Source organism: Triticum aestivum, chromosome 4D, assembly GCF_018294505.1.
Source record: "Triticum aestivum cultivar Chinese Spring chromosome 4D, IWGSC CS RefSeq v2.1, whole genome shotgun sequence".
Lineage (NCBI taxonomy): Eukaryota > Viridiplantae > Streptophyta > Magnoliopsida > Poales > Poaceae > Triticum > Triticum aestivum.
In genome coordinates, this window is record NC_057805.1 from 26,728,583 (window position 1) to 26,800,671 (window position 72,089).

The following is a 72,089-nucleotide window of genomic DNA, read 5'->3' on the forward strand; positions in this document are numbered from 1 at the left end:
CAATATTGTGCACCTCGGAGAGGAAAACGATAGAACTAGTACGTATTTATTTACGGTGCAGATTCACTCATTTTGCTCCATATGTACTCCGTCTCGGTGTAGTCTAGCCACTTGTTGAAATCTCTAGAAGGGCAAATACTCCTTTCTGGTTTAGAGGGCTATACTAGCAAGCAGTTGTACGTACTAGTACAATAGTGGGATCACATAGCAATTTTGTCTCATGCAAGAGCCTGGCTATATGCGTGCTCCAATGTTCGCAACTGCAACGTTCGGTTTGCGCTTGGCTCTTCGCCTCTTCGAGAAGACGAACAATGATGTTACTACTATTGCTTCTACAGTGTCGAATCCACTGCTGCATGTCCGTCCACCGCGAGTGGGACGGATAGCTTGTTGTAGAAGTACTACTAAGCAAAAGCCTGTCCTCGTTTGCGAGCAACCGCGCGCATGGGTGAGGGAGAAGGTGTGTAGTAAAATCAAGCTTCTCCTCGTTGTAGGAGTTGACGTGACACATCATAGCACTGGCCCCACATGCTTGCCTCTAAACTTGGCTGAAAGACCCGCAGTGTACAATATATTTGCTGCAACCTCTAACATTTACCCACCACAAATTAAAATATATGTGGCCGTATGCATCGTTCTGATGCAGAGGCCGGGGAGTCCCCGCTTTTCGAAAAAAAAATTAAAATATATATTCCTGTCTTGACCAGATGAGCGTGCAAACTACAATCACCAGGGTGTCAGGTAGGGCCAGAAGACTATTTTTTAAAAAAACTTCGAGACGGCCACATAGCATGGAGCCGACCCCAACGATTTTAAGCTTACAGGAACGGTACACGCTATCCTAGACTACTCTACACATGAAACTGCCACACGAGCGTCCGGACTGCGCTTGGCTCTTCGCCTCTTCGGGAAGTCGAACAATGATGGAGTACTACTGCACTGGAGGAGTACTACAGTACGCTTCTGGCCATCTGACATCGATTGAACTGCTGCATGTCCACCGCGTGCGGGAGGGAGAGCGTGTAGCGAAAGCTTCTCCTAGTCTTGCCAGCCACCACGCTCATGGGCGAGGGAGGGACGCTCCTGCCTTTGCGTGTATGACAGGTGGGCCCGACAGGTGTGTGGCCAACTTGTCATATAGCCAAAGGCAGGTGCAGTTAAGTCCGCGAGGGAGAGGATAATCAAACTTCTCGTTGATGTACGAGTTGACGCGACACATCAAAGCACTGCACTCGATGTATTTCAATAATTTGCGTTTACCGATGCATTAATTACAACGCATGCATGCATGCTGTGACTCTCCTTTTGATACTTGCATGTGTTGATTTAATGCACCTTGAAGTAGTATAAAATATGTGACGGTAAAGCTTTGTAATACCCCGGCCCAAGTCGAGAGATGGTTGTGCACGAGGAGGGCGAGATCATGCAGACCGAACAGGACCCGACGATGGAGCTCTCTAAGGTCTCGATGGACCTCACCGTGCTCCACTGCCCCTTGTGCCTCTGCCCCTTGATGCCTCCAGTGTATGAGGTTCGAATACACCTTGTCCGTTCGGCTGATTGAGCAAGGTGCAGGTTTCTTGATTGATGTGATGTTTGATTGATTTCTGCAGTGCAAGGGAGGGCACCTGGCCTGCGCGGACTGCCGCGTCGAGCGCCCCGGGAACCAGCGGCAGTGCCAGAAGTGCGAGCGCGGCGGTGGCTTCGACGTGCGAACATGGCGGTGGACTCCGTCCTTTCGTTGGTGAGGGCGGAGTGCCCGCACGAAGGCTGTGGGCTCTACGTCACTTACCACAAGCTCGCCGATCACCAGAGCGTGTGTCCGCTCGCGCCCTGCAAATGCCCCGTGCCCGACTGCGGCTACGAAGGCCCGCCGCCGGCGCTCTACCACCACATCAGCACCGCGCATCCCATGCCCGTGCCCAGGATCTAGTACGGCAAGGTGCTCCAGCTGCAAGTGCCACTGTCGGAGCCAAGGCTCTTGCTGTTCGCGAGGAGGACCGCCGCGCGTTTTTCTTGGTCGGCGGCGTGCTCGACATCGGCGCGCCTATCGCCGTGTCGGTCGTCTGCATCAGAGCGGAGGCGTCCCCACTACCGCACTACGTGGCCAAGCTGTGGGCAAACAGCCCGCCGGGGGAGCCCAAAGGCACGACCGACGCCGTCAAGGTGGAAATGGAAGTGACAAGCAGCAAGGATCCCGGCGACGTCGACGTGCAGGAGCTGCCTTCTTGACAGTTCCGCCCAAGCTGCTGGCCGGGGCTAAGCTTGTGTCCCTCCACATTCAGATTGACAAGCTCACATCCTAAATGTTTCTATAGTGCCTTCTGTTTATCTTAGTAATATGCTAATATAGGGATTACCTTGGTTTACTTTAGCTTAAGAAATGGTGGGTTTTGGTGGCGATGCAGCAATTACTTCGACATCAGATCAGTAATTTCCGACAGTCGAACGGATATTTTGTGTCTGTTGGATATAAAGCTCACGTCCTAAATTTTGAGCTTGCGTCTCGTCACATTCCAAAGTACTCCATGCTATATTGAATTGCAAACCTGTTCACACCGATCACAACCTAAACAGTTTCTCACTTAGGAGCGTATTAGTACCACGCTATATTGAATTGCAAACCTGTTCACACCGATCACAACCTAAACGGTTTCCCACTTAGGAGCGAGTACTCAGTTATAAATACTAGTATGCCAAGATGATTGCACATTCCTCCTCAACTCCTCATCCACAAAAACAAACAAGTCATTCAGCATCCTTCCCTTGCGTCTGCCATGGCCAGCGTGAGTTCTGGGTCAAGAGATTGCCACCAGGGAGAGGCGAGCATGGAAGCGGAAGCACGAGAGATGTCCCGCCTCGCTGCGAGAGCAGCCGACATGTCCCACCGCGTGGAAGTAGCAGCACAGAGGTCCCGCCGCGCCGTTGATGCAGCAGACTGGTCCGGCCGCGCCGCGGAAGCAGCAGAGATGTCCCTCCGCGCCACGAATGCAGCAGAGATGTCCCGCCGCACCGCGGCGGCCTAGGAAAATTTCTCGCGGGCAGGCGATGACTGTTACAGGCGCATGCATGCGATCGTCCATAGCCAGATGGATCAGATCTCCGGCTGGGCGAGGTTGCAGGACGACATGAAAGCCTCGTTTGAACAGGCTACCGGCGTCATCCGGCAATTAAGGGAGGGCAATGAGAGGCTCCGGGCCAAGCGCGACCTGCTGAGGGAGAAGATCGTCCGAAGTGCAGAACAGCAGGAGGAGACCAGTGCCTTGTTGAAGAGGACCGACGTCATCATCAAGAAACTTATGGACGAGAATGACATGCTCCGCAACGAGCGCCAAAGGCTGGTGGAGGAATCCGTGGATGTTCTCAAGCAGCGTCTTGAGGACACGAAAGAGCTCATCGCCGCTCGCCGCAGAGACTAGTTCCCGCGGCCTGCAGCAACGCATCAAGAAAGTAGAGATCAGCGAGCGAGATCCTTGTCTTCCTTCTTCTTTTGCCCTTGTGTATTTCAGGCATAGCCGCATGTGGCTTTTTTAATTATCTTTCTAATTATGTAAGACAATTAATCGTCCTTATCTTTCTGTGGAAGATCAATGTTGCGAGGCTGGAATGAAGAAAACTCTTGCTGTGGCGACCCTGGCGTTGCTGTTCTTCTAGTTGCTGCTGGGCTTCCTTCAGTTTCCTGGTTTCTTTTGATGTAATAATCGGTTTAGGATGTGGATTGTGTCGTCGGTTGTGAAATGTTGGGTTCTAGCGCGGATGTTTGGCCTTTGTTGGCCTCTTGGGATGTTGCGATTTCAATCTGGTAGCTTTTAGTCCTTCGTGTTAGGCTGGAGTTGTGCTGAACTTCTTGTGAATTGTGGTGGTTTTCAATAATGACAATCGGAAGGGGCAAGCCCTTCTTTGATCAAAAAAATAATAATCGTCCTTATATATTCATCAGTCTTGCTATAAGTCGCAGTAGATGCTATATATGTCCGTCGGATCTTACATCAAGATCAGTGCTTTCGGATTTTCTTTTTTCTCTCTTAAATCTCAGTCGAGTGAGACATAGCCACGCCATTAAACAGAGGCTCGGGCGCCATTAATGGAGACCTTGGGAGAGAGGTGGACGGCAGATGGAGGTCAAAGGGCTCTCCTCCCGATAAGCACGCGCAGGGGTCTGAGCGCACGCCTCTCGTACTCAAATAGCTACCCTGCACGGCGCCTCCTAGCTAATAAAAAATGGGGACGCGTGGAGGCACGTAAATGGTACTAGTAAGCAGAACGCCCACGGTTTCAATAATACTTGTGTTTCCGATTGTAACGTGACAGCACTTGTTCCAAAATGACTTTGTTGATTGTTAATGTGTGTGCCTTCGCAAATCGGACTGCAAATTTATCACAGCATGTTGGTGCCATGTCATGGCACCAAGCCAACTTTCATTATTTTCATGCGTGTTTTGGATTTACAGGAATTAAAAAACTAAGTTTCTCAATGTTTCCAACCCAGGCACGACGCCCAGAATTTTGAATTTCATTCCCATTTCTTGCATGGAACCTAGAAATTTACCTGAGGACACACATGTGATTTCAACCAACTTTGGTGCACTGGAACATGTGCTTGTATTTGAAAATTGAATTATGCACACAAAGGTGACACGTTCCCTCCCAGAACCACGAGCCTTCTTGAGAGAAGCTCCGATTTGCAAGAAGCTTATACCAAAAAAAATTCCTATTCGGCCATTTTTTTTACCACGGCATGGTACTACCATGACATGACACCATGCCAAGTTTCATGATTTTAAAACCAAGTTTCTCAATGTTCTCGACTGAGCCACGATGCCCAGATGTTTGAATTTTATTCTCATTTTTTGCATGGGACCTACTCCCTCCTTCCATCTATATAGGGCCTAATGTGTTTTTCAAGATAGCCTTTGACTATTGACAAGATTAATAGCACATGACATGTATACTATGAAAATTATATTATTGGAAGCTCCTTTGACATACAAATTTGAAGGTATGCTTTGTGTAAGTTGCATGTCATATATTATTGCTCTAACGTTTGGTCAAAGTTAGCCTCGAAAAACGCATTAGGACCTATATAGATGGAAGGAGGGAGTAGAAATTCACCCGAGGACACAAATGTGATTTTTCAACCAACTTTGGTGCACGGGAGCATGTGCTTGTAGTTCAAATTTGAATTATGCACATTAAATGACCAAAAACTCAATTAATGTGTAAATAAGGCCAAACGAAGCCGGAATAAATCCAAAATTTAACAGGGCACTCATGTAGTTCTATGTTGCCTTTGTAAATAAACTGAAGGGGGACAACGTATATTGTTTCGCACTCAAAGGTGGCACGTTCCCTCTCAGAACCACGAGCCTTCTTGAGAGAAGCTTTGGTTTGCAAGAAGCTTATACCAAAATCTGTTCCTATTCGGCCAATTTTTTACCACAACATGGTAGTACCATGACATGACATCCATGCCAAGTTTCATGATTTTCAGACGTGTTTTGGATTTACAAGAATTTTAAAACCAAGTTTCTCAATGTTCTCGGCCGAGCCACGATGCCCAGATGTTTTAATTTCATTCTCATTTCTTGCATGGGACCTAGAAATTCACCCGAGGACACAAATGTGAATTTTGAAGCAACTTTGGTGCTCGAGAGCATGTGCTTGTAGTTCAAATTTGACTTATGCACATTAAATGACCAGAAACTCAATTAATGTATAAAAAACGACAAACGAACCCGGAATAATTCCAAAATTTAACAGGGCACTAATGTAGTTCTATGTTGCCTTTGTTAAGAAACTCAAGGGGGGGGCAGCGTATATCGTTTCACACTCAAAGGTGGCACGTTCCCTCTTAGAACCACGAGCTTCCAAATCGGCCCAATTTTTTTACCACAACATGTTAGTGCCATGGCATGACACCATGCCAAGTTTCATGATTTCCAGGCGAGTTTTGGATTTACATGAATTTAAAATCAAAGTTTCTCGATGTTCTCGGCCGAGTCATGACGCCCAGATGTTTGAATTTCATTCTCATTTCTTCCATGGGACCTAGAAATTCAACCAAGGACACACATGTGATTTTTCAACCCACTTTGGTGCACCGGAGCATGTGCATGCAATTCATATTTAGATTATGCACATTAAAAGTCCAGAAACTCAATTAATGTATAAAAAGGCCAAATGAACCCGAAATAATTCCAAAATTTAACAGGGCACTCATATAGTTCTATGTTGCCTCTGTAAATAAAATCAGGGGGAGGCAGCGTATATCGTTTCGCACACAAAGGTGACACGTTCTCTCTCGGAACCACGAGGCTTGTTGAGAGAATCTTCGGTTTTGCAAGAGGCTTATACCAAAACTTGTCCCAATTCAGCCAAAAATTATACGTATGAAAACAGGGTTTAGATTATCCCAAACATCTCGCTACCTAGACCAATAATGTACTATGATTTGAATTCAACATAAAATGGATACAAATATTTGAATTGGAGAGCGTATGGTACATGTAGTTCATAGTGAAATATGATTACTACTATATGTATGTTTTTTGTTATCAAGATAATATTTAAATTATTGTATAACTTGACAACAATCGTATTCAAATAAGGAAAATTGATTCAAATTTAGTCCATATGGTAGACGACAATATATATGTTCACATGGTGGAGTAAAATGTTCATATATGATGGAAGATCAAAATGTACGACTACAGCAATTATAAACCGCAAGGTCACCTAACGATATATTCGAATTCAACATAACGTGGATTCAAAAATTGAAATTCGAGATCATGGCATCTGTAATCATATAAAAAGGGACATTACTCTTTCTTTGGTGGGAATTGATTTGTTTTTTGTTGTTGTTGAGGGAAGTGCAAATCAATTTGGTACTGTGCAGGGTAATCTTGTTCTCCCGATTTTTTTTACATTTTTCTTGTAGTTTTTTCAATGGCATCTATAGCAATATAGTAAAAGGGGACATGACTCTCTTGTGTCTTGTATGAATTGTTTTTTTACACGTTAAGTTTGTTCTGCCGAACAAGGAATCCGCACCTTGTTATCCCGAAATTTTCAAGCTCGAGTATCTTTTGTCTCACCTGCTTTGAAACTCCCGCTTCTTCAACTCGCGCCGCGCCTTGTTATCCCGAAATTTGGACGCGCGCGAGAACTCCCTCCTCATCCGAAATCGCTCCCGCAGCCCAGACACGCGAAATCCCCCTTCTACCCCTCAGCCGAAAATGAAGCTCCACGTTGCGGTGTCAAAACCGGTGGGGGTACGTTGGTAACTTACCCTACATTTCGGAGAAGCGCGTCCCTAAGCTTGGCTCCCCCCTCCCCCTTCGCCCCCCATTCGTACACCGAGGCCGCCAAAACCCGTGAAACCCCACGCTCCTCCGTCGGCCTCCCGACCGCCGCCTAGCCGGAGACTCTACCCCGACTACGTCGTCCACCACAACAGCTCGCCGTCCCTCATCCACCGCACCGGATGAGGATCCGTTGTCGATCTCTTCGTCCCGCCGGATCAGCCGCCCCATCCTCCACCTCCAAGGAGCTGCCCCGATGTTTGCCTCGTCTATCGCGCCACCTCAATCCCCACAGCGCCGTCTTGACCTGCCCCACCGGAACCGCAGCACCCTCACCAATTCCTCTGATGAAGCCGAGGCCAACTCGGCGCCACCAAGGAGGTTCTGCACTCACCGCTGCATTTTATCTTTTATTCGATCTCACGGGGCTGCCGGTGCTCGATACCGAGCAGACATGGCGTGTCTCCATCGACGGCGCCGTCGCCGGCCACATCATCCACGACGTCTCTCCCCCATGTCGTTGCTTCCTCGGCGGTGACTTCCACAACGGCACTAGCTGCATCTGCTCCGGCTCTCGCTCGCGTTGCGGCTCTCTTCTTGCTGTCGGTCGCGCTGCTGCACTGCTCCTGCTTTCGTTCGTGCTGCTGCTCTGCCCTTGCTCTCACTTGCGCTGCTGCTGCTGCTGCATGACCTCCGGCAGCTACAGGAGTTGCTGCTTTAGCACTCGCTCGCGGTGCTACTGCACGACTTGCTCTCTGCTAGTGCGTTCCCTGCTCGAGCGACTGCTGATTTAGATCACTGCTTCTCTGTTACTAGTGCTCGAACGCCCTAAAGATCTATTGCAATGCTCTGTTACTAGTTCAATCAGTTTCGATAGTAAAATTCAGTTTCGACTGTGAAGTTCATTTTCTTCAGTTAAGTTCAGAGTGAACAGTACTTACAGCATCTGTCGGAGCGGCCGTGGCGCGGCTGATGCGTTTTACATCTAGCACTTTTTGGTGATGTATTTTACATCATCTATTGCAGATGATATTAGGGTCCCACTTCAGATTAACGTTGTCTGTCTTGTCATGCTTCAGCCTCGTCGCCGTACACCTTAGCGGAGCTGCTCCAACGACGGAACCGTCCATTACAGCGGAGCAGTACCCTCGGTGCCGTTTCCAGAGGCCTCGGATCTTCTTCCCCGCCTCCGACAGTCACACCAGCATCATCACCATCCTCCACGTCCAACCCAATGATGCTGAGGTCCACAAGGCTATGCCAAAGAGGTTGTACACTCGTCGCATCACTTTGTTTCTCCATTCCTCTGTTCTTCCAATTCATGTGAGCCAAACATCCAGGTTGACTGAAATCCTATGTTTCCAAATGCACTGTTTTGCATGTGCATTCCTATCCTATTCCTGTGTTTTTTCTGTCCCTGCGTTTATAGAATCCTCCAATTCTAAGGAGCCCTTACAGATTTACTTCATTTTTAGATAGGCGTCAAAGAAAACTCTGTGTGTTATGTCCTGCTCCTGTCGTGCCGTCATCCACCCCACCTGAGGTGCACCATCGACAGAAGCGTTCACTGCAGCAGGGATCCCCCTTGCAGACTTCCTTTCGGCGCCTCAGATCATCTTCCCCGTTGCCGGCAGCCACGCCAACTGCATTACCATCATCGACTGAGCAGATGAACCTGAGGACTACACAGTTCCGGAAGAGAGGTCGCAGTCTTTCGTGTTTGCTTATGTTATACATCGGTTATTATTACCTACTACTTTATCGCTCAATCTTGAGTTTTGAATTGCCCATGGGTCTCATATTGAGCCAGCAACGAATAGTATCTGTCTACTATTTGGTTCATCTGGGGTCTTCTATGTGGTTCATGTTGGGTGGGCAACAAACAACAGATGATCCATTGTCTATCTTTTTAAACTGAAGCTATAATCTACCTGCTATCATTAGTTTTGGATCCATCCACTCGTTTGCTACCATCAGTCTTGATTTTTGCATGCACCCCTTAGGCCTTACAAAATCTAACTATTTTTTTATTATGCATGTCAGATATTGTACACAATCGTACTGAACATGTAGAGAAAAGGAGAAGACCGTTGCGTGCGAATATAATGTCATGCAGACGCCGCTCCATGGTGGGCGAAGTGCCCCCCTGCATTTCCAGATTGTATTCCAGAGGAAGATAACTGTTCAGATGGAGATTCAGAAGGAGCCGACCACGCCTGTTTACCACCTGAGGTGTTTGCTCTAACCTCGCATGCTGATGTTGGTCATATCATGCATATGGCGCCTTGCATTGCTTACATTATACATCTTATATGTCATCAGATTAGTTTAGATTTGCTTTGTGTGAATGCCACCTGTTTGGTTTCTATATCATACTCCCACCATTCCTAAATATTTGTCTTTTTAGAAATTTCAACAAGTGACTACATACGGAACAAATTGAGTGAATCTACACTCTAAAATATGTCTATATACATCCGTATGTGGTAGTCCATTTGAAATCTCTAAAAAGACAAATATTTAGGAACGGAGGGAGTATATGGGAATTATGCAATGCCATCTTCTTTAGCCAGGCATCATATACGTGAATCATGCAATGCCATCCTGTTTAGCCAGTCATCGTATATGTGAATTGTATTGTGCCATATTTTTTCCATAAAGTATTCCATTTGTCAACAATGTTTATACATTCATCTACACTTCCTGTGCATCAGCCATTTGAGTCGGTCATGGGAAAATCTGGAGTGAAAACAAGGTCTTCTGAGCAATCAGTGCTACCTGTCGATGCAGATTTCTTGCTGGTTAGAGATAGCTCCTCAGAGGAGGATTCAGAGAGAGATGACCACTCGTATCCCCCCCCCCCCGAGGTGCATGCTCTAACTTGGTTGGGTTATATTGCTCATATCATGCATATGGTGTCTTGCATTGCCATGCCATCTGCTTAGATTAGACATGCTTTGTGTGAATGCCTCCTGTTTGCTTTCTATATCAGATATGTGAATTATGAAATGCCATGTTTTTCAGCCAGTTATCATATATGTGAATTATCCACCGCCATGGAGCCAGGCATCATATATGTGAATTATCTCATGCCGTCTTTTTTTTCATTATGTATCCCATTTGTCGACAATCTGTGTATATTGAACTACTCTTCATGTGTATTAGCCATTTGAGCCGGTTATGGAAAAATCTGGAGTGAAAACAAGGTCTTCAGAGCAGGCAATGGTACCTGTTGAAGCATATATCTCGATGGTTACAGGGAGCTCCTCAGAGGAGGATTCAGAGACAGATGACCAGTCCTATATCCCACCTGAGGTGTATGCTCTAAGTTGCAATGTTTATATTTCTCATATGATGCATATGGTGTCTTGCATTGCTTAGTTTAGACATCATATGCACAATATTGAATTCTATCTGCTTAGTTTAGAGATCATACATGCAAGTGCCAGCTGCGTAGTATATGAATCAATTATGTCAATTATATCATGCCATCCTGTATACTTAGACAACATGTATGTGAATTATTTCATCCCAACCTATTTTAGAAAGACATCATATAGTTTTGTCATGTCATCCTGTTTAGGTACTCATCATATGTTGAATTATGCCATTATATCCTGTTAAGTTATCCATCATATATCTGAAACTGTGTCATGCTATCCTGTTTAGTTAGGCATCATATATGTGAAATTGTGTCATGCTGTACTGTTTGGTTAGACAACATATATGTGAATTACCACATCTGTGTATCATACAATGTCTGTACGTTCAATTTCTTTTCTTGTTTATCAGCCATTTGAATTGGAGGGGATGATGGCAGTATCTAAGGGAGCAAAAACCCGTTCTTCACAAAAGACAGTGCTACCCGTCGATGCAGATAGAACCATGGTTGTACTAGCCCACAAACTAGCCCCACCACACATAATCGAGACTCTTCCAGATTGCACACTTACACCGTTGGGCAGAGAACCAGCTACAACCCATCTAACCGCAACCCCAGCGGATAGTAACCCACTTATAGTTGACAAAGCACCATGTCCACCACAGAGTAGCCCCACACGAGCAGTTTGTAAAGCTACTGCAGTGCCCAAAGCACGAAGACCACCACAGCTAACCCAAACTCCATGTTTAAAGCAGAAGAGCAACTGTTCTCAGGTCAGATTCCGTATCTATGGTCCATACTCCTTTGCTGTTGCATCACTGTATTTACTCATACCAACTACTTTCGAATTTGAAGGATCCAATTGAAACTCCAATGGCGCAACAAGTATGTTTTAAACCTATTTCTTTAACTGGATTGTTGTTCTAACTTCTTGCTCTATGTTGATTTCAGTTTAAGTTGTATAAACAGTTATGTTCTCATGTGATGCACATTACAAGTGCTGCCAATGCTGTGTAGTTTCTCACACTTATATTCTGTCTATGCTGCTGTGTCTTAAAAATATATGAGTTGAACTGTGTCTCTATCTTGATTAGGGAACATAAACTAGAATGATATGGACAATACAGTGACCATAGTACATAGATATATGTTTGTTTCATACTGTTATCCTGTCCACCTTACTACTAAACCGGTTTACCAAAATGAGTTTCGTATACTACAAGCTCAACCTGTGATGTGTCTGCTTGTTTTTCTTGTAGTATGCAAACAGAATATTGGAGAAGAGCACCCCACTATGCAATGGTAGAGAAAGTAATGCAGATAAGGTTCAAGATAGTGAAACAACCCTGTTGGTCTCCAAGAAAGGTGATAAAAACGATCTTGTAGATAGTGAGAAAACCCCACAGTCCTGCGTTGATGTAGTGTTCGAGTTACTGGCCAGTACCGCTGGCACAAGCTCTTCGAACTCGCTACATGAATCACTTCGGCTTCTTCAGTCTCATCTACAAGTTGAAAGGCATTAGTCAGCTGTGCTGCGGCAAGAAGCCGAAGGACTGAGGAAGTCCCTGCAGAATTCAGATGCGTACTTTCTTGTGCAACAGCAAGCGCTGGAGGATTTAAGCGCCAAACAAGAGAAAGTTAATAAGCTTGCTAAGCATCTTGCCAACATTATGGGTACCCAGGATATTGTTTCTTGAACTCTTCTGAAGTGGTTTCAGTTCTGGAATTGTTTTGCTGCGGCGTTTATATGCTGCTTTGTTCCCTATATTTGCACTGGTGGCGAACTTTGATGCCCAGTGGATGTAATATGTGTAATAGCCGTGATAGCCTAGCATAAGTTGCTTGCTTATTTATTTCCTTGTTGTCTTGTTTATTTGTTTGCTTGTAGTCAGTGCAGTTCTTTTTCTGCGGTTTGCTAGTGGCTGCAATAACCTATTTTTTAAAACTAGGCCACAATAACCATGGGCTAATATTTACTGTAGTGACACTGGGCCTCCTACGGGCCGTAGTAACAGTGAGCCTTCTACGGGCCGTAGAAACAGTAGGCCTTCTACGGGGCGTAGAAACAATGGGCCTTCTACGGGCCATAGAAACAATGGGCCTTCTACGGGCCGTATCATCAATGGGCCTTATACGGGCCGTATGATCGATTGGCCAAACATGTGCCAATAACAGGCCGCATTATGGCCGTAAACGGGCTAGAGTTGGAATCGTCCGTTCATGGGCCGACCATAACGGGCCATCGTTAATAGGCCATATTTGATGACGCTATGAAAACGGCCCAACGTATTAACGGACCACAAACGGGCCGACTGTAACCACGGGCTGAATTTGGCCCACAAGCAGAAAATGGCAGTAACGGGCCGTAAGTAAACGAATGCTGGAAATGAGCCCAAGAATAAATGGGCTCTGAGAAGGCCGAAAGATAACATGGGCTGGAAACGGCCCAACGGAATAACGGGCCGTTAATGGGTATAAAGTGATACACTGTTCATTACGGGCCAGTTTCACCACGGGCCATTAATGGGTGTAAAGTGATACACTGTTCATTACGGGCCAGTTTCACCATGGGCCGTTAATAGGCCAAGAGTTACATAGGGCCTCATATGGGCCGAAAGACGTCATGGGCCATACATGGGCCAGAAGTGAAAACGGGCCGGAATCATATTGGATGGCCCAGATGACGCTACTGGGCCTAATTCGGATAGGGCGTAACAGACCTTGGGTTAGCGGGCTGTAAATGGGCTATATGCGAACAGGCCATTAACAGGCTTTCCATGGGCCGGCCCGCCACCTTTTGACCAAGTCAAACGGGCCGGCCTTTTCACAGGAATGGGCCTCTGTTGGGCCGTGCCACGTGTCGACGTATCATAGGCGCCTTCTGTCCAATGAGTGGATGACATCTGTCCCAACGATGAGCCGACACGTGTTTCCTCCAGCCAATGATGATTTTACACGTGGAAAAACCCCATTGGTCGGGGCTGTTAACGGGTTATCGGATCCAAAACCCGACCCGATAGCTTAACGGCGTTCCGTTACGGTGGATGCCACGTGTCGGTCACCCTTGACGAAAGCACTTCTGTGACGCGCGATTTATCGTCATGAAAGTGCACACTTCCGTGATGATAATTTTGGTAATGTCATGGAACACTTGTACGACAGCACAGGTATGACTTTCTTGATTCTGTCATAAAATCGTCATGGATGTACATGCATGACAAAAAACGCGACCTACTGTGACAAACACGTATCATCACGGAAGTGTATTTTTTTTGTAGTGCATGGAGTTAAGGACTGCCCAGCAGCCCCACGGGTGTCACATATGCTCTTTGCGGATGATTCCATGCTTTTGCTTAAGGCAAGGCAGGAGGAAGCCACAGCCCTACATGAGGTGCTGGCCCTATATGAAAGCTGCTCCGGGCAGTGCATAAACTTAGAGAAATCCGCTATCATGTTCAGCCCCAATACGCCGGAGGAAGAAAAAGATGCAGTTAAGGAGGCACTTGAGATTCATAGCGAGGACTGGAACGAGAGATATCTAGGCCTTCCAGTTCATGTTGGTAGATCCAGGAGGAAGTCTTTTGCATACATCAAGGGCAGTATCTACGGAAAACTGTATGGCTGGAAGGAGAAGCCGTTGGCTAAGGAAAGCAAGGAGGGGCTGGTGAAAGGAGTTGCACAGGCCATTCCCACCTATGCCATGTCTTGCTTCGATCTCACCAAATCGCTGTGCTTAGAGATTGATAGCCTACTTGGCAAGTTCTGGTGGAATCAGCAGGATAAGACTAACTCGATGCACTGGATAAGTTGGGACAAGCTGACACAGCCAAAGGCACGAGGCGGACTAGGGTTTAGAGACATGCACGCGTTCAATATTGCCATGCTATCGAGGCAGGGATGGAGGCTGCTCCAGGATCCAGATAGCCTGTGCGCGAGAGTACTAAAAGCCCGATATTACCCCCACGGTCATGTGCTTGAGGCAGAACCAAAGGAGGGGATTTCTTACTCGTGGAGAAGCATACTTCAGGGCCTGGAGCTGATCAAACATGGCTATATTTGGCGGATTGGCGATGGCACGGGAGTCAAGATTTGGACAGACCCATGGATTCCCCGAGCATGGTCTCGGACAGTAATCACTCCGAAAGGAGCAAACTTGTTGACACATGTTAATGAACTCATCTGCCCAATCACCGGACGGTGGGATGAGCAACTGGTTACAGACACATTCTGCTCTGAGGATGCTCGACACATTTTACAAATCCCGTTGCGGGACGGAGTGGAGGATTTTATCGCATGGCACTACGACAACAAGGGGGTACATTCGGTTAGGAGCGCTTATAGAGTGCAAACGCAGCTCAAGAAGCAGGCACGAGATGGGGCTCCAAACAGCAGCTCTGAGAGAGCTGGCCAGCTTGAGGGAGGCGGGGATGATACGTGGAAACGAGTATGGAAATTACCATGCCCAAAGAAACTGCAGATGTTCATGTGGCGCCTTAAGCATGAATCCCTGCCACTATGCACGAATCTGGAGAAGAGAGGAATGATGTTGGAGAACAACAAATGCTTTTATTGCAGCCGAGCAGCAGAGGACGGGGGACATCTGTTCATCAAGTGCAAAGAAGTGAAGGAAATCTGGCGGTCTCTGGACCTCGAAGCTGAGCAGGAAGAACTAGAGAAGATAACCAGCGTAAATGCAATGATGGACTATCTCTGGCTATTGGACGAACAGAAGCGGTTGCTGATTGTTACTTTCTGGTGGCTATGGTGGAATAACAGAAATAAACTGAGGGAGGGAGAGCTGGTTGTGGCTGCCCCAGAAATTGTGCGGCGCGCACAGAGCCGGGTTATGGAGTATCTTCAGTACTTCACTAATAAGGGAAAGCAACCAACTAGAACAAAATGGCAGCCGCCGGAGGAAGATGTCCTGAAGATCAACATAGATGGATCTTTTTTTCCGGGGGAATCCTACGGAGGCTGGGGTGTCGTGGTCCGAGACACTGCTGGAGATCTTATAGCCGCGCATGCAGGGCGAGGGGAAAATATTTCAGATGCCTTCGGTGCGGAGGTCAGCGCTATGGCAGCAGCCTTCACATATCAATTGTGAGTACCGGTTCAGAGAAATCTGGTTCGTGGGCTTGTGGCCTGGGAGAACTGGTGGAGCTGCACTAATTTAGTTGGTTGAACCAGACCAGTCACTTATCTCGTCGCCAATGAGGCCCACGACTCAGGTCTGTCTCCTTCCTTTTCCCTTCTTCTCCAACGAAGACAAAAAGTTCTGCGTTCTCAGATCCCTGGCGATGCATACTACGTTTATAAGATTTGGGGGTCCCTAATTTTTGGGGGCCCTGTGCGGTCGCCCACCTCGCACGCCCCCATCGACAGCACTGCACGTACCTACTCCTTTTTAGGGTTCTGGAGTGTTCCGAAGGTCTCTTTTATGTGTTCCTCCGGTGTCATGGTTTGAAAAATATTAGTCTCAATATTAATGGGCATACCTGAGATATAATGTTTAATTCTTTGCCCATTAACCACTCTCAGATTAGTGCCCTCGGCATTATTGGTCTTGACAGCTCCGGAGCGATAAACTTCTTCGATGATATATGGTCCTTCCCATTTAGAGAGAAGTTTTCCTGCAAAGAATCTGAAACGAGAATTGTACAATAGAACTTGGTCACCGACATTAAATTCCCGTCTTTGGATTCTTTTGTAATGCCATCTTTTAACCTTTTCTTTGAACAACTTGGCATTTTCACAAGCTTGTGTTCTCCATTCATCTAGAGAACTAATATCAAATAATCTCTTCTCACCGGCAAGTTTGAAATCATAGTTGAGTTCTTTAATTGCCCAATAAGCTTTATGTTCCAACTCAAGAGGTAAATGACATGCTTTTACATAGACCATTTTATATGGGACATACCCATAGGGTTTTTATAGGTAGTTCTATAAGCTCGTAATGCACCATCAAGTCTGTTAGGCCAATTCTTCCTGGATCTATTAACGGTCTTTTGCAAAATTAATTTTATTTCTCTATTGCTCAATTCAACTTGACCACTAGATCGAGGATGATAAGGTGATGCATTTTTATGGTTAACATCATATTTAGCTAGGAGTTTACGAAACATACCATGAATAAAATGTGAACCACCATCAGTCACTAAATATCTAGGGACTCCAAACCTCGGGAACATAACCTCTTTAAGCCTTTTAATAGATGTGTTGTGATCAGCACTACTAGTTGGAATAGCTTCTACCCACTTAGTAACATAATCAATAGCAACTAGAATATGAGTGTACCCATTAGAGGAAGAAAAAGGTCCCATATAATCAAATATCAAACATCAAATGGTTCAATAACAACTGAATAATTCATAGGCATTTCCTGACGTCTACCAATATTACCAATTCTTTGACATTCATCACAAGAAAGGACAAACTTACGTGCATCTTTGAAGAGAGTAGGCTAATAAAAACCTGTAATACCTCATGTGCGGTTCTGTCTCCTGCATGGTACCCTCCGTATGCTTCAGAATGATACTTCCATAGGATTTGTTCCTGTTCATGCTCAGGTACACATCGTCTAATAACACCATCTACTCCTTTATATAAATGTGGGTCATCCTAAAATTAATGTCTTAAATCAAAGAAGACCTTTTCTTTTGTTGGTACGTGTAACTAGGGGGTATATATTTAGCAACAATATAATTATCATAGTGTGCATACCAAGGATTATTGCGAGAAGTAGAAGCATTTATGGAAGTTTATTGCTCATCAAGAAAATTATCATCAATAGGTAGTGGGTTATCAAGAACATTTTCCATTCTAGAAAAATTATTTGCTACAGGATTTCCAGCTCCCTTTCTATCAACAATATGCAGGTCAAACTCCTGTAGTAAAATAACCCACCTAATTAGTATAGGTTTGCATCTTTTTTTCATAAGATATTTAATAGCAGCATGATCGGTGTGAATAGTGACTTTGGAATCAACTATATAAGGTCTGAATTTATCACATGCAAACACAACTGCTAAAAATTCTTTCTCAATAGTACCATAGTTTGTTTGAGCATTATCCAAGATCTTACTAGCATAATGAATAACATTCAATTTCTTATCAACTATTTGACCTAGAACAACATCAATAGCATAATAAATAGCATCACACATCATTTCAAAAGGTAAGTTCCAATTAGGTGGTTGAACGATGGGTGCAGCAATTTTAGAGCATGCCGTTGGCCCCCCCAGGACGCATAAAAATCGCCCCCTAGGGGCGAGCCGGCGATTCGTTCGGCACTGGGGGCGGTTTTGCGCCCAGTCGTCGCCCCCAGTCGCCGATTTTGGCCCACTTTTGAAGCCCCATTTCGGCAAAAAAGGCCCATATGGGCGAGAATAGGCCCATATTCGGCGTGGTTCGCCGTGGCTCGGCGTTCAATTATCAACATAAATATATTTTTTATCACATATTTCATCACAGAAAATTCAAATACTTCAACAAAATAGTTCAACAACAAATAGTTCAATACAAATTATATAGTTCAACAAATAAAAACTCATATTTCATCACACGTCGCGCCCGGTGTCGCCCTTGAGCCTCCATAGGTGCTCTATCAGATCTTGCTGCGGTTGATGATGCACCTGTGGGTCTCGGATCTCCTGACGCATACTGAGGTAGGCAGTCCAGGTTGCTGGTAGCTGGTGATCAACTTGGGCAAGAGGACCCTGCCTGTGGTATGGTTCAGTGTCAAACACTGGCTCTTCCTGCTCGCTCTCAATGATCATGTTGTGCAAGATGACACAGCAGGTCATGATCTCCCACATTTGATCTTTCGACCAGGTCTGAGCGGGGTACCGGACAACAGCAAATCGAGATTGGAGCACACCAAATGCCCGCTCGACATCCTTCCTGCAAGCCTCCTGAATCTTCGCAAACCAGGCGTTCTTGCCTCCAGGCACAGGGTTTTTGATGGTCTTCACAAATGCCGACCATCTCGGATAGATGCCATCAGCTAGATAGTACCCCTTGTTGTAGTGCCGCCCATTGATCTCGAAGTTCACCGGAGGAGAATGACCTTCAACAAGCTTGGCAAAGACAGGAGAGCACTGCAACACGTTGATGTCATTGTGAGTTCCTGGCATACCAAAGAAGGAGTGCCAAATCCAGAGGTCCTGTGTGGCCACCGCCTCAAGTACCACACTGCAACCGCCTTTGGCGCCTTTGTACATCCCCTGCCAAGCAAATGGGCAATTCTTCCATTTCCAATGCATGCAGTCGATGCTTCCAAGCATCCCTGGAAATCCTCTTGCTGCATTCTGTGCTAGGATCCGAGCAGTGTCTTCCGCATTGGGTGTCTGACACTGCCACCACTGCCCGACAGAACTTGTAGAAACACTCTATGCTGGTGGACTCGGCCATGCGCCCATAGTCGTCCTGTGAGTCACCGGGAGCTCCGTATGCAAGCATCCTCATCGCTGTCGTGCGTTTCTGGATGGAGGTGAATCCAAGTTTGCCGGTGCAACCCATCTTGCATTTGAAGTAGTTGTCGAACTCCCGGATGGAATTCACAATCCTGAGGAAAAGCTTTCTGCTCATCCGATAACGGCGCCGAAATGTTCTGTCGCCGTGAAGTGGAGCATCGGCGAAGTAGTCGGAGTAGAGCATGCAGTAGCCTTCGAGACGATGCCGGTTCTTTGCTTTCACCCGCCCCGACGCCGAGCCACCTCGCCGCGGCTTTTCATTGCTCGCCAGCAGCTGGGCGAGGGCGGCGAGCACCATGAGATGCTCTTCTTCCTGGACGTCGGCCTCGGCTTCCTCCTCCAGCAGCGCGGCGAGCACTTCCTCGTCATCCGAGTCCATCGCCGAGGCAGGCAGAGGCAGGCAAATCGCCGAACACCTTGCGCGCGGTGGGCGTGCACCCGCCGCTAAACTGCCCCTCCGCGGCCGAAAACGCCCAGTTGGTGTCGGAGGGGCTGCCGCGGCGAACCTCTGCTATTTTTCCGGCGGGGAATGGCTATCTACCGGTGAAGGGCAGCGGGGCGGCGCCAGGATATACCTAGTGGCGGCCGAGAGCGCGGGGGGTGGGAGGCGAGTCGGGGAAGAAAATCTTGACTTTTCACCTGACGGCGTGGGCCAGCCGCGCTTTTCCCTTGCGCCGGAGCCCCAAGCGCCCCCCAAAGCGCCGGGTTCGGCCTGCGGCCGCCGGGCGGAAAAAAGGGCCGAACCGGCGCTTTTCGTCGTCCTGGGGTCACGACTGGGCCGTTTTTTTGGCGCCGGCGCCGAAAAAGTCACCTGGGGGGCCTGTTGGGGGCGCGGCTGGAGATGCTCTTACACATACTCCCTCCATTCCAAAATATAGTGCGTCCGCGCTTCTTGAGGTCGAACTTTGACCATAAATTTAACGAACGAGACCGACTGCGGCGGGTGAAAAAAATTACATAATTAAAAACTTCTTTCGAATACAAATTCACTGATATAATTTTTGCTCCCGCCGCAATCGGTCTTGGTAGTTAAATTTACGGTCAAAGTTGAAGCACGGAGATAGAGGAAGCACTGCATTGTGGAATGGAGGGAGTACATAATATACATGTGCGTGTCTTTACAAATAATTTCAAAAAAAAATTGCGCTATAGAAAATAGTTTTTTTGAAACGAGCACCATGGTGCCTGTGCACAACTTGCAATTTTCACGGAAGAGAGCGGTTACATTTGTACATAATGTGAGTGATGGCTTGCTACCAAGTAGGATTACTTAAAGTTGCAGCATCTAGAGCTGTGAGGTAGAACTACCTGTTGGGTTCGTTTTCGTGATATTGTGATACGGTGTGGAAGCTAGCTCTTACTAATTTCTAGTGGCTCGTCAACTGGTGTCCTTCCTGGCTCAGAGTAGAAGAATGTCTGAAAACGGAACACAAGTCTTCTTTAGAACCTTTGTATGCCTGGTTATTTCTCTTTGGAAGGTCCGTAGCTTCTACAGTGTGTATTTGAGTTCTCAACTCGGAGGTGCAGAGTGATCAAAATGTAAGTGCTCTAACGCTGTCAAAGGCTAGTTGTGTGTTTGTAAATGTGGACGGTGCGGATTATGTGTGTTTGGTGACAGACTTAATAAAGAAAATATGCAACCATACAAATCTCATGGTTCATCAACCTCCACTTGAACGGATGGTTTGGCTGAAGAGGATGTACTATACATCACTATTATATACCCAGTTTATCAGGCACATTGGCCACTAAACTTGATAGTAGTTTGATGATAAAGAACTTGGCAAACAATAAATTGTCCTTTTTTATTCAATTCTAATAACACACATCTTGAGGCTTGGGCCTCAATTTTCTACTTTAGTCATCACCACATAACATGATTCTAACATACATGTCATTCCCGATCTATCATCTCGAGCATCGATCTTTGTTACTATCAAAACTGAAGAAATTATGGGTATTAAATTTAGCAGCTGGCCTTCACTTTTGAGAGACAGGGCAAGCTGATAATTTGTAGCCTCCCCGGCTGTTTTCTAGAAATTTCAGTAGAAGTGAAGCCCTGTAGGAGATCCCTAAGGACTCTAGCTAAGATCTTTTTGAGACCCTGGGTGACTCGCGTGGACTTATCCCCTCTCGGTAAGCCGAAGACCATATCGTCCGCGTAGCGTGCATAATAGAAGACTACGGCCCCATCCAGTTAGTTTGTACCCACAACGGTAAGGGCTTGTTCAGAAAAGAAGGGTCAAGGGTCACTTATGGGAATGATATACAGTGCAGCTAATACTGTAATTAAACATGAAAGGAAATATAATTCTAATTAGTGGAAGGAACTTTGCATAAATTACTGCAACTGAAAAATCTAAATAAATCTTACTTCATCGCGTTCAGTATATGATGTTTGCCTTAATTTTTATATAATAATATAAAAGTAACTACACCCAAGAGGAACACAACATACACCTTCAGATGAAAGATGTGTTGTGGGCATTCATCCTAAACAAAGAAAACAAATCACCATAAGTCAAATTGGTAGAAGCTTTCCATAAGATCGGACAACCAATTAACTTTGTTCCCTACAGATGAGAAATCCAAAGGGGAAGACATTGTAAATTGTGCAACAAATCACTGGAAAAAAGACCAAGCAAAAACTACCATGCTGAAAATTATCTACTACCCAACACACAGACATAAAACAATTCCTTATTATGACATGCATTTGTTCAACTTCAGAAAACAAGCAATAGAAGAATTGTAACTCAGGTAGCATGGGACGATAAAAACAATTTGCTATGGAACTGTAAATAATTATGGGATACACATGGAAAACCGCAAAGATAAAAATTCTAGGCTACACATATAAAATTCCAACAGTAAAATCTAGATCATTACAACAAATTTCGAACTGTAACTCCAGCACATCAAGACTGTAACTACGCACTAGCAAATACTAATTCTGGGATGACATGAGAAGAGTTCCACAGGTAATCCAAGTCAATTACAACAAAATATGAATTGTAACTCCAGTGCATCATGGCTGTAACTACACAGTAACAAAATAGTAATTATGGAGTAAAATGAGAAGAGTTCCACCAGTAATCCAAGTCAATCACAAAGAAAATATGAGTTGTAACTCCAATACCTATACATTATAGAAGCTATGGAATAGCAATACTAATTCTCATTTAGTTGGTGATTGCGGGCAACAAGAACAATACTCGGTTGTAGTTAGGACTAAATCTTCAAAAATGCATACACATAAATTAAAAGGAAATTTGAATTCATAGTTCATAGTTCACACAGGAACAAAAATATACACAAAGTAAAGGTTGGATATCTTACAATATGTGCAGGTGGCTGGAGACGACGTCCCCAACATATTTGCAGTAATATCGGACACTGAAGTGACAGAAACAAAGATACATAGCAACTGCATCAACAATATTGTAAAATGGGGAACTACAAAAACAGTACATGCACTACAACTGTTGTCTATAATATTGTAAAGGAGGAACTATGAAACATTATTTGCAAGAATGATACCTCCATGAGCTCTAGTGCATAGCTGTTTCAAATATAATGGAAAATACATAAAGTTATTACAAAATACATTCAGGTTACACACTCTTTCATATCAACAATGAAGTGGGATAACTAATTACAATTCCTTGATTATGGAAAATTTGAATCTCCAAAGCACTAGAGCAACAGAAAAAAGTGGCGGCTATCCGGGACACAACTAAAATATGTGAGCGGAGAAAGAAAATTACAGGGCATACCGCAAACAAATTACATAGAAGTGTAAGAATAAATACATCAAAAAACTATCTAGCATGATGAAAAATATGAAACAATGCATCACAGAGTTATGAACTAAGCTTCAGACTTGGAAACATTGGCATATGAACCATACATAACTTACTAAACTAACAAATACACAAGCATAAAGAGACAACACCATCACTGCATTTGCAAGGTTACATACATGGACACTATAAAACTACAACTACCATCCTTGTTGGAATTTGCCATGTTATGTTCATTAAAACTGCCATGGTGTGTAGAAATATGTTTGCCATGGCAAATTTGGCTTGGTACATAAATATTAAGAATTGCCATGTTCTGTTGAATAAACTTGGCATAGTGTATATAGTACTCCCTGTGTCCCATAATATAAGAACGTTTTTGGCACTACACTAGTGTCAAAAACGTTCTTATATTATGGGACGGAGGGAGTAGATTTTTTATGACTTGTGAATCAAAGTAATATTCCGAAAAATGCCACAGTACTGTATGAAACTTATTGACATTTGCCATGTGTGTAATATTATATAATTTATCTTTAAAATTTGCTTTATAAGTGAGGCAAATTCAGATTTTTTGAATTTGTAGATCGTGGCAACTTGGAATAATTTTGAATATGATACATGAAGTTTGCCATGACAAACACATTAAGTAGCATCCATTCAGAACATATGACCTTGCCATGTGATGCTACACAAGTTTGCCATGGTTATAATAATTTGAACATTGGATTCGTGAGAAAATTGAATTTGCCATGGCAAAATTATCTAGTATCATCTATTCAAAGCGATGTGAACTTGCAATGCAATTCTACACAAAAATTTGCCATGGTGTGTTAATCTGAACATTGGATTTTGTAGGAAACTGAATTTGCCATGGCAAAAACACTCAGATCATTGATCCAGAAATTGAAATGTACTTAGCTATGCTCTGTTGACTGCAGCATGCACACATCCCATTATCCCAGCACTAGCCGAGGGAGCAGAGACTCACCTCCTGGACTGATATCGGCACTTGAAGGTGGGGATTGGACGAAGCAACACCAACAGCTCCTCCACAGGGTGGCAGACTCCAGCACAATCCGATGGCGGCGCGGTCGCGCCGTACGCCTCCTCCCCATGACGATGTCCGCCGCAACTCCTCCCCCTCCGTGCCCCACCTCCTGAAAGCACCTTGCCGACGTCCTCGGGAAGAAAGGCAACGAGGGAGGGGGCATACGGGACGCCCATCGACGGGAACCACGACGGGGACGAAAAATCGCCAGAGAAATCGACGCGCTCGAACCGTCAACGAGCCCATGCTTCTTCCGCGCTCGAGGCCACCGCCGTGTCACCACACTCGAGGCCGCCGCCGTGACCCACACTCGAGGTCGCCGTCTTGACCCGCGCTCGAGGCCACCGGAGGTCGTCGGGCGGGCGTTCCTGCTTGGTGGCGCAAGCCATCTGTCATCCTATCGTCGATTTGGACGCCGACGAAGAAGAGAACGTCGCGCCTCCATGCCCGAGCTCCTGCGAGAGAGGAGCTCCCGAGCAACGGTCGCATCCTCAAAGCCTCCCCGACCCGCTTTCCGGCCGCACCTCCTCTGTTTTTTCTCCCTCCACCTGCGCCTTGGGAACATTGGAAAAGAGGATAAGGTTGGTGGGGGAACGACTAGTATAGAATCTGGTCATCTGGTGCAAAAATAGAAAAAGGATTATGGACCATTGGATTTGGGATGAATGGTAAGGATCTAGGTGGAGGAATCTGTACTCACGGTTACATCATTCTGTGCAAAAACATCCTTCTGGTGCTCATGTTTTCTCTTCGGATCCTTCTCAGATCCCCAATCCTCCATCGGCCCTCTCGACCTCTCCAGCCGGCGAGCGACGCTGTCGGCGGTCCAGGCCAGATCCGGTGTTGGCTCCCCTCCACAGCTTCTTCTCCCTGCCTCCTATCTTCCACTCCGGCTTCAAGGTCGCGTGGATCCGCCTTCCGGCCAGGCCCAACGCCGCGCGGCGCATCATCGCAGGGATTCGTCGACCGTCGCTAGTCGTCCTCGCCGATGGCCGCGGGCGCCTCGGGCACAGCTGCCTAGGTCACCATCTGGCCTCCACCATGCCGGACTCCGACGGGTTCGCAACAGTTCCGAAAACCCGCGGCACAGAGTTGTTAGAGAATACGCAGCCCCGACGGCTACACGCGCCAGCTCTTCTTCCTGACTCCATCCCCTCACTGGCTCAGTATCAAGGTATCTTCTCTCTCACCCATATATTTCTATCTAATGGGGAAGTCTAGTTTGTGTTCGAGTCTGGGCACATGCCCAGCCAACGTAGCCACTGATTTACCTCATGTTCTATGTTTACCGATCACATGTAACAATTTTGAATGCACAGAATAGTTTACTGCTTGTACTCCACTACATAGTTCCATTTAATCTATTGCGCCATGTATATGCTACTCCCTCCGATCCAAAAAAAAGTGTTGTGGTTTATTTTGGATCGGAGTGTGTATTGAATCAAAGCATGAATATTTCGGAGGCAGTGCACATGTCTTTGACTGAGTTGACTATGGATCTAGCTAGGGGAAGTATGCCGAGAGTGCACACAGTTATCAATTTGGCATTTCTTCAATTGCGGATCTTACGCGTACATCGGTCAAATTGTTAGCTAAATTTAGCTAGCTTCTAGTTGAATTGCTTTCAAGCGGTGATTGAAAAGTGAATATAATTTCCCTTGATTATGGAGAACAAGTGACATGTTGTGGGGAAACTCGTCAATGGTGGGACAACATATGCATATCCGCAAAATCAAGCCGACGCAATAATGTCTCGTCCATCTAATTAACCTGCACCATGTTTGGTTAGCTAGCTACTAGTTAAGAATTTGTTGTTGTTCTGAGCTAGTGTGCTTGCTGGCATGGGGTATGCATATTGCAGATTTAACTAACAAAACTCAAGGGCCAAGGCTTTTGATGAACTGACGCCCGTCAATTGTTTCACACTCCAGTAGCTAGCTGGTGGGAGATACCTTGATTGGAGACATCAAATAATGGATGTATGTGTATTTGTGACTAACAGTTAGCCAACAAGGGTTTAACAACATTACAGAAACAGTAGAAGTACAGATGCAGAGCAGAGAGAGCTAGCTAGCTAGCTGCCTGAGCTGCACCGGCATGCGTGGTGTTTTGTTTCAGGAGATTGAGAAGTCAGACATCTGGATTTTGGTGTAGAACACATGTTATGCTCTGGGTATGATGAGTAGTTTAGAGCTCATTGACTAGTACTAAGCTCTGCCCCTGCCGTTGCTCTTGGGTCATTTTGAAGAATTATTTACAGCTTCTAGAGAATCTTAGTTGTTGCTGTCTCACCTGGTTCTAAGCAAATAAAAATAGTATTTGTTTCGTGTGATCTTTCCCAGGCATATGAAGTTCCAAGAGCAAGAAACAGTATAACTGGAGGCAAGAGAAGAACTTTCTGTTATATACCATCAGGGTAGCAAAGCTGATACAATTTTTTAAAGCAATGCTTGTTCAGTTGTGATCCTTAAGTCCTTCACACTCATTCTTACTGGTCATGCACTAGAAATGATCATGCCATCTTATGTATCACTTCATATGTATGTATGTTCTCTCGTGGATGCGCCAGATTGACAAATATGTGTGCCCGGGAAGGGTCTAGTTTGACGTGTACTCGAATATTTTTGCAACTGATGGTCTAGCTTGACATGTACTCAAATAATTCCAATATTTGTGTTTGGAATTGTCCAGTCTAACATGTGCCTAAAATGGTCTAGCTTGACTTAATTTTCTCATCTTCACTTATATTTGTGATACATATTGACACACTTTGTGAACCAACTTGTTTAGTTTTCTTGCACGATTGATAGACATATAGTAGAAGCCAGTACTGTACTTATATGTACATGAAACCATCAATTAGACAAGTATAAAGCTGAAGCATCAACGCTGTGACGATTTGAAGATTAGTCGTATATACCAAGGACAAAATGAACGAATATGAGAAAGGTGAGGTGTTTACAGTGGAAGTCACGTTTTATATTTGACTACTAGCAGGGGTTTTTTGTAAAAATGTACATTAAGTGGCAGGAGGTACCTCTGTGCCATTCATCTTCGATCCAATGGCCCAGAATGCGTTTTTCTATTTTTGCACCACAAGCGCAGATTCTATACTAGTTGCTCCCGGTTGGTGGGGAGGGGATGGGAAGATACTGGAGTGGGAGGAAAAAAACATTCGCAACCATGCGGTCCTATACCGAACGAAAAAAAGTTGGCTTGGCTAATATCTTTGATTTAAGATCTGTGTCTGCAATCAACGGTGCAGAGGACGTTCGGTCCAACAGTCTAAAAAGCAGGACGTTTGGGCATTATTGTTTCCGAAGACATAACATCGTCCTTGACAGAATTTAGCGTGAATCGTCAAGCACGATCCAACGGAGGGAAGTTTTATTATTATAGTTCGTCTGACCATGCCTAGTTGTGAACAAGCTCAACTAGGTGACCTTTTCTCTGACCGTGCCAGCCCTCGGGGATCACGTCCTGGGCCGTAACATTCCAGATGCCATAAATACTTTCCACCCTGATTGCAAGAGGCGCCTGCATCTTCCTCCTCCCATAGCCATACTCCCAGCCGTACTCGGTAAACCTAGTCAGCACCCTTTCGACATTTGTTGCTTGATGCGCCCTTGAAATACACGCTCAGCATGTACAGGTCGCCCGGCCTTGGAACGTAAAGGAGTATAACATGGAAACGGTCGGGTGTGGCGCTCGGGTCGACCCGGTACGCCACGGACGCCACAGGGGAGTTGTAGGCGCATTCAAAGCTGCATGTCTGTTAGTGTTAGCGTATACAGTAGATAGATGGGAGAATATCATACGGAAACCAATATTCAAAGAAAACTTTGTGAAAACCATGTTTGAAAGTTTCAAAAAAATCTGAAAAAAGTGGGATGTTAAGAGGATGATGTTCTATTGTAATGTGAAATTTCAAGTAAAAACACATTACGGGATGCGAATTATGAAAAAGACCAAATCTGGATTTTGTAGGGGGCAAAATACAGTAGAATCTCTAATATATGTTCTCTCTGATAAAATTTCGTCACAAATGTGCAAAACTTTTTGGGGGGGGGGGGGGGGGGGCATGGCCCCCTGAGTTACACTAAGCTCCGCCAGTGCATGTGTGAGTCCAAACTGAAACATAAATCCGTCGAGCGAATAGTTGACATTGATTTGTTTTGATAAAGGCCGGGTTTTTTTACTCATAGTTGACATTGGCGCATGTCATTGTCACACTATTTCTCTCACTAGCATGCCAGTCCACTCACTACTCCACAAAACATACTGCAAATACTTTATTTATTTATTCTATAACCTATGTACTCACTATTGGAGTATATATAAATTATACAGAACTAACAATCGTCGGACATATTTAGATGCTATGAGTGAAGTGCAACATGGCCTGCGTCGATGCATTAGTGGTGCAAATCTCTGAATTGTCATTCTTACCATTACCAATCGCACGATAACCCGGTGCCAATTTTGTATTCTCGGAAAGAACTCGATCCATGTAAGAAACTTGCACTTCGAGTCACATGCATGCATGGTTCTCAGTCCAAGCGTTTATCAGTTCCAAGCTTTGAATTGTGGAAGAAGGTAAACATGAGGTAATGCTCCAATGTGTATATGAAATGGTAATGACAACGATGTACTATGGGGCTCCGTGGGCTGTCCGACCAGAAAATCGGTCGTTGACCAGGCTTCGGGAGGCCGTTTGGATCGGCTCCAAAACGTTGGTACGCCAACTCTCCCCAGCTTTCATCCTCTTACTTTACGCCAAATAGTTGGTGGAAACGACGGCGGCCAAATCGCTCGCCTATTTTTTGGCGAGCCAACGACGCCCACGAATTGGTAAGGCGGGGCTGGGCAAGAACCAAACAGACCCTATATTACTTTTGACTCTTTCTTCAGTGTTCCACCATGACCAAGAAGGTGATGCATTGGTATGTAGAACTGACGTCATACGTGCTTGGACTAAGGATACACATTTGTTTGTTCAGAACCATACGTAGAAAACTCCTGACGATCAAAGATCATGGATGGTGCCATGGTGATAGACATGACTTTTCTCTTATCATGCTAGCGGCAGGGCTTCTTCCTTTTCAACAAAATTCGAGCAAGTACTAATAAACGGAGAGAGAATAGTGAAAGATTGCAAACCTACTGTCGTGTAGCCATATCTGTACTTCCTACCTCTGACCAGCCACTTCATCCTCGCCCAAGGAGTAAGACCAAAAATACAACCGCACCGCGTCACACGTACGATTAATCGATGACCTGCAAGCAGCGAAATGTTAGTCGCGGTAAGGTTTCTACCGTTCTCATTAGATTTTACACTGTTCTAGGAAGTTGTACTAACTGTGGAGAATGAAAGAGAAATTGACGGTCTTGGCCAGGGGACCGACTAATCAATCTATCTATTCCAAGTTTGCACGAAATCCTGCTCTGGCCCGGTTACAAAGTTATAATCGACGTCTCAATTTGACCACGGTGTTCATTTCTCTGGAACTTGTAAAGAGTGGCCAGCGATGTTTTATTTTTTACCTCAAGTAGCCAGCAATGTTGATCCTATATGGATCTCGGACCCGGAGGTTTGCACGTTAACATGGACACCATGGATGGTGGCAGACAAGACTTTTCTCTTATGCGTTCTATACTTGTATACGTCATATAGAGAACACACACAAAAATGAATGGGTTACAGGAGGGAGAGAGAGAGGCCAGCTAGCTAGGCACGTCGCCGTCCCTGGCTATATACGGGGAGGTCTCACCACCATCGATCACACACACACGGACAAAAAGGTGGTGACGATGACCCGGACAAGCCTGCTCCTCGCCCTCCTCCTAGCTGCGTTCGCCGCCACGCTCGCTGGCGCATTCGGCGTTCTGCTCAATGGGACTACCGCGTTCTACGGTGACCCACACGGCGCGGTACTACTCAAATACTATAACATGTACACTGCGTTCTATGCACCTATATGACAATGACATGCACCAATGTCAACTATGAGTCAAAAACCCCGTGTTTATGAAAACAAATCAATGTCAACTATTCGCTCGACAGATTTATGTTTCAGTTTTGACTCACTCATGCACTGGCGGAGCTTGGTGTAACTCAAGGGGGGCCATGCCCCCCCCCCCCCCAAGTTTTGCACATTTGTGAAGAAATTTTATGAGAGAGAACATAGATTAGAGATACTATTGTATTTTGCCCCCTACAAAATTCAGATTTGGTGTTTTGCTCCCCAGCCAGCTTTGTCAATCTCCGCCACTGCACACATGGGTATCTGGGTCATGGGTCATGGGAGACGGTGCAGTCACTTCTTCTGATATTGCCATCAATCCCTTCCCGGCAGCTACGGATGACTAGGGGTAAAAAACAAAAACATGTTGTGCATACGTAGGATGCGGTGATGTGCTGTCATTTGAAAGCACTCCGAAATTCCCTCCCCGCCAGAAAGGAGATCTGGTGGACGCATGCACGTCTTCCAGAACCGTCAACCGACGAAATTGTGGTGGCAGCTGCGGATCTGCGGTTATGATCCTCTGGCTTTTCTGCAATCTCAGCATGTTCTCACGGTGTGCGTTTTGAGCCTTAGCCATTGGGAACATTGCCGTGTTCTGCTCAACAGGACTGCCACGTTCTACGGCGACCACACGGCGCGGGGAACCAAGGTACTACTCAAATATTGTAACATGTACACTGATTTTTATGCACCTATATATGTTGCTTATGTTCTTGCTGCTTTTCTTTTAGCTGGAATTTGCGGCTACGGCCCCGCGGTAGCCGAACCACCCTTCTCGTCCTTGGTGGAATTCAAACCAATACACTAGACTGCGTACCAAAATCAATCACAACAACCATCCCCTAGGTTGAATCCCAGCCATTACAGTAGAAGAACTTAAGAAACAAAATCCCAACAATTTAACCCCACTGGATTGAATCCCAACCTAGAAAATTTTGCAACAACTAACACTCCAAATAACAGGCAACAAACCCCACGGGGAAATGAAACTAAGCATAAAAAACATATGAAAACAACAGACACAGTTCTAATTCGAAGAAAAAAAAGGAACTCACAAAAATGACAGGCAATGAATCTCGAGGACGAACGGGGCACAAATAAATCTAGCAAACTAGATCAGGGAAAAGACACAGGCACACGTGAGCGGAAGAAAAAAATGATGAAAGTGGGACAAATCATACATGAAAAATGGAGATGGGGGGAAATTGTACGCCAAAATCAACCGAGCAAACGCTCAAATACGAAGGCCTGTAGCTAAAATCCACAAGGAAGCAGTGGCGTAGGGGTCTAAATCGCCATGGAGGCCGTCGTCTCTCACTGCTCTCCGCAGCTATCAGCTGATCTCCGCCATGCCTCGCGTTTTGGGATGAAGCGGTGAGAGAGAAAGAGAGAGAGAAAAAAAAGAATACACTATCACATCACATGTTGTTGACGGGCTCTTAACAGGCGGCCCGAAAAGGATAGTACAAGTAAACACGGGACCGGTAAAGACATAACATCGTCCCACGACAGAATTTAGCATGAATCGTGAAGCACGATCAAGCGGAGGGAAGTTTTTTATTACAGTTCGTCTGACCATGCCTACAGTGGGTCAGAGAAAAGGTCGCCTAGTTGAGCTTGTTCACAAATGGCGTAGCTTGCAAAGCTGGCTCCCCTGTGTTACACAAAGGGGGCAAAATACAGTAGTATCTCTAATCTCTGATAAGTTTTTCTCAAAAATGTGCAAAACTTTGGGGGGGGGGGCATGCCCCCCTGTGTTACACAAAGATCCGCCAGTGCATGTGTGAGTCAAAACTGAAACATAAATCTGTCAAGCAAATAGTTGACATTGATTTGTTTTGATAAAGGTCGGTTTTTTACTCATAGTTGACATTGGTGCATGTCATTGTCAGATTATCTCACTCACTAGCTTGCCAGACCACTCACTACTCCACAAAACAAAGTGCAGATACTTTCCGTATGATATTTTTCCTAGATAGATAAACAAAATCTTCAAACAAACTGCTCATACAAACATGTGGTGCGTACAATTGGTACGTGATTGGGATGGTCGGAGAAGCGCGCAGTTCCGAGTCTCGGCCCGGAGTGCCATTGCGGAGAAAGCTTGACCGCTCAGCTGGATCACGGCGTTATTGATGCAAGGCCCACTTATGCAGATGTCGGTGAACATGACGGTGCGTCATCGTTGCAGGCCTTGTGTTTGCAAGTCACGCGGAAGTAGTTGCCGTAGACGAACCTGGTTATTGTGTTCAGACGGCCAACAAAGACCATGTGGACGAGAAGGGTGGTTCGGCTACCACGGGGCCGTAGCCGCAAATTCCGGCTACAAGAAAAGCAGCAAGAACATACTACAGCATATATAGGTGCATAGAACGCAGTGTACATGTTACAGTAGTTGAGTAGTACCTTGGCTCCCCGCGCCATGTGGGTTGCCGTAGAATGCGGCAGTCCCGTTGAGCGGAACGCCAAATGTGCCGGCAAGCGAAACGGCGGATGCATCGGCAAGCACAGCTAAGAGGAGGGCGAGGAGTAGGCTTCTCCGGGTCATCATCACCACCTTTTTGTCCGTGTGTGCGTGTGTCAGTGTGTGTGACCAATGGTGGTGAGACCTGCCAGTATATATAGCCAGGGATGGCGACGTGCCTAAGCAACTGGCCTCTCTCTCTCGTAACCTATTCGTTTCTGTGTGTGTTCTCTATATGACGTATACAAGTATAGAACGCATAAGAGAAAAGTCTTTGGGGGGGGGCATGCCCCCCTAAGTTACACTAAGCTCCACCACTCTCGGTGTGCGTTTTGAGCATAGCCATTGGGAACACGCGATACATTTCCATTTTCACATGCCACGGGGAGGCTCATGGGGGGGCATGCCCCCCTGAGTTACACTAAGCTCCGCCACTCTTGGTGTGCGTTTTGAGCCTAGCCATTGGGAACACGTGATACATTTCCATTTTCACATGCCACAGGGAGGCTCATCCTTACATTTGTGTACGTGGATGATGGCTTGTGTGCCCTCCCTAATCCCTATGCATATTCTTCATAACTCTGCGTATTCTTTACGACTCCCTCTGGGCATTCATGACTGCGGGTTTTGGTTCTATCGCTAATGGCCAGTTTGCAGTGCTCACTAGGAGATTGGAAGTTGACAGAAAATATTACAAATGCAGCCTTTTCTTTTTGCGGGGAATTACAAATGCAGCTTGTTACAACGCATCGATGACATGGCTTAATTCATCTTATTGCATGTTGGCTTAATTCATTTTGCTAACAGCGCATCGATGACTTACCAGGTCGCTCGTGGATTTAGGGCATCTCCAATGCCGACCCTCAAACCATACGCATCCATCCGGACCGGGCTGTCCGGACCGCAGAAGCCATCCAACACGGGCATGTATCGATCACCGAGCGGTCCAGACGTGTTTTCTCCCGCAAACCGGAACCAAATATGGGGGTTTTGCGGGAGTTCAGACACGCGAAACGTTGCTCTCTGCCCCTCCCCCCCCCAAAAGGAAGGCATAGCCCACGCTTTTTTAGCAACCCGCACTATTTTCGCACCAAAATACCACACTCTCTTCTTCCATCCCCCACCCCTCTCCGCCCAATTCACGCTCTTTTCTCCCACCCTCTTCTTCCTTCCGCTGCCGACGCATGGAACCATCGGAGAACCTGTCGGAGATGGAGGCGGAGGAGGTGCCGGAGGATCCGAGCATCACACTCGTCCGGAAGATCAACTCGGCTACGCGGCAAACTCACCGCGTAAAAGCGAAGGCCGTAAAGGAGGAGAAGCTCAAGAAGCACGGTTGGCCGCCAGAGGGCCTGGTGGTGGCCGTGGAGGAAGTGGCGGGCATCGCCAGACGGGCGCACCCACAGTACAAACAACGTCATGGCCGGAGCATTACAAGCCTCCGTACTACTACGCCGCCAAGCTACTCCGAACCCCCGCCGGTAAGGTGCCTTACATCGTCGACGTAAATGCGGTGCCACTCTTCTCCGAGTATTCTTCACTACAGCTCATCCAGGCGCGGACGGCGGCCGGGGAACAGATGGGTGACCGCATGCTGTTCGCTACAACGCTTAGAGTGGGAGAGCCGGCATACTACGGTCCGGACAGGGAGATGCTCGACATCATCCACAACGCAGGCGACAGAGGAGGAGGAGGCTATGAGGACGGGCAGGTGGAAGACTAGGATCCCACCTAGTCCAGCAACTACCGGCAGCAGTCTTGTACCTAGACAGCCACGCAACAGTTCTACACCAAGACCGACATGGACACACAACAACAACAACATTGGGTCGCCGGACAGAAGCAGCCGGTGGGGGGGGGTAGGGACACGAGGACGATGGTCTGGCTGATACAGTCGGCCCTGAATCAGGTGTAGCATGGCGGACTCATGGCGATTCCACAACGGCGACTGTGTAGGAGTCCGGGTTGTGGTCGGCTCCGGCTCCGCGTCGTTGCCTTTTCTTCTTTCTCCTCTTTTTTTCATTTTCCTTTTAGCAAATCCGTACTATAGTACCAGCACACCACTCGATTGACCCCGACACAGCTTGAGATTTTGGCACTAGTGCATGCTGTTACGTTTGGATAAGTACTGCAGCAATCGCCGCTGGCCGGCTGTCCAAGACCACAGAAAATATTATTAGGAAGCCCGTGGTTTCCAGTGCGCCACGGCCGGCCGGCTCGAAACTTGATCCGGTATGCGTCAGACACAATAGCAGTCGGACACGGTTACCCTACACCTCGAAACTTAAAGCAGAAATTCTTGCAGGCCTCGAGATGGTGACTGGCGGCGGCTTACGAAATTAATCTGGCGATTTGTGGCGGTGCACAAGATGCAACCCTAATTTCTTTAATCTCAATCTTGTATACGCTGGCTCCAAAGTTAATCATGTTCCAGATCACAAAACAATGAACTTGTCGGCTCTTCCTCATCTGACGAAATCACGAGTTTCTCGAACCCTAGGAGAGATCCCTCCAAGAACTCATCACCACCGTGTGCAAGCCCCACGGTGGGCGCCAACTATCGTGGATTTGTCACGGCAGATGTCCTAGTGTGAGGACTTAGTCGTGAGGCCAACGCATCTACGCGGTAGCTTGAAGGGGTTGATCGGAATCGAGAGACACAACACGCAAGACAAAGATTTAGACAGCTTCGGGCCCCGGGAAACATCATCCGGTAACAACCCTACATGCTGTTTGTGGCTAGGTCTCATTATCATCATGAGGGAGTCACCGTATCTCAGGCTCTCCTAGTTGTGTCTAGACTTAACGATTATTCAACTTGCCCCCCTCTTGGGGTGCCCTGCCCCTCCTTATATGAGTTGAAGGGGCGGGTTACATGTAGAGTCCAACTCGGACTTAAGACTTAACTATTCTGACTTCTCTTCACGGGCTTCTCTCCATGGGCTCCTTAATGTTTTGGGATTTATTAACCCCAGGCGACTCTGTCACAGTCTGACTTAAACATCTGGCTTAAACAATCTTGCTTAACTATCTGGCTTAACTGTCCGGCTTAACTATCTTGCTTAATTGTCTGGCATAACTGTCTCCGTCGGCTTACCATGCTTAACTGTCTCCGCCGGCTTACCCTGCTTAACTGTCCGTCAGCTTACCCTACTTAACTGTCTCCGCCGGCTTACCCTGCTTAACTGTCTCCGCCGGCTTAAATAGCTTAAACAATCTGTTGGGTCACCAATGAAACACCAAGTCCCCGTCGGGTCATATCTCCGGCCGGGTCATACCGCGGGGTATATCCCCGACAACTTCCCATATATAAGTCTTTACCTTTCGACCATTCCGAGACTCCTCCTGACGTCCGGGATCTCATCCGGGACTCCGAACAACATTTGGTTACCACTCATCAAATATCCTAATACTACTCCAGCGTCAACGAACGTCAAGCGTGCGACCCTGCGGGTTCGGGAATTATGTAGTCATGACCGAGACACCTCTCCGGTCAATAACCAATAGCAGGACCTGGATGCCCATATTGATTCCTACATATTCCACAAAGATCTTTTATCGGTTGAATCTATATGACAACATACGTAATTCCCTTTGTCTGTCGGTATGTTACTTGCCCGAGATTCGATCGTCGGTATCTTTATACCTAGTTCAATCTCATTACCTACAAGTCTCTTTACTCGTTCCGTAATACATCATCTTGCAACTAACTCCTTAGTCACTTTGCTTGCAAGCTTCTTGTGATGTGTATTACCAAGAGGGCCCAGAGATACCTCTCCGTTACACGGAGTGACAAATCCCAATGTCGATTCACGCCAACTCAACAGACACCTTCGGAGATACCTATAGAGCATCTTTATGATCACCCTATTACGTTGTGACGTTTGATAGCACACAAGGGATTCCTTCGGTATCAGGGAGTTGCATGATCTCATGGTTGAAGAAACATGTATTTGACATTAAGAAAGCAGTAGCAATAAACTAAACGATCATATGCTATGCTAACGGTTGGGTCTTGTCCATCACATCATTCTCCTAATGATGTGATCCCGTTATCAAATGACAACTCATGTATATGGTTAGGAAACCTTAACCATCTTTGATCAACGAGCTAGTCTAGTAGAGGCTCACTAGGGACATGTTATTTGTTTATGTATCCACACATGTATTTAAGTTTCGGTCAATACAATTCTAGCATGAATAATAAACCTTTATTATGATTTAGGAAATATAATAATAACGATTTTATTATTGCCTCTAGGGCATATTTCCATCACGATCCTCTCCATGGCATAGAGCAAAAGTGCACAACCTTTTGGAACAACATTCTCATATGGTTCCATGAGCACAAGTATTTCGCGCACTACTCCGGCGCGGTCATACGCAACCGTGACTGGAAGTCCCTCAACCATCTATGGTACACCCTCCAAGAGGTTGTATCCAAGTATTCCAGGCACTTGAAGCATCTCATCGCACGGTGGCCTAGCGGTGCACAAATCAGCAAGCATGTAAGTTGATCACTAGCCGGACATGCATTCTTTTGTTGATCACTAGCCGGATATGCTTAGTTTTGTTGATAACTAGCCGGGCATGCATTTTTTTGTTGCTCACTAGCGGGTATGCTTAGTGTTGTTCCTCACTTGATGGATATGCATATAAAATTGTTGTAAACATGGCATGAATAATTCATAAATTATAGTACGTTGGAGACGTATCAACGTCCCCAAGCTTATTTCCTTCTCGTCCTCGAGTAGGTAAATGATAACAGAAATAATTTATGAAGTGTGAATGCTAGCATAGTGCATAAGTTTGATCAATGATAATTTCAGTTACTTTTCCTAGCATCATAACAACAACTCTTTCTCATAAAACTCATCGTGATAAAGTAGCAATCAATTCACATGTTATGGTTCAAACAATGCATTCTCTTGAAACTTAACAACGTATGTTCTTAGTCACCAAATAATTGCATTTCAACTTATCTTGAACAAAGTCTAAGTAAGAGCTCCATATACTCAATTATCATTTAGTCTTCTATGATTGCTAATACTCAAAGCATATTTTTAGAACAAATAGCATCCACCGAACGCAGAGAAAGATAGGGGCTTAATTTTCGCCTCCCAACTCATTTATCATAGAGATAATTGTCAACAATAATACTTCATGAACAAATTGTTGGGGAACGTAGCATGCAATTTCAAAAAATATCCTACGATCACGCAAGATCTATCTAGGAGATGCATAGCAATGAGAGGGGAGAGCATCTTCATACCCTTGAAGATCGCAGAGCGGAAGCGTTTATCAACGCGGTTGATGTAGTCGTACATCTTCACGATCCATCCCGATCAAGTACCGAACGTATGGCACCTCCGCGTTCAGCACACGTTCAGCTTGATGACGTCCTCGCCTTCTTGATCCAGCAAGATGGGCGAAGTGGTAGATGAGTTCCGGCAGCACGACGGCATGGTGACGGTGTTGGTGAAGAACAATCTCCGCAAGGCTTCGCCAAGCACAACGGAAACTATGACGGAGGATAAACTAGAGGGGACGGGGTTGTCGGCACACGGCTTGGTGATTCTTGATGTGTCTTTGGTGCTAGCCCTGCCCCTCTATTTATATATATGTTGAGCCCTCCGGAAGAAACTTGGAGTAAAAGCCTCCTCAAAGTCGGTTTTGCCTGAAAGGCAAGAGTCCTACTCGGACTCCAGGGCTAGACGCTAGGGTTCCCGTCGTCTACCCCCTAGACGCCAGGGTTCCTGGCGTCTAGCCTCTGGTCTCTGCAAAACTTCCTTTTGCACTTTCCAAAAGCCTCGTGGGCTTTCCCCTTTGGCCCAAATAAAGTGTTCCCGTACCCAAACATTTCGGGAGACATCCGGAACCGCTTACGGAGATCAAACACTACTATCCCATATATCAAACTTTACCTTCGGACCATTCCGGAGCTCCTCGTCATGTCCATGATCTCATCAGGGACTCCGAACAACATTCGGTTACCAACATACATAACTCATATAATACTATATTGTCAACGAACGCTAAGCGTGCGGACCCTACGGGTTCGAGAACTATGTAGACATGACCGAGACACCTCTCTGGTCAATAACCAATAGCAGAACCTGGATGCCCATATTAGTTCCTACATACTCTACGAAGATCTTTATCGGTCGAACCTTATGACAACATATGTTATTCCCTTTTTCATCGGTATGTTACTTGCCCGAGATTCGGTCGTCGGTATCCTCATATCTAGTTCAATCTCATTACCGGCAAGTCTCTTTACTCGTTCCGTAATGCATCATCCCGTAACTAACTCATTAGTCCCATTGCTTGCAAGTCTTATAGTGATGTGCATTACCGAGAGGGCCCAGAGATACCTCTCCGATACTCGAGTGACAAATCCCAATCTTGATCTATGCCAACCCAACAAACACCTTCGGAGATACCTGTAGAGCATCTTTATAATCACCCAGTTACGTTGTGACGTTTGATAGCATACAAGGTGTTCCTTCGGTATTCGGGAGTTGCATAATCTCATAGTTAGAGGAATATGTATAAGTCATGAAGAAAGTAATAGCAATAAAACTAAACGATCATTATGCTAAGCTAACGAATGGATCTTGTCCATTACATCATTCTCTAATGATGTGATCCCGTTCATCAAATGACAACACATGTCCATGGTCAGGAAACTTAACCATCTTTGATTAACGAGCTAGTCAAGTAGAGGCATACTAGGGACACTCTATTTTGTATATGTATTCACACATGTACTAAGTTTCCAGTTAATACAATTCTAGCATGAATAATAAACATTTATCATCATATAAGGAAATATAAATAACAACTTTATTATTGCCTCTAGGGCATATTTCCTTCAGTCTCCCGCTTGTACTAGAGTCAATAATCTGGATTACACAGTAATGATTCTAACACCCATGGAGTCTTGGTGCTGATCATGTTTTGCTCGTGAGAGAGGCTTAGTCAACGGGTCTGCAACATTCAGATCCGTATGTATTTTGCAAATATTTATGTCTCCCTCCTTGACTTGATCGCGGATGGAGTTGAAGCGTCCCTTGATGTGTTTGGTTCTCTTGTGAAATCTGGATTCTTCGGTAAGGTAATTGCTCCAGTATTGTCACAAAAGATTTTCATTGAACCCGATGCACTAGGTATTACACCTAGATCGGATATGAACTCCTTCATCCAGACTCCTTCATTTGCTGCTTCCGAAGCAGCTATGTGCTCCACTTCACACGTAGATCCCGCCACGACGCTCTGCTTGGAACTGCACCAACTGACAGCTCCACCATTCAATATAAATACGTATCCGGTTTGTGACTTAGAGTCATCCTGATCAGTGTCAAAGCTTGCATCGACGTAACCATTTACGACAAGCTCTTTGTCACCTCCATAAACGAGAAACATATCCTTAGTCCTTTTCAGGATCGATGTTCTTGACCGCTGTCCAGTGATCCACTCCTGGATTACTTTGGTACCTCCCTGCTAAACTTATAGCAAGGCACACATCAGGTCTGGTACACAGCATTGCATACATGATAGAACCTATAGCTGGGGCATAGGGAATGACTTTCATTTTCTCTCTATCTTCTGCAGTGGTCAGGCATTGAGTCTGACTCAACTTCACACCTTGTAACACGGGCAAGAACCCTTTCTTTGACTGATCCATTTTGAACTTCTTCAAAACTTTATCATGGTATGTGCTTTGTGAAAGTCCAATTAAGCGTCTTGATCTATGTCTATAGATCTCGACGCCCAATATATAACCAGCTTCACCGAGGTCTTTCATTGAAAAATTCTTATTCAAGTATCCTTTTATGCTATCCAGAAATTCTGTATCATTTCCAATTAACAATATGTCATCCACATATAATATTAGAAATGCTACAGAGCTCACACTCACTTTCTTGTAAATACAGGCTTCTCCAAAAGTCTGTATAAAACCATATGCTTTGATCACACTATCAAAGCGTATATTCCAACTCCGAGAGGCTTGCACCAGTCCATAAATGGATCGCTGGAGCTTGCACACTTTGTTAGCACCTTTAGGATCGACAAAACCTTCTGGTTGCATCATATACAACTCTTCTTTAAGATATCCATTAAGGAATGCAATTTTGACATCCATTTGCCAGATTTCATAATCATAAAATGCGGCAATTGCTAACATGATTCGGACAGACTTAAGCATCGCTACGAGTGAGAAGGTCTCATCGTAGTCAACTCCTTGAACTTGTCGAAAACCTTTCGCAACAAGTCGAGCTTTGTAGACAGTAACACTACCGTCAGCATCAGTCTTCTTCTTGAAGATCCATTTATTCTCGATGGCTTGCCGATCATCGGGCAAGTCAACCAAAGTCCACACTTCGTTCTCATACATGGATCCCATCTCAGATTTCATGGCCTCAAGCCATTTCGCGGAATCTGGGCTCATCATCGCTTCCTCATAGTTCGTAGGTTCGTCATGGTCTAGTAACATGACTTCCAGAACAGGATTACCGTACCACTCTGGTGCGGAACGTACTCTGGTTGACCTACGAGGTTCGGTAGTAACTTGATCCGAAGTTTCATGATCATCATCATTAACTTCCTCACTAATTGGTGTAGGCATCACTGGAACTGATTTCTGTGATGAACTACTTTTCAATTCGGGAGAAGGTACAATTACCTCATCAAGTTCTACTTTCCTCCCACTCACTTATTTCGAGAGAAACTCCTCTAGAAAGGATCCATTCTTAGCAACAAAAATCTTGCCTTCGGATCTGTGATAGAAGGTGTACCCAACAGTTTCCTTTGGGTATCCTATGAAGACACATTTCTCCGATTTGGGTTCGAGCTTATCAGGTTGAAACTTTTTCACATAAGCATCGCAGCCCCAAACTTTAAGAAACGACAGCTTAGGTTTCTTGCCAAAACATAGTTCATATGGTGTCGTCTCAAGGGATTTAGATGTTGCCCTATTTAACGTGAATGCAGCCGTCTCTAGAGCATAACCCCAAAACGATAGCGGTAAATCAGTAAGAGACATCATAGATCACACCATATCTAATAAAGTACGGTTATGACGTTCGGACACACCATTACGCTGTGGTGTCCCAGGTGACGCGAGTTGCGAAACTATTCCACATTGTTTCAAATGAAGACCAAACTCATAACTCAAATATTCGCCTCCGCGATCAGATCGTAGAAACTTTATTTTCTTGTTATGATGATTTTCTACTTCACTCTGAAATTCTTTGAACTTTTCAAATGTTTCAGACTTGTGTTTCATTAAGTAGATATACCCATATCTACTCAAATCATCTGTGAAGGTCAAAAAATAATGATAGCCGCCGCGAGCCTCAACACTCATCGGACCGCATACATCGGTATGTATTATTTCCAATAAGTTAGCAGCTCGCTCCATTGTTCCGGAGAACGGAGTCTTAGTCATCTTGCCCATGAGGCATGGTTCGCAAGTATCAAGTGATTCATAATCAAGTGATTCCAAAAGCCCATCAGCATGGAGTTTCTTCATGCGCTTTACACTAATATGACCTAAACGGAAGTGCCACAAATAAGTTGGACTATCATTATTAACTTTGCATCTTTTGTCTTCAATATTATGAATATGTGTATCACTACAATCGAGATTCAACAAAAATAGATCATTCATCAAGGGTGCATGACCATAAAAGATATTACTCATATAAATAGAACAACCATTATTCTCTAATTTAAATGAATAACCGTCTCTCATCAAACAAGATCCAGATATAATGTTCATGCTCAACGCTGGCACTACATAACAATTATTCAGGTGTAAAACTAATCCCGATGATAGATGTAGAGGTAGCGTGCCGATGGCGATCACATCGACTTTGGAACCATTTCCCACGCGCATCGTCACCTCGTCCTTAGCTAATATTTGTTTAATCTGTAGCCCCTGTTTCGAGTTGCAAATATGAGCAACAAAACCAGTATCAAATACCCAGGCGCTACTACGAGCATTAGTAAGGTACACATCAATAACATGTATACCAAATATACCTTTCACTTTGCCATCCTTCTTATTCGCCGAATACTTGGGGCAGTTTTGCTTCCAGTGACCAGTCCCTTTGCAGTAGAAGCACTCAGTTTCAGGCTTAGGTCCAGACTTGGGCTTCTTCCCGGGAGAAGCAACTTCCTTGCTATTCTTCTTGAAGTTCCCCTTCTTCCCTTTTCCATTTTTCTTGAAACTAGTGGTCTTGTTAACCATCAACACTTGATGCTCCTTCTTGATTTCTACCTCCGCAGCCTTTAGCATCGCGAAGAGCTCGGGAATTGTCTTTTCCATCCCTTGCATATTATAGTTCATCACGAAGCCTTTATAGCTTGGTGGCAGTGATTGAAGAACTCTGTCAATGACACTATCATCAGGAAGATTAACTCCCAGCTGAGTCAAGTGGTTATGGTACCCAGAAAATCTGAGCATGTGTTCACTGACAGAACTATTCTCCTCCATCTTGCAGCCATAGAACTTGTTGGAGACTTCATATCTCTCTACTCGGGCATTTGCTTGAAATATTAACTTCAACTCCTCGAACATCTCATATGCTCCATGACGTTCAAAACATCTCTGAAGTCCCGATTCTAAGCCGTAAATCATGGCACACTGAACTATCAAGTAGTCATCAGCTTTGCTCTGCCAGACGTTCATAACGTCCGAAGTTGCTCCTGCAGCGGGTCTTGCACCTAGCGGTGCTTCCAGGACGTAATTCTTCTATGCAGCAATGAGGATAATCTCAAGTTACGGACCCAGTCCGTGTAATTGCTACCATCATCTTTCAACTTAGCTTTCTCTAGGAACGCATTAAAATTCAAGGGAACGGTAGCACGGGCCATTGATCTACAACAACATAGATATGCAAAAAACTATCAGGACTAAGTTCATGATAAATTAAAGTTTAATTAATATTATTAAAGAACTCCCACTTAGATAGACATCCCTCTAGTCATCTAATGATCACGTGATCCATGTCAACTAAACCATGTCCGATCATCACGTGAGATGGAGTAGTTTTCAGTGGTGAACATCTCTATGTTGATCATATCTACTATATGATTCACGTTCGACCTTTCGGTCTCAGTGTTTCGAGGCCATATCTGCATATGTTAGGCTCGTCAAGTTTAACCCGAGTATTCTGCGCGTGCAAAACTGGCTTGCACCCGTTGTATCTGAACGTAGAGCTTATCACACCCGATCATCACGTGGTGTCTCGGCACGACGAACTATAGCAACGGTGCATACTCAGGGAGAACACTTATACCTTGAAATTTAGTGAGGGATCATCTTATAATGCTTCCGCCGTACTAAGCAAAATAAGATGCATAAAAGATAAACATCACATGCAATCAAAATATGTGACATGATATGGCCATCATCATCTTGTGCTTTTGATCTCCATCTCCAAAGCACCGTCATGATCTCCATCGTCACCAGCTTGACACCTTGATCTCCATCGTAGCGTCGTTGTCGTCTCGCCAACTATTGCTTTTACGACTATCGCTACCGCATAGTGATAAAGTAAAGCAATTACATGGCAATTGCATTTCATACAATAAAGAGACAACCATAAGGCTCCTGCCAGTTGCTGATAACTTTTACAAAACATGATCATCTCATACAACAATTTATATCTCATCACGTCTTGACCATATCACATCACAACATGCCCTGCAATAACAAGTTAGACGTCCTCTACTTTGTTGTTGCAAGTTTTATGTGGCTGCTACAGGCTTCTAGCAAGAAACCGTTCTTACCTACACATCAAAACCACAACGATTTTTCGTCAAGTGTGTTGTTTTAACCTTCAACAAGGACCGGCCGTAGTCAAACTGGATTCAACTAAAGTTGGAGAAACAGACACCCGCCAGCCACCTGTGTGCGAAGCACGTCGGTAGAACCAGTCTCATGAACGCGGTCATGTAATGTCGGTCCGGGCCGCTTCGTCCAACAATACCGCCGAATAAAAGTAAGACGTTGGTGGTAAGTAGTATGACTATTATCGCCCACAACTCTTTGTGTTCTACTCGTGCATATCATCTACACATAGACCTAGCTCATGATGCCACTGTTGGAAAATGTTGCATGGAAAACAAAAAAATTCTACGCACACTTCATGAACAAATTGTTGGGGGACGTAGCATGCAATTTCAAAAAATTTCCTATGATCACACAAGATCTATCTAGGAGATGCATAGCAACGAGAGGGGGAGAGCATCTTCATACCCTTGAAGATCGCAAAGCGGAAGCGTTTATCAGCGCGGTTGATGTAGTCATACACCTTCACGATCCGTCTCGATCAAGTACCGAATGTACGGCACCTCCGCATTCAACACACGTTCATCTCGATGACGTCCTCGCCTTGTTGATCTAGCAAGATGGGTGAAGTAGTAGATGAGTTCCGGCAACACGACGGCGTGGTGATGGTGTTGGTGAAGAACAATCTCCGTAGGGCTTTGCCAAGCACAACGGAAACTATGACGGAGGATAAACTAGAGGGGACGGGGTTGCCGGCACACGGCTTGGTGATTCTTGATGTGTCTTTGGTGCTAGCCCTGCACCTCTACTTATATGTTGAGCCCTGGGGTCGAAACTTGGAGTAAAAGCCTCTGGTTTTGCCCGAAAGGCAAGAGTCATACTCGGACTCCAGGGCTATATGCCAGGGTTCCCAGCGTCTACCCCCTAGACGCCAGGGTTCCTAGCGTCTAGCCTATAGTCTCTGCAAAACTTCCTTTTGCACTTTCCAAAAGCCTCGTGGGCTTTCCCCTTTGGCCCAAATAAAGTGTTCTCGTACCCAAACATTTCGGGAGACATCCGGAACCCCTTCCGGTGAATTCCGGAACCCTTCCGGAGATCAGACACTACTATCCCATATATCAAACTTTACATCCGGACCATTCTGGAGCTCCTCGTCATGTCCATGATCTCATCAGGGACTCGGAACAACATTCGGTTACCAACATACATAACTCATATAATACTATATCGTCAATGAACGTTAAGCGTGCGGACCCTATGGGTTCGAGAACTATGTAGACATGACCGAGATACCTCTCTGGTCAATAACCAATAGCGGAACCTGGATGCCTATATTGGTTCCTACATATTCTACGAAGATCTTTATCGGTCGAACCTTATGACAACATACGTTATTCCCTTTGTCATCGGTATGTTACTTGCCCGAGATTCGATCGTCGGTATCCTCATACCTAGTTCAATCTCGTTACCGGCAAGTCTTTTTACTCGTTCCGTAATGCATCATCCCGTAACTAACTCATTAATCGCATTGCTTGCAAGCCTTATAGTGATGTGCATTACCGAGAGGGCCCAGAGATACCTGTCCGATACTCGGAGTGACAAATCCCAATCTTGATCTATGCCAACCCAGAAAACACCTTCAGAGATACCTGTAGAGCATCTTTATAATCACCTAGTTACGTTGTGATGTTTGATAGCACACAAGGTGTTCCTCCGGTATTCGGGAGTTGCATAATCTCATAGTCAGAGGAATATGTATAAGTCATGAAGAAAGCAATAGCAATAAAACTTCACGATCATTATGCTAAGCTAACGAAAAGGTCTTGTCCATCACATCATTCTCTAATGATGTGATCCCGTTCATCAAATGACAACACATGTCCATGGTCAGGAAACTTAACCATCTTTGATTAACGAGCTAGTCAAGTAGAGGCATACTAGGGACACTCTGTTTTGTCTATGTATTCACACATGTACTAAGTTTCCGGTTAATACAATTCTAGGATGAATAATAAACATTTATCATGATATAAGGAAATATAAATAACAACTTTATTATTGCCTCTAGGGCATATTTCCTTCACAAATATATTTGAATGTCCATATGTGCCTAGATCTTTCCCCACCACATGATGCTTGGCAGCTAAAGAATAGGTTGGAATAATAAGGAATACTATTGACTCTTGCATAAAAGTAAATACATAAAGTAAAAGATAGGCCCTTCGCAGAGGGAAGCGGAGGTTGTCATGCGCTTTTTATTTTTTCATATGCAAGCCCTTAAGGCAAAGGAACGTCACGTTATATTGCCCCTTGTGATAGCAACCTTTATTATGCAGTCCGTCGCTTTTATTTCTTTACCATCACAAGTTCATACAACGCTTATTTTCCCTTGCAATAAAAGATCATACATATTTTTAGGAGCAATTTTATTGCTTTCTTGCACCGATGACAACTTACTTGAAAGATCTTATTCCATCCATAGGTAGATATGGTGGACACTCATGCCAAGAAACTGGGTTTAAGGGTTTTTGGATGCACAAGTATTATCTCTACTTAGTACGAATTTTTGGCTAGCAAAAGAACCTAAGCAAGCACCACACGTTGGAGGATCCATAACAATATAACTTCTATGCAAATATACCCAAACATAACTCATTACGTTGTCTTCCTTGTCCAACTTCAACTAATTTGCTCAAGTTTGAAAATAATTAATGGGTATTCACAATCATAAAAGATGTCCAAGATAATATATTTATATGTGAAAGTTCTCTTTCTTATACTAATCATTCATGAATTGCTTGTATGACCAATATTGTGATTGCTAAGCTTCAATAGATTTTGCTTCCTAAACCCAATGCAAAACTACTAGTAGGCATGATACAAGCATATGAAGCACATATCTAAACCTAATGTGAAACTAATACTAGGCATTATACAAGCATATGAAGCACATATAATTTCAACTTCATGATATTCAATTCATTCGACAATTTACTCATAGGATATAAGCAAAGCACAAGAGTAAATGACAAACTACTCCAAAAAGGTATAAGTGAAGATCAAATGAGTAATTAAATAAATAGGTAACTATGTGAGGACTCTCTCTCATTTAATTTTTTTTGATCTTAGGTAGTTTATTCAAATAGGAAAGAAAACAAATTAAAATGGCATTTCAAGAATAGCACATATCATGTGAACAAGTACAAACTTAGGCTCAACCAAAATTAACCGATAGTTGTTGAAGAAGAAAGGTGGGATGCCTACCAGGGCATCCCCTAGCTTAGATTCTTGAGACTTCTTGAAATATTAATTTTGGATGCCTTGGGCATCCCCAAGCTTGAGCTCTTGTGTCTCCTTAAAGCCACTCATATCACGGTTTCCATAAATCTTAAAAACTTCATCCACATAAAAGTCAACAAGAACTCGTGAGATAAGTTAGTATAAATCAATGCAAAACCTTATCATTTCTACTATAACAAATTACTAAAGTTATAATTTAATATTGCATACTAAATGTCTCTGCATATTTAATACTTCTATTCTCAAATAGAATCATTAAACAAGCAAACATATGCAAACAATGTAAACATAACATCAATTTGTCTAAACAGAACAGTCTGTAAAGGATGAAGAAGGATACATACTTATTTAACTCCAAAAATTATGAAAATTTACCACAATGTAGAAATTTAATCATAGCTTATTCTGTCAAAATTTCAACATTTGATCACATTCGGACTTTTCTAGACAATTCACGCAATAGCGTGCAACTTTCTGCTTTGAAACAACAACTCATAGACTTGCAAACTAAGCATGGCAAGGCTATACTTGAGACTTTTATTAAATAAAGATACAAAACATTATTCTAAATAACAGCAAGCAAATCCAACTAAAGTAAATGATGCTCCAAGCAAGACACATATCATGTGACGAATAAAAATATAGCTCCAAGTGAGGTTACCGATAATGTTGAAGACGAAAGAGGGGATGCCCCGGAAGGCATCCCCAAGCTTAGTTGCTTGGGTGTTCTTTGAATATTACCTTGGGGTGCCTTGGGAATCCCCAACATTAGGGCCTTCCCGCACCTTATTCTCCTCATATCGATATCTCACCCAAAACTTGAAAACTTCAATCACACAAAACTTAACGGAACTTCGTGAGATGCGTTAGTATAATAAAACAAATCATTCACTTGGGTACTGTCAAGACAAGATTCATAATTTTTCCACATAATTTGTACAGTAACATAAAATTTCTACAATTTATATTGACCAATATAAGCCATAGAAACTATAAAACAAGCAAACAATGCATTGAAAACAGAATCTGTCAAAAACAGAACAGTCTGTAAAGATCTGAATCATGACTATACTTATGTAAATCCAAAAATTCTAAAAAATTTGGTCAACGTGGAATTTTTTATATCAATCATGTGTAAAATTTTCAGATTTTAGCATGTTTCAGTGAACTTTGGTAATTCCAGAACTGGGCGCAAAAGTTTCTGCTTTTGCACAGAATAGTGTCAACTATCATCCACACTATCCCAAAGGCTTTACTTGGCACTTTATTGAAACAAAAGCTATAAAACATGATTACTACAGTAGCTTAATCATGTGAACACACAAAAACAGTAGGTATACGTGTTGGGTTGTCTCCCAACAAGCTCTTTTCTTTAATGCCTTTTTAGCTAGGCATGATGATTTCAATGATGCTCGCATAAAAGTAAAGAATTGAAACATAAAGAGAGCATCATGAATCACATGGAAAGCACATTTAAGCCTAACACACTTCCTATGCATAGGGATTTTTTGAGCAAACAATTCATAGGAACAAGAATCAACTAGCATAGGAAGGCAAAACAAGCATAACTTCAAGATTTTCAACACATAGAGAGGAAATTTGATATTATTGCAATACCTACAAGCATATGTTCCTCTCTTATAGTAATTTTCAGTAGCATCATGAATGAATTCAACAATATAACTGTCACATAAATCATTCTTTTCATGATCCACAAGCATAAAAAAATTTATTACTCTCCACACAAGCAAATTTCTTCTCATTCATAATAGTGGGAGCAAACTCAACAAAATAACTATCATGTGATACTTTATTGGAATAATCCAATTGAAAATAAAAATTATGATGACAAGTTTCATGTTTATCATTATTCTTTATAACATACATATCATCACAATAATCATCATACATAGCAACTTTTTATCATAGCCAATTGAAACCTCTTCCAAAATAGTGGATTCATCATTAAATAAAGTCATGACCTCTCCAAATCCACTTTCATAATTATTAAAATAAGATTCAACACCCTCCAAAATAGTGGGATCATTATTACTATAGTTGACACTCTTCCAAACCCACTTTCATCATTGTAACCATCATAAATAGGAGGCATGCAATCATCATAATAGATATTCTCATCAAAACTTGGGGGACTAAAAATATCATCTTCATCAAACATAGCATCCCCAAGCATATGGCTTTGCATATCATTAGCATCACGGATATTCAAAGAATACATACTAGCAACATTGAAGTCATGCTTATCATTCAAAGATTTTATGCCAAACATTTTATTGAATTCTTCTTCTATCAACTGAGCACAATTTTCATATCCATCATTTTCAAGAAAGACATTATAAAGACGAATAATATGAGGCAAACTCAATTCCATCTTTTGTAGTTTTCTTTTATAAACCAAACTAGTGATAAAACAACAAACTAAAAGATTCAATTGCAAGATCTAAAGATATACCTTCAAGCACTCACCTCCCGGCAACGGCGCTAGAAAAGAGCTTGATGTCTACTATGCAACTTATTCTTGTAGACTCGTGTTGGGCCTTCAAGCGCAGAGTTTTGTAGGACAGTAGCAATTTTTCCTCAAGTAGATGACTTAAGGTTTATCAATCCGTGGGAGGCGTAGAATGAACATGGTCTCTCTCAAACAACCCTGCAATCAAATACGAGAAATCTCTTGTGTCCCCAACACACCCAATACAATGGCAAATTGTATAGGTGCACTAGTTCGGCGAAGAGATGGATAGTAGATATAGGTTTTTGTAATCTGAAAATATAAAAACAGCAAGGTAGCAAGTGATAAAACGAAGCACAAACGGTATTGCAATGCTTAGAAACAAGGCCTAGGGTTCATACTTTCACTAGTATAATCTCTCAACAGTGCTAACATAGTTGAATCATATAAAAATCCATCAACATGCGACAAAGAATCACTCCAAAGTTCTTATCTAGTGGAGAACATAAGATGAAATTGTTGTAGGGTATGAAACCACCTCAAAGTTATCTTTTCCGATCAATCTATTGAGCCATCCCTATAAGTGTCACAAACATCCTTAGAGTTTGTACTAAAATAACACCATATGATACACATCAACCAACTCTAATCTCACCTAGATACTCCAATGTCACCACAAGTATCCGTGAGTTGATTATTTGATATGCATCACACAACTTCAGATTCATAATATTCAATCCAACACAAAGAACTTCAAAGAGTGCCCCAAGATTTCTATCGAAGAAAGTAGGACGAAAACGTGCATCAACCCCTATGCATAGATTACCCTAATGTCACCTCGCGAATCCGCGGGTTGAGTGCCAAAACATATATCAAGTGAATCAATAGACCACCCCATTGTCACCACAGATATCCACATGCAAGACATACATCAAGTGTTCTCAAATCCAAAATATTCAATCCGATAATAATGAAACCTCAAAGGTAAAAACTCAATTCAGCACAACAAGATAGAGAGGGAGAAACACCATATGATCCAACTATATTAACAAAGCTCACGGTACATCAAGATCGTGCCAAATCAAGAACACGAGAGAGAGAGAGATCAAACACATAGCTACTAGTACATACCCTCAGCCTCGAGGGTGAACTACTCCCTCCTCGTCATGCAGATCGTCGGGATGATGAGGATGGCCTCCGGTGATGATTTCTCCCTCCAACAGGGTGCCGGAATAGGGCTCCACATGGTATTTCTTGGGTACAGAGGCTTGCGGCGGCGGAGTCAAAGTTCTAGGGTTATTTCTGGTGGTTTCTCTATTTATAGGATTTTTCAGCGTTGGAATCACGCGAAGATGGGCTAAGATGGGCCCACGAGGCACCACGGCACCACCACCCCCCTGGGCGCGCCCTGGTGCCTCGTGGACACCTTCTGGCTCTCCTGGTCCTCCCACGAAGCTTCGGGGGTCTCTTTGGTTCAAAAAAAATCGTCAAAAAGTTTCAGCCCATTCCGAGAACTTTTATTTCTGCACAAAAAACAACACCATAGTAGTTCTGCTAAAAACACCATCAGTCCAGGTTAGTTCCATTCAAATCATACCAAAACCATATAGAATTGTTGTAAACATGGCATGAATACTTCATAAATTATAGATACGTTGGAGACGTATAACGGTGCCATAAGATTAGAGAGTTCTCTGTCCTCGCATATTCGATTATTCGGATCTGATGAGTTTATGTTGGTGTGTCCAACTTTTTTTTGTTGGTTTGATTCTTTATGGATTTAAAATCTTTCATCAATATCATGATGAAGATATTGTGATCCGACAGCCTGCACTTTTAGGGGATCATCTCCGGCCCAAGTACATTCATTGATCAAGGCTTCCCATCCTTTTGGATGGGTGACTCAAGACGCTTTCAAAACCATTATTGGCAATGTTCATGCGGATGAAAGAGTGACAACATCATTGCTCTAGTCCAACTGCAACCTCTTTACTGAAGTCTTTGGAGTATTTCTTCTCGCGGAGATTGATACCGCAAAGAAGGTGCTTCCAAGAGATTTCATTGTAATTCTTAGTCATAGGAGCTACTTTGTATTTTCTTCGAATTTAGATCCAAATCAGTTTACATGTACTCCATGTTCAAGAATTCGTCTGACTAACCATTTAACCTGCAGGTTAATCCCTACTCGTAGGGTCACCGAGTAGCCGATAAACTAATAAATCGTCCGATTAATTTGATCAAATGGACGATTAACTTGTCTATTAGCCTATTTATCCCCTACTTGCGAGCCAACCGAGTAGCCACCAGTTAACGATTTCCTCAACAATCTCTGTAATTTTTATGAGTATGAATAAAATTATAGGTGTTTCTAAAAAAAGCACGCGGAAGCCCGAGGCAAAAGTTTCGGGCACATGTGATTTTTTTGGGGTTTCCACTTTCTCTTTTTATTTGGCTAGGTTTTATTTAAATTTTAAAATATTCATGAATGTGAAAAAAGTGAATTCTAGAAAACTTTCATGATTTACAAAATGATTGTGAGTCGGTACACTTCATGAATTCAAAAATGTCCATGAACATAAAAATTTATCATGAATACAAAAGTGTTAATAGATTAAAAAAATCATGTACAAATGAATTTTAAAAAATAGTGAATTTGAAATATCATCAAGAACTCGTAAAAATATCCTAGATTTCAAAAATGTTCATGAATTTTAAAAGCTTCAAGAATTCAAATTTTTTAGAATTAAGAAACGTTGGTGAACTAAAAAATGTTGGTGGATTCAGAAAATATTCAAGAATTTACAAAATGTCATGAATACAAAAAATGTTTGCAAATTTGTTGGTGGATTTGACAAATGTTCAAGAATATAAAGAAAAAAAATCACAACAATGATAGTGAATTTGAAAAAAAGTTCAGAGATTCAAAAAATGTTTACAATTGTTTTTAAAATTAAAATTTAAAATCCGTGTATTCATTCAAAAAGGTTCTTATATTATGGGACAGAGGGAGTAGTTCATAATTTTTAAAAATGTTTTCGTCTTCAAATTTTTCCCAAAAATTAGGAAATTTTTCATAATTTAAAAAAATGAGAATTTAGAAACTTCTGTATTTTTTCAAAATTATTTGGAATTTCATTAAACAATTCCCGTTTCAAACTTTGGTCACACATTTTAAGAAATATCCATATTTCTAGAAAATGTTTTTTTAAAGTGATCGCAACGGTCTTTCTACTGAGAATACCGGTCACTACTGGGAATACCAACCTGGCACTACAGTGTTGCAAGTGGGATAGTTGGTCGCTACTGGAAATCCCGCTCATTAAAGTCAAGACCCGAGTCTCGTACAGGGTACGCTCCTCGTGCGCCATCCCAGGCTAGCATCTATGTGCGTTTGCTCGGGCACCTACCAAAAAATGCTAAAAGTTTACGAATTTGAAGAAAAAATTCACAACATTTGAAAAAAAATTTATAGATTGAATTTTCTTGTGAATTTGAGAAATAATCATGGACTAGAAAGTTATTTAGAAAAAACTGGAAAAGGTTAATTTTTTCAAAAACTATACGAATTTCAAAAAAATAAAAAACATTAAAAAAATAATATAAATATAAAAAATGATGAAAAATAAAGATAAAACAACAACGAGAAAGAAAGAGAAAATAAGATGACCGAAAAACTTGAGCTGGGGGAAAACTAGAAAAAAACCTCCGAGAAAAATATTTAGAACAATCATAAAAAGGTTTCAAGAAAAAACCAGGAAAAAATTGAGCTGGTGCGCCAGTTTCTGATAAGCACTGTGACTGGTGCAGCGGGCACCAGATAGGAATTGGAGGACTCCCAGCAACGCTCCTCGCGGGAGCTATATTTCGCGTTAAGCGAGATGAAAGCTATTCTCGCTAAAGGGAATAACTCCTAATGCGACATATTGGGCCGGCCCGTTAGCGCATCCTTAAAAGAAAGGGAGAATAAAAAGGTGGAGCGAACACATGATTTGAACCCGGGTATACAGGTTGAAGGGCAAAGCTGATTTACAGTCAACTTCGTGGTAAATACTAGCAGGCGGCTATTTGAGGGTAAAACACCCGGTTTTCTAATATATTTTTTTCATTTTTTTGGTTTTCACCATATTTTTTGTTTATTTCTCCATTTTCACAAATCTTTTTTTTCTTTATTTTCTTTAGTTTTATTTCTTTCTTTCTCGGTTTTCATCGATTCTTTTATTCACTTTACTTCGGTTTTGTTTGTCTCTTTCAAATTTTTATTGGTTTACTTTGTTTTCTCGTGGGGTTTCCACTGGCTTTCCGGTTTTTATTAGTTTTCTTCTTCCTTTTCTCCGGTTTTTCTTTGTTTCCTTTTCTGTTTTTACTGTTTTTCCTTTTCTTTATTTGTTTTGCTTTGCTTTGCTTTGGTTTTTTATGTTTCTTTGTTGGGTTTCAATGAATTATTTTATTTTATTTTATTTTTCTGCGGTTTTGTTTGTTTATTTCTTGTTTTCATTTTTTTCTTTTTTCTTTTCCTTGGGGTGACATAGTTTTCTACACACATTTTTCTATATATCTAATACATTTTTTAAATACACATTTAAAAATTTTCAAATATCAATTTAACACTTTGTGAGTACATGGTTAATATTTCTTCTATAAACATTTTGGGTATATATCCAATACATTTTTTAATACAAGTTTAACAAATTTTTGAATACATAGTCAACAAATTTTCTATACACCTTTAAAATGTTTTTAAAACATATTTCAAATAATTAATTGGCATTTTTTGAGAACAAATTTTGTAAACAAATTCTACATTTTTTCTATATACGTTAAAAAAAATAGTTGATGAACATTTTTAAATACTTGATTAACATTTTTCAAAAATAATAATTAGACATGGTCAGCATTTTTTCTGTACATTTTTAAAATATAAATATTACATTTTTAATACATGGTAAGCATTTTTCTATTCACATTTAGTATTTTTTAAATGCTTGATTAACATTTTTCTCATACTTGTTCAACATTTTTTCAAATGATTGAATAATATTTTTATATACATAATAAAAAATCATCATTTTGTAATACATGGTCAATAAATTTTCTGTACACATTTAATTTTTTTTGAAATGCTTGATTAATATGTTTCAAAGATTTGTTTGAACATTTGTTTCAAATGCTTGATTAACATTTTTATATACATGATCAACATTTTTATCATTTTTTTAATACATGGTCAGCATGTTTTTCTATGCACAGTTAACATTTCTCTAATGCTGAATTAGCATTGTTTAAATACTTGTTCAACATTTCCAACATTTTGAATATACATGATCAAATTGTTTCATACACATTGTATACATTTTTCGTACGTGATAATTTTTTTCTCTATTCACATTTGTCATTTTTTAAAATTCTTTTATTTTGGTAATATATTTATTTAGAATATTTGAAAATATAAAACTGTAAAGAGGAAAAAACGAAAACAAAAAAGTGAAAAGTGAAAATAGAATAAACAAACAACAAAGCTATGGCTCCCGCGTTCCTTGGCTGGCCCAACTCGTGCCTCCCTTCAGCGACGGCTTCCTCTGTCTCATGTGAAGCGAGACATTCCCTCAAAAGAAAAAAATGTGAAGCGAGACATAGGGCGCCCCGCGCCCCTCAGGCATTTACCATCTCTCTAGTTACTATGCTCCCATGAAATAAAGCTCCCTGGTGAATCGGAGGTTCGTGGGACGAGCGGGTCCCGGTTGTCAACCTAAGCAACCGACAGTCAAACCTCTCAAACATCTCGCTCATGTATACTTCCCCTTTTCCTCTTCCGCCAAAATTACCGGCGCAAACCTCTCCTCTTCTGCTGTCCCCGGCTCAAGAAATATCTTCGCCGCCACCCCTCCTCCGCGTCCTTGCTCCCCGCGTATCCCTCCTAGCCAATCTCTCCCGTGCTCCTTGATTCGTCTTCTTCTTGATCGGTCCGTAGGTGGGCGGGGCCACCGCATCCAGCAACCATGATGGTGCTCGGTAGGGTCAGCACCTCCTTCATCGCCCACCGGCTCTGCTGGACGCTTCACGTCGTCCATTTCTGCCCCTTGGAACAGCCTTCGAATTGGAGGGGGTGGTCATGGAGGATGACACCCGGCTGGAGAGGCAGGCCTGGCTCACCCCCGCGGAGGAGGAGGGCAAGTCGTCGCCGACGGAGTTCAGGCGATGAAGGCCGACCACACCATCTCCAAGGTGCTCTGTTGGTCTCGGGACCGAGGGAGTCCTGGATTATGGGGTCCCCGGGCGTCCGGGCTATGTGACATGGGCCAGACTGATGGGCCATGAAGATACAAGATAGAAGGCCTTCCCCCGTGTCCGGATGGGACTCTCCTTTGCGTGGATGGCAAGCTTGGCGTCTGGATGTGTAGTTTCCTTTCTCTCTAAACCGACTCTGTACAACCCTAGGCCCCTCCGGTGTCTATATAAAACGGAGGGTTTTAGTCCGTAGAGGCTATCACAAATCATACAAGCTAGACATCTAGGATTTAGCCATTACGATCTCGAGGTAGATCAACTCTTGTAACCCCTATACCCATCAAAGTCAATCAATCAGGAAGTAGGGTATTACCTCCATTAAGAGGGCCCGAACCTGGGTAAACATCATGTCCCTTGTCTCCTGTTACCTTTGATCCTCGGACGCACAGTTTGGGACCCCCTACCCGAGATCGGCCGGTTTTGACACCGACATTGGTGCTTTCATTGAGAGTTCCACTGTGCCATTGACAGAAGGATCGATGGCTCGTTCGATCATCAACGATGATGCCGTTTCCAGGGAAACTTTCCTCCCCAGCCAGATTTTTGTGTTTGGCGGCTTCGTTCTGCGTGCCAACTCGATTGGCCACCTCGAACAGATCGACAGGTACGCCCTTGGTCATTAGATCAGTTTTGGGAATCTAAATTATGTCGCTGATATCCAAGGAGACTTGATCTTCGAAGGGTTCGCGGCCCCGATCACCGCTCTGGCCTTAGATCTGGAGCAAACCATCAGGTCCGAAGATGGGAGTTTGGAGCCCACCGGACTCTTCGCTGCAAACTGCATTATCGAGGATCCATAGGCGATTATGTCCATGGCGAACTTGGGATCAGACCGGGTTCCCCCTATCATTAAAAGGCCGGACTCGCCCCCGGACTCCAGATCTGAACTCTCGAAGTCCGCGCCAAGCAAGCATGGTTAGGAGGCTTTCACCCCGGCCAACCCCGCGGACTCCTGTTTCCCCGTCCAAACCTCGCTCTTAAACGAGGCTCTGGACTTAATGCGATCCCTCGCCATCACAGAGGAATCACTGCCGAACTACGCCCAGCCCGGACTAGGGGCTGAGAGCGTGGAAGTTTACGTCCCACCCACCACCCACTTCATAGCCACTGTCGAAGACTTAACTAACATGCTGGATTACGCCTCCGAAGACATCGACGGCATGGACGACGATGCCGGAGACGGACAGGGCCAGGACCCGCCGTTTGCCGGACGTTGGACGGCCACCTCCTCATACGACGTATACATGGTGGATACACCCAAAGAGGACAACGGCGAAGGCGGGAAGGATCCGGTTGAGGACAAGCCTGCTGAGGCACCACCAAAGCGTCGACGTCAGCGGCGCCGCTCAAATCGCGTCGCGAAAAAGGCAGCAATACAGGCACTAGAGACAATAATACTCCGGAGAACACCGAAGACCCCGAAGCCCCCATCGAGCCAACATCCGAACAGGATGATTGGGAGGAGGGGCAGGTTAACCCCGACGATCCGGTCGGAAATGAGGACTCGGAGGATAGTAACTATCTACCAATCTCCGAGGATGATGTGAACCTCGGCGACGAAGACTTCATCGTGCCAGAGGAACCCCTCAAGCAAGAGCGCTTTAAGCGCCAGCTAATCGCAACAACGAGAAGCCTAAAAAAGAAGCAACAATAGCTTCAAGCTGAACAAGGTACACTCAATGACAGATGGACTAAAGTCCTGGCAGCCGAAGAATACGGCCTCGAACGCCCAACAAAGAGCTACCCGAAGCGCAAGCTACTATCACAATTTGACGATGAGGCCCTTGAGCCAATACCGCCAAAGTATAAACCTGCTGACGAACCTGACCGACCACCGCGTGGACGGGACAGAGCGGCTACTCGTGCTGAAAACCAACCCGCACCACCTCGCCGTAAAGGCAGAGAGACAGCGGCTCCAGGATACACCTATGACCTACGACAGGACCTGGACAATAGAGCAGGCCAAGTCAGATCAATCTATGGATCAAGGGGGCGTGCCGCAACGCGAGAAGATGGCCATCAGGCCCGACGCGATAGACACAACCTCACCCGGGCCGAAAACCGCATACGGACGTCATCCGAACTGCGTCGCGACGTTGCGCGATACAGAGGCACCGCACACCCCTTATGCTTCACCGATGAGGTAATGGAGCACCATTTCCCAGAAGGGTTTACACCCGTGAACATTGAATAATACGATGGAACGACAGACCCCGCAGTATGGATCGAAGATTTTCTTCTCCACATCCACATGGCTCGCGGTGACGATCTTCATGCCATCAAGTACCTCCCCCTAAAACTCAAGGGACCAGCACGACACTGGTTGAACAACCTCCCAGAAAACTCTATTGGTAGCCGGGAAGATTTGGAAGATGCCTTTAGAGACAACTTCCAAGGTACCTATGTTCGGCCTCCAGACGCCGACGACCTCAGTCACATAGTCCAGCAACCCAGAGAGTCAGCCCGGAAACTCTGGACCAGGTTCTTAATTAAAAAGAACCAAATTGTTGATTGTCCGGACGCCGAAGCCCTCGCGTCCTTTAAACACAGCGTCCGCGATGAGTGGCTCGCCCAACACCTCGGCCAAGAAAAGCCGAAGTCCATGGCAGCCCTCACCTCACTTATGACCCGCTTTTGCGTGGGAGAAGATAGCTGGCTAGCTCGTAGAAGCAACAGCGCCAGCGACCCTGGCACCTCCGAAGCCAGAGATGGCAACGGCAGGCCACGATGCAATAAACACAAGCGTCGAAGCAACAATCAAGATACCGAAGACACGATGGTCAACGCCTGATTCAGTGGCTCTAAACCCGGTCAGTGGAAGAAGCCATTCAAAGGAAACAAAGATGGTCCATCCAGTTTGGACAGAATACTCGATCGGCCTTGCCAGATTCATGGCACCCCTGATATGCCTGCCAATCATACCAACAGAAATTGTTGGGTCTCCAAATAGGCCGGTAAGCTAAACACCGAACACAAGGGGAAAGGGCCACCCAGCAAGGATGACGATGAAGAGCCTCGCCCACCGAACACAGGGGGACAGAAGAAATTTCCCCCCGAGGTAAAAACGGTGAATATGATATATGTTACACATATCCCCAAGAGGGAGCGCAAGCGTGCACTAAGGGACGTCTACGCCATAGAGCCAGTTGCCCCAAAATTCAACCCATGGTCAGCCTGTCCGATCACTTTTGATCGCAGAGACCATCCGACCAGTATCCGTCATGGAGGTTCGGCAGCATTGGTCCTCAATCCAATTATCGACGGATTCCATCTCACACGAGTCCTTATGGACGGCGGCAGCAGTCTTAACCTGCTTTATCAGGACACTGTCCGCAAAATGGGTATTGATCCATCAAGAATCAAGCCCGCTAAAACCACCTTCAAAGGAGTGATACCCGGCGTCGAGGCCTGCTGCACAGGGTCAGTAACGCTGGAGGTAGTCTTCGGCTCACCGGATAATTTCCGAAGCGAAGACTTGATCTTCGACATCGTCCCTTTTCGCAGTGGCTATCACGCACTGCTCGGACGAACTGCGTTTGCCCGTTTTAATGCGGTCCCGCACTATGCTTATCTAAAGCTCAAGATGCCCGGACCATGCGGCATTATAACAGTCAATGGAAACATGGAGCGCTCCCTCTGTATTGAGGAGCATACGGCAGCCCTCGCAGCCAAAGTGTAGGGTGGCCTTATCAAGCTGAATACTACATCGGTAGTCAAGCCCCCGGACACTGTCAAACGAGTCCGGTCTACCCTGCATAATGACAGTTCGGCTCGTCCAGAGCTAGATTAGCAATTTGGCCTCTGTCAAAACTCCAACCTGATTGCAGCATATGTACCGCGTGTACATAATTACGCACTAAAAATACCATGGGCAAGGACGGAGGCACACTAAAAACAAAGTCCACAATACAGCTCAACCGTATTCGGACCCTCGTATCCTTCCTTTTTTTCTTATTTTTATTTTTCTAGGTTCTTTACAACCAACACCACTTCACGATGGTACCAAGGGTCCCTTTTCCAGGCCCCTTATGTATACTCAATCATTGATCCTCTCAAAGGATCATACACCAAGGCGAAAAGCAGTGCAGACGTGCGGCAGAGTGTCCAAAGGATCTTCAAGATCAATTTTTTCTTTTCTAGGACATGTATACAACATTCCCTTGTTCTCAGATTCGGGGCATGCAAAATAGCCTCGATAATTATGGCATTCGCTGTAAAAGTACGTTTTGATGTATTAATCAGACTATAATGGAAACAGTTTCGCCCAACCCTGTTCGGTATTGGCTTATTTCCTAATCTGTATTCCCTATTTGCGTCAGATTGGTATATACACCTCGGCACGACTCAAATCGCCAGGGGCTCTAGTCAGCCACATATATTCTTTTTTCAAAAAAAAGAAGAGAAGTCTGAATACTTTTATAGTATATTTCGGCGTCCCGAATATGACATTATACGCATCGGCTCCGAATCATGTCTTTGGTCAATAGTTGGGTTGCCCGGCTCCTGTGGTTACCACCTTACGTTCCGCTTGTTCGGCTAAGGTAGTAAAGGGAGAACTACTGCGATTGTGTTTCTTGTTCGTCCGGTCAAACACCTCAGTAGAGAAAGCCGAAAACTGACTGTCATGATATCGCGAGAGCTGGTCGGCTATTCGGCGACTTAATGTAAATCTCTTGCGATTTTTTCCGTATTATACGAAGGACTAACTTCGGTTCGGTCACGCGCCTAAGGCATCCCAGTTCGGACAGCCGCATGTGCACCAGGGGCTAGTTCTTAGCCCCATAGTCAAACTCCTATGGCTAAGTGAAAGTGCTAAAGCCGCATAGTCTGATTGCCTGGTTCGTTACGTAAGTCACCTCCTTTATGGACCAAGACGTTGGGTCAAGAGTGCTTACACGTTATTATGAACACGCCCGTAGCATCTACGTGGGGGCTGAAGCCGACGACTGGCAAACTTTCAAGAATAATAAGATACGGCCGCACAGGAGGTATGTAGTTCGGATAAAAGCATAAATATACTACAAAGCCTTGGCTTATAATACAAGGCCGGGGTAGTTCGGATACATTCACTTGAACATAATATCCTTCGAGCATTGACCCTTCAAACGGGCACCCTTGAGGACATCTTCAAAATAGCGCTCCGGCTTGCGGTGGTCCTTGCCTCCGGGCGGACTCTCAACTGCCACGACGGCAGCCTTCATCTTCGCCCAGTGCATCTTGACACGGGCAAAGGCCATCCGCGCAACTTCTACGCACACCGAGCGCTCCACAACCTCAACTCGGGGCAAGGCGTCGCCGAGCCGCTTGACCAGGCCGAAGTAGCTGCTCGGAATGGGTCCCGCTGGCCATAGCCGGACTATGATGTCCTTCATGGCCAAATCGAACATCCTATGCAGCTCCGCCAACTGCATCATCTGGTTATTTAGCAGCGCTGGCTGCTCTGGTGCCAAGTACTGCGACCAGAAGAGCTTCTCCGTCGTGTTCCTTGGGTCCGGAAATACTGGGCGGCGTCGGCAGCACTCCTAGGGAGATCCGCAAAGGCGTCTGGAGCACTTCATAGTCGATTTAGCAAAGCATATCTTCGACCGCCAAATATACTCTGTAAAAGAAAATGCTTACGAGCCGCTATCTGTTCGGCTTGCTTGATCTCCTCGCGAGCCGCCCGGAACTCGGTCTGCGCCTCCTTTGCCTCTTGAAGGGCCTTGGTGAGTTCGGCCGCTTGGGCCTTATTACTCTCTTCCAAGGCCTCACACTTCTTGGCGGCATCCTGGAGCGCTTGCTCCACTTTGGTCACCCTCTCCTCATACTGGCGGCGGGCGACCTGTTCGGCCTTTAAATCTGCGGTCGCTTTGTCTGCGGCCGCTTTGTTCGCCCTCGCCTCCTCCTTGGCTTCGGCAAGGGCACTCTTGAGGGTCTCGACCTCGGTTGCGCTACCTACAATCACACACATAGCAGCACATGAGCTTAAACTCTGAGTTTGCATTACAACTCAGGCTTGTAAGGGGTCTTTTAAAAGCATACCTTGGGCCTCATCGAACCGCTTGTTAATACGGTCAATCTCATCATCAGCCAGCTTCAGTTTCCGCTGGAGTTCGGAAACTTCAACGTCCTTGGCTGAAGCCGCTAACAGTGAAGCCTCTTTATCAAAATAGATAAGTGTTATCTTCGGCGAATATTTGATCCTCTGTCCGCCCCCTTTTTTCAAAGAGCCGAACAGAATCTCAGGGGCTACTATCTATATACAGGCATATTTTTCCATACGAAAAGCGGCTAAGAATATTATATCACATACCTCAAAGCCTGTTAACAGGCTAGTGAAAGCTTCGTTCAGTCCGCTTTTGGCGGACTGAACCTTCTCAACCACCGTACCCATCAAGGTACGGTGCTCCTCCATGACGGAAGCACGTCGAAGTGCTTCCCTCAATGTGTCCAGCGCCTCCGGATTGATGGAGGTCGCCGGTGGAGTCGGCACTCCCCCTCCCTTAAAGGGGGCTGCTCGCCCGATTCCGGAGCCGTGTGGGTCTCCGGAATAGTATTCGGCTGGGGGCTGAACTGCTCCAGGCCCCCGTCGTCAGTCTCCATGGGGGTTGTGCCACCCATGTTTTCGGCAGCCGAGGCATTATCCTCAGGCGCCGTTTCAGCGGCCTTCCGCACCTCTCCCTGGCCCGGAGAGGTCCTTTGGGACAACACCTCAATGTCATCCGCGGCATGTGGCGGAGAGGCTCGCGGAGGTGTCTCGCTCTCCATCATCTTCGGCGCCAAAGAGTTCCCCGAAGACGATGATTGTTGGGGGAGATCACGGGCTGGACTGAAATACATAATGATATGTTATCCTACAATCTATAAAAACCAGGTATATGCATAGTATCTTTGAATACTTACGATTCGACCAGGGGCTTTGCCGTAGTGCGCCGCTGGGGGATGACTTCGGCATCCGAGTCTGAGTCATCCTTGAGGGATATCTTCCCCCTTTTGGACGCCTCTGCCTCTAGGTCAGCGGAGGCCGCCCTCTTCTTCTTCCTCTCCTCCCTGAGGGGAGAATTGCTCTCTTCCTGCTCCTCCTCTTCGTCTTCATCTCCCTCATGGGAGGAGGGAGCTTTGGTATCTCCGGACACAGCGTCCGAAGTACCTTTACGGCGGAGGCCGCTTTTGGCCTCCTTGCCCTTCTTCTTGACCTTCTTCTCCGGCGCCTGGTACGGCGACGGGACCAGCATCCTCGCTAGCAGAGAATTAGCTGGGTTTTTGGGTAGCGGAGCCGGACACTTGATCCGCTCCGCCTTCTTTGTCCAGCCCTGATCAAATACCATGAATTCTCAGCATACCCCCTTGTGTCGCGAACTGAGTTATGTTCGGACATTAAAATACTTACCGGGGTGGCCGGGTGAGCGTCGAGGCCAATGTCGTCGGACGTCTCCAGCCACGACTTCTGGGCCTTGAAAAGCAGCTTCCAGATCGCTTCATGCGTCGTGCCGAAGAATCGCTGCAGGGTCCGCGGCCCTTCCGGATTGAACTCCCACATGTGGAGAGGCCGGCTTTGGTAGGGAAGGGTCCGACGGAATAGCATCACCTGGACCACGTCAGGGAGGCTGGTGTTCTTTTCTATCATGTTTTTGATGCGCTTCTGTAGCATCAACACCTCGTCGGTCGACCCCCAGTCCAGACCCTTGTTGATCCACGACGCGAGCCGCATCGGGGGTCCGGATCTAAACTCAGGAGTGGCCGCCCAATTGGCGCTGCGGGGTTCGATGAGGTAGAACCACTCCTGTTGCCATATCTTGACGGTTTCCACGAAGGCCCCCTTGGGCCAGGTGATGTTGGGGAGCTTGCTCACCATGGCGCCTCCGCAGTCTGCGTGCTGCCCGTCAACCATCTTCGGCTTCACGTTGAAGACTTTGAGCCATAAGCCGAAGTGGGGGGAATGCGGAGGAGCGCCTCGCACACGACGATAAATGCCGAGATGTGGAGGAAAGAGTTTGGGGCTAGATCGTGGAAATCTAGCCCGTAGTAGAACATAAGGCCGCGAACGAAGGGATGAAGTGGAAATCCTAGTCCGCGAAGGAAGTGGGGGATAAATACCACCCTTTTGCCGGGCTTCGGGGTGGGGATGACCTGCTCCTTGGCAGGGATCCTGTGTGCAACGTCCGCACTCATGTACCCCGCCTCCCGGAGCTCTTTGATGTTCTTCTCCGTCACGGAGGAGGCCACCCACTTGCCTTGAGAGCCGGATCCGGACATGGATGGAGTGTTTGGTGGCGATGGACAAGATCGAAACTCGGGCGCTGGAGCTTGAGGATGGAAGGGCTGAGGAAGAAGGCGTGGGGTAAAAAGATGGGTTCTTATCCTCTTATAAAGGCAGTGAATATCAAGAGCCCCCCCCACAAGTCTTAAATCTCGCCTATTCCCAAGGGGTCGTGTGAACGGCACGGTTGGATTACCCAAACCTGTATTAATGAGAATCCCGCGATAAGGGGACACGATCTCTGCTTTGACAAGACGTGTCAATGGAGGCCGCGCCTCAAAACGCGAGGCGGAAAGCCAAAAAAACGGCTCAAAATAATAATAAGGCCAGAACGTAACGTCTCGCCGAAAAAGCTGTCAGTGGACATGACTTATTTTGTTTAAGTATTTTACCCTTGTGGTTGGGGGTTGTAACTATTATGCAGAGCCGGATTCAGTTCTCTTGTTCAGAAGACCGCTTTGGTGTATTCGGAGGAGGAACCCGCCTTGCAATGCCGAAGACAATCTGCACGCCGGACACATCATCATTGAAGCCTGGTTCAGGGGCTACTGAGGGAGTCCTAGATTATGGGGTCCCCGGGCGTCCGGGCTATGTGACATGGGTCGGACTGATGGGCCATGAAGATACAAGATAGAAGGCCTTCCCCCGTGTCCGGATGGGACTCTCCTTTGCGTGGATGGCAAGCTTGGCATCCGGATGTGTAGTTTCCTTTCTCTGTAAACCGACTATGTACAACCCTAGGCCCCTCCGATGTCTATATAAACCGGAGGGTTTTAGTCCGTAGTAGCTATCACAAATCATACAGGCTAGACATCTAGGATTTAGCCATTACGATCTCGAGGTAAATCAACTCTTGTAACCCCTATACCCATCAAACTCAATCAAGCAGGAAGTAGGGTATTACCTCCATTAAGAGGGCCCGAACCTGGGTAAACATCGTGTCCCTTGTCTCCTGTTACCTTCGATCCTCAGACGCACAGTTCGGGACCCCCTACCCGAGATCGGCCGGTTTTGACACTGACAGGGACCCCTCGGAGATCCGGCTCCTGACTTTGCGCAAGGAGGCACACGCAGCGATGCACGCAAGGTTGGTCTTCTCCTTCTATTATACTCAACAATTGCGTGTTTGGACCGTGTTGCAAATGCAACTCTGAATTGTAGCATACTAGGATACTTATATTTGGCATAGCTAAGAAGTTCATAAGCATGCCACACTATGGTCATCTGAAATTAAGAGATACCTACCTAGCCATAGATGGGAAGTTCTGAAACAATCTGAATTTTCTCTCAAACTGATGCCTTTGTACAGAAGAACATACTCTATGATAGTGAAGTCATTACCAAAATGTTATCTCCTCTAAAGTGCTTCTTACTGCTATGGTTTCTGGTAATACATCATACTTCCATGTTTGCTGGAATCACTACTTTTGTCTTCACTGATGTAGAATTGATCAGCTGTGATTAACCTTTGTGATCTGAAGTTGCAATCATGATATATCAATTCATCTTGATAAAAAATAGTCATCGGTACAGATACTAAGCTCTCTTCAAATAGAGCTTTGTGGTCGATCGGGGCTTCGAGGGCCGCGTGGGACCATACTGTCAGTGTGCACGCGCTCTTTGCTGGCAGGCTCGGCCTATCTATCGGTAACACGTGTGGCTTCTTCTAGCAATTTCTCTGTCACGTGGCATTATGGTCGGGATGGGGAGGAGGTGAGGGCACGGTTTGATTAGGGCTGTGATGGGGACAACGTCACTGGCGTTCCGGTCACCCAGGGCGAGGGAGGGGTTTAAGGCAACCGCGAAGGCGCCCGCTGCATCGACAGCCCCACCAAACATCACGGCGGCGATGGCGAAGGATGCCTGCAAGGCTTTCGTGGCCCAGGTATCGTCCTCACCGGACGTGTACTCCATGTTCCAGTCGGTCGGGGATGGTTGCGTTATGGCGTTCTGCCCCCGGCGATGACGCCTTCAGGTCGATTTGCAACTTTCAAATATTATAATTTTGAGCCATGGGTTTTTTTCAACAATAATAAATATAAATCACATAGCAGTATGTCGACCAAATTACCTCGATTATCTGATTATTCATGGTATTTATTTTCCTTGGGATAGGTTCAAACAAGTTGAAACCATTGTATATATGTGTGTCAGATTGTCAACGGATTTTAGCTCAGTTGTGCATTTCGATTGTATGTTCATATTAGGGAAAGGCATTCCATGGTCCGAAGATATAAATGAATACAAATATATGGTGCCTTAAGTGTGTGAGCTCCAGTAATTATCATGGATAATTTGTAAAAAAAAATCTTTTGACACAAAGAATTCCTTGTTTTTTTTTATTTGAAAATTTTCCCCGGACACTGAGGGTGTGTTTGAATTGATGCCGTCATCTGCCCAACCAAAATCTTGGAGTGATGGGCTCCAATAAATTGGCTTGCCCCTGGCCCAGCAGCCGCTCCCGTTCAGTTTGTGGCCAATTCGTTGGCATGGCGCTGGTGGCCAATTTGTCCGCCAAAAAATTGGCGTGCCGATGTTTGGCAAGGCCAATGTTTGCAAGATCCAAATGCACCCTGACTTTAACTCTGATGTCAACTCAGAGTAACAACATATGTGCACTTCTGCTGTTTCTGAACTTGCAAGCGAAGGTCAGGTCTTCTGAACACGTGTAGTTTGTTAGACATGATTAAGAAAATAACCAAGTTTTGTTTTTACAGCAAGGTGATGATATGACTTTTGTAACTACATAGTTTTGGACTTCACCAGGTGAGTACGCACTCTATAACAGAATAGTCTGCAAGCGTGTATAATATGTATTCAAATGGGGCTAGAGGCAAATAGATCTCTGCTCCAAAAATTTATACGTCAACAAAACCCCAAGTTTTCTCTATTATAGATGGTAGATTCTTTGTAATCTCATTGTTTGAATTACTACCTAGAAAATGAAATATATATGTGTCTTAGGATTTGGAATTAAAACCAGAACCATGAGATACTTCATCTTGACTCCAACAAGCTTGGGTAATTTTCGCTTAGAAGCTATGGTCCCTCCTTTTAATCTAGCCAACATTGCTCAAGGTTTTCAACTCTCTTACTTGATAAATGTTTGTGTTAGATTAGGTTACTTTAGTCTTGTGTACTCTGGTAGTTTGGAGCACAAGATGATTTAGCATGTAAATTCTCTCTTTGTTGTGAGGTGCCTTGGCAAAACAATGCTTCACAGAAACAAAATCTTTAAAAATCCAAATGTTGTTGTTTTTTTGCAAAGAAGAAGCATGTTATTCATGCCTAATAACAACAATTGGACCTAAGGCACATTGCGAATCAAAGCAAAATTCTCCGGATTCTTGTAACACTTCGTTTGGATGTTGATATTGAGGCCCAAATATTGATATTGGCATTGAATTCCCCGAATTCCGCTGTTTAGATGGTCAGGGAATCGAGTCCATCGAATAGGCCCAAAATATTGAAGGCCCACTCTGAAAGCCCGCGTCTCTGTTCCCGAATTCGGAGGGGGCGAGCTAGATTTTCGCTGGTATTCGGGTACGAGCCCGCGACTTACCGCTTAAACCATGCTCCATGAAAGGAAAGGGAAGACTCAAGCGGGAGAGGAGGCAAAACAGAGGTGCGGCAGAGGAGGCGAACAGAGGCGCGGGAGCTCCTGGCGGTGTAGGTCAGCCCCTTTCCGCCGTCCTCCTTCTTCTCTTTCCCTTCCGGCGGATCCACTCCTCCCCTTATGCATCTCTTCATCCACTCCCCTTGTGCATCGCGCCTTCCACCCCGTGCCCTCACCTCCCCGCGTGGTTGCCGCCCCTGGCCGTCGTCTGACCGCCCCCCTCCCTCGCTAGATTTGACGGCGGCCTCTCACCCCATGGCCACTTCTCCTCAAGCCCGACCACTTCTCCTCAAGCCCCATGGCCATCGTCCCCTATCCCCATCCCTAAACCTAACACAGAAACCCTAATCCCTTCTAATCCCCACCCATATGTGTTTGATTACTCATCTATTTTATCTTTTGATGAACAACAAGTCAGTGGATGGTCTGAAGGTTTGGATTGGAGCATGGATCCCGAGCAGGAAGATCAAAGGTAATTGGAGAACCCATCATTGCTTTGTTAGGTGTGTGATGCTTGATTGGATGTGCAATTTGTTTCTGCATTGAATGTGCAATTTGTTGAACCAATCTGCTAGTTGTAGAAATTTTATTTCTGCCCGTTTAATGCTTGATTGGATCTGCAATTTGTTGATTCATATGCTGTAGAAAAGATTGATACGTAACTATTTAATTATTGTGTAGTGCCATGTTGTCAGATCAAGTAGACATGATTTCTTACATAACTGAAGAGAACAAAAGGAGAAAGAGGGAAAAGGATAAACTTGACAGAACTTTACTTTGAATCGGTTCTTCTCGGAATGGCATACCTTATTTCAAAGAGAGCACCTCGTTCGTCAGCTAGTTTTAGTGATGATGAGCACAAATACACACTTAGGAAGTACTTGTTGAAAGATATGTATGATGGCTCAGAAGTGGCATGCTATGATCAACTACGTTTAGCGAAAAGAAACTTTCATGATTTGTGCACCATGTTGCGTGAGAGGTGTGGTCTACGCGGTAGTGTGTATGTGAATGTGGAAGAAAAGGTTGCCATGTTCTTGCTAGTGGTGGGACACGGTCTGAAAATGAGGTTGCTTCGAGGCACATACAAGCGGTCTTTGGGAACTATAAGTACTCACTTTTCTGCGGTCTTAAATGCCATTCTATCTATGCATGGGGAGTTCATTAAGCTTCCAGATGCTAATGTTCAACCTCCCGATGATTACAAATGGAAGTGGTTTGGTGATGCACTTGGAGCACTAGATGGCTGCCATGTAGATGTTTCAGTTCCTTTGGCTGCCCAAGGGAGGTACAGGAATAGAAAGCAAGATATCACTACTAACATGCTTGGTGTGGTGGACTGGAACATGAAATTTCTGTATGTCTTACCTGGATGGGAGGGTTCTGCTTCTGACTCTAGAGTCCTCCGTGACTCCATGAGAACTAATCGCCAAGATGCATTTGCTGTACCTCATGGTATGGCTTTTTCTCTTGGCCTTTTGTTCTCTCTAATTGTGTATGTCACAACAAACCTAACTCACTTGTTTACCAATAGAAAGATATTACTTGGCTGATGCTGGTTACACGAATGGGCCTAGATTTCTAGCTCCATTCAGATCCACTTGGTTTCACTTGAAAGAGTGGGCATCAATGTTGGGGAACGCAGCATGCAATTTCAAAATAATTCCTACGATCACGCAAGATCTATCTAGGAGATGCATAGCAACGAGAGGGGGAGAGTGTGTCCACGTACCCTCGTAGACTGAAAGCGGAAGCGTTAGGTTAACGCGGTTGATGTAGTCGAACGTCTTCATGATCCAACCGATCTAGTACTGAACGTACGACACCTCCGAGTTCAGCAGACGTTCAGCTCGATGACATCCCTCGAACTCTTGATCCAGCAGAGGGTCGAGGGAGAGTTTCGTTAGCATGACGGCGTGGTGACGGTGATGGTGATGTGATCCGCGCAGGGCTTCGCCTAAGCACTACGATGCTATGACCGGAGGAGTAAACTGTGGAGGGGGGGCACCGCACACGGCTAAGAGAATAACTGTTGCCCTGCCCCCGTATATAAAGGAGGGGAGGAGGAGGCCCGCCACCAAGGGGCGCGCCAAGGGGGGGGAGTCCTACTAGTACTCCACTCCTAGTAGGATTCGACCCCCCCTTTTTCCTTTCTCATGGAGGGGAAAGAGGGAAGGGAGAGGGAAGAGGAGAAGGAAAGGGGCGCCCACCCCCTCCCCTAGTCCAATTCGGACTACCTATGGGAGGGGGCGCGGCCACCCCTTGTGGGCTGCCTCCCCTCTCCCCTATGGCCCATGAAGGCCCATTACTTCCCCGGGGGGTTCCGGTAACCCCTCGGTTCTCTGATAAATATCCGAAACGTCCCGAAACCATTTCGGTGTCCGAATACCTTCGTCCAATATATCAATCTTTACCTCTCGACCATTTCGAGACTCCTAGTCATGTCCGTGACCTCATCCGGGACTCCAAACAATCTTCGGTCACCAAAACACATAACTCATAATACAAATCGTCATCGTACGTTAAGCGTGCGGACCCTACGGGTTCGAGAACTATGTAGACATGATCGAGACACATCTCCGATCAATAACCAAGAGCGGAACCTGGATGCTTATATCGGTGCCTACATATTCTACGAAGATCCTTATCAGTCAAACCACAATAACAGCATATGTTATTCCCTTTGTCATCGGTATGTTACTTGCCCGAGATTCGATCGTCGGTATCCTCATACCTAGTTCAATCTAGTTACCGTCAAGTCTCTTTACTCGTTGCGTAATGCATCATCCCATAACTAACTCATTAGTCACATTGCTTGCAAGGCTTATACTGATGTGCATTACCGAGATGGCCCAGAGATACCTCTTTGATACTCGGAGTGACAAATCCTAATCTTGATCTATGCCAACCCAAAAAACACCTTCGGAGACACCTGTAGAGCATCTTTATAATCACCCAGTTACGTTGTGACATTTGATAGCACACAAGGTGTTCCTCCGATATTCGGGAGTTGCATAATCTCATAGTCAGAGGAATATGCATAAGTCATGAAAAAAGCAATAGCAGTAAAACTTAACGATCATTATGCTAAGCTAACAGATGGGTCTTGTCCATCACATCATTCTCCTAATGATGTGATCCCGTTCATCAAATGACAACACATGTCTCTGGTCAGAAAACTTAACCATCTTTGATTAACGAGCTAGTCTAGTAGAGGCATACTAGGGACACTTTGTTTTGTCTATGTATTCACACATGTATCAATTTTCCGGTTAATACAATTCTAGCATGAATAATAAACATTTATCATGATATAAAGGAAATATAAATAACAAATTTATTATTGCCTCTAGGGCATATTTCCTTGAGTCTCCCACTTGCACTAGAGTCAGTGATCTAGATTACATTGTAATGATTCTAACACCCATGGAGTCTTGGTGCTGACCATGTTTTGCTCGTGGAAGAGGCTTAGTCAACGGGTCTGCAACATTTAGATCCGTATGTATTTTGCAAATCTCTATGTCTCCCTCCTTGACTTGATCGCGGATGGAGTCGAAGCGTCTCTTGATGTGTTTGGTTCTCTTGTGAAATCTGGATTCCTTCGCTAAGGCAATTGCTCCAGTATTGTCACAAAAGATTTTCATTGGACCCGATGCACTAGGTATTACACGTAGATCGGATATGAACTCCTTCATCCATACTCCTTCATTTGCTGCTTCCGAAGCAGCTATGTACTCCGCTTCACACGTAGATCCCGCCACGACGCTCTACTTGGAACTGCACCAACTGACAGCTCCACCATTCAATATAAATATGTATCCGGTTTGCAACTTAGAGTCATCCGGATCTGTGTCAAAGCTAGCATCGACGTAACCATT

At 44.8% G+C, this 72,089-nt stretch overlaps 2 protein-coding genes across 2 annotated transcripts; one reads left to right on the forward strand and one right to left on the reverse strand.

The window, feature by feature from the left end:
• Positions 1-20,512: 20,512 nt before the first annotated feature.
• Positions 20,513-24,654, reverse strand: LOC123095903 (uncharacterized). The gene is made up of 3 exons (XM_044517473.1): positions 23,952-24,654; positions 22,497-22,553; positions 20,513-21,730 (listed from the first exon to the last, which is right to left on the reverse strand). Exons 1-3 carry the CDS (start codon positions 24,185-24,187, stop codon positions 21,718-21,720), a joined length of 306 nt encoding a protein of 101 aa, XP_044373408.1. The 5' UTR covers positions 24,188-24,654; the 3' UTR covers positions 20,513-21,717.
• On the forward strand, positions 24,455-26,707 carry LOC123096605 (uncharacterized). The gene is made up of 3 exons (XM_044518366.1): positions 24,455-24,596; positions 24,685-25,185; positions 26,354-26,707. The coding sequence occupies exons 1-3, from the start codon at positions 24,455-24,457 to the stop codon at positions 26,359-26,361; spliced, it is 651 nt and encodes a 216-aa protein (XP_044374301.1). The 3' UTR covers positions 26,362-26,707.
• Positions 26,708-72,089: the final 45,382 nt, after the last annotated feature.

Bases quoted from the DNA above. Each gene is read 5' to 3' on its own strand.
- LOC123095903 (XM_044517473.1), bottom strand. From the start codon at position 24,187: ATGGGCGTCCCGTATGCCCCCTCCCTCGTTGCCTTTCTTCCCGAGGAC. The intron at 22,554-23,951 runs GTGAGTCTCTGC...CTGTCACTTCAG, and splicing joins TGCCGATATCAGTCCAGGAG to TGTCCGATATTACTGCAAAT.
- LOC123096605 (XM_044518366.1), top strand. From the start codon at position 24,455: ATGCCCGAGCTCCTGCGAGAGAGGAGCTCCCGAGCAACGGTCGCATCC. The intron at 24,597-24,684 runs GTGGGGGAACGA...ATGAATGGTAAG, and splicing joins TGGAAAAGAGGATAAGGTTG to GATCTAGGTGGAGGAATCTG.